The following is a 72,089-nucleotide window of genomic DNA, read 5'->3' as shown; positions in this document are numbered from 1 at the left end:
TGTAATGTTGGGGGGGTATTGTATGTTTTTTTTTTAACAGGCAAAAAGAGCTGAATTCTTTGGGGCATGCCCCGCAAATGGCCCTTTTAAGGGCTGGTAAGGTAAAAAGAGCTTTTCTATTTTAATTTTAGAATAGGGTAGGGCCATTTTTTTATTTTGGGGGGCTTTGTTATTTTATTAGGGGGCTTAGAGTAGGTGTAATTAGTTTAAAATTGTTCTAATATTTTTCTAATGTTTGTAAATATTTTTTTAATTTTATTTGTAACTTAGTTCTTTTTTTATTTTTTGTACTTTAGTTAGTTTATTTAATTGTATTTATTTGTAGGTATTGTATTTAATTTATTTAATGATAGTGTAGTGTTAGGTTTAATTGTAACTTAGGTTAGGATTTATTTTCCAGGTAATTTTGTAATTATTTTAACTAGGTAGCTATTAAATAGTTATTAACTATTTAATAGCTATTGTACCTGGTTAAAATAAATACAAAGTTGCCTGTAAAATAAATATTAATCGCAAAATAGCTACAATATAATTATAATTTATATTGTAGCTATATTAGGGTTTATTTTACAGGTAAGTATTTAGCTTTAAATAGGAATAATTTATTTAATAAGAGTTAATTTATTTCGTTAGATTTAAATTATATTTAACTTAGGGGGGTGTTAGTGTTAGGGTTAGACTTAGCTTTAGGGGTTAATAAATTTAATATAGGGGTCGGCGGTGTTGGGGGCGGCAGATTAGGGGTTAATAATTGAAGTTAGGTGTTGGCGATGTTAGGGAGGGCAGATTAGGGGTTAATACTATTTATTATAGGGTTATTGAGGCGGGAGTGAGGCGGATTAGGGGTTAATAACTTTATTATAGTAGCGGTGATGTCCGGTCGGCAGATTAGGGGTTAATTATTGTAGGTAGCTGGAGGCGACGTTGTGGGAGGCAGATTAGGGGTTAATAAATATAATATAGGGGTCGGCGGTGTTAGGGGCAGCATATTAGGGGTACATAGGTATAATGTAGGTTGCGGCGGTGTACGGAGCGGCAGATTAGGGGTTAAAAAAATATGCAGGTGTTAGCGATAGCGGCGGCGGCAGAATAGGGGTTAATAAGTATAAGGTTAGGGGTGTTTAGACTCGGGGTTCATGTTAGGGTGTTAGGTGCAGACATAGGAAGTGTTTTCCCATAGGAAACAATGGGGCCGCGTTAGGAGCTGAACGCTGCTTTTTTGCAGGTGTTAGGTTTTTTTTCAGCTCAAAATGCCCCATTGTTTCCTATGGGGGAATCGTGCACGAGCACGTTTTTGAAGCTGGCCGCGTCCGTAAGCACCGCTGGTATTTAGAGTTGCAGTGGCGGTAAATTATGCTATACGCTCCTTTTTTGGAGCCTAACGCAGCCATTCTGTGAACTCTAAATACCAGCGGTATTTAAAAGGTGCGCCCAAAAAAAAGCACGTGTAGCTAACGCACCCCTTCTAACGCAAAACTCCAAATCTAGGCCTAAGATAGGGAGAGTGCACGGCTTCATTCCTTACTGTTAGGAAAACTATACCCAAGCTCTAGAGGACACTGAACGAATAACGGGAAGGAACAAAAAGAAAGAGGCGGACCCTATTCTGAGGGCACCACAGCCTGCAAAACATTTCTCCCGAAAGCTGCTTCAGCCGAAGCAAAAACATCAAACTTGTAAAATTTTTAAAAAGTATGTAAGGAGGACAAGGTAGCCGCCTTACAAATCTGATCCATTGAGGCCTTGTTCTTAAAGGCCCAAGAGGAAGTCACTGCTCTAGTGGAATGAGCCATTATTCTCTCAGGAGGACAATATCCTGCTGTCTCTTAAGCTAAGCGGATGATACTCCTTAACCAAAAAGCTAGGGAAGTTGAAGTAGCCTTCTGCCCCTTACGCTTCCCCGAATAGACAACAAACAGGAAGATTGTCTAAACTCCTTAGTAGCTTGAAGATAGAACTTCAAGGCGTGAACCACATCCAAATTGTGAAGTAAGCGTTCCTTCGATGAAGAAGGATTAGGACACAGGGAAGGAACCACAATCTCCTGATGATGTTGCGATCCGACACAACCTTAGGAAGAAAACCTAATTTAGTATGTAAAACTGCCTTATCTGCATGAAAAAATCAGATAAGGGGGCTCACATTGCAAAGCAGAGATCTCAGAAACTCTGCGCGCAGAGACAATAGCCAAAAAAAAGAGAACCTTCCAAGATAACAATTTAATGTCAACGGAATGCAGAGGCTCAACCGGAAACTGCTGCAAAACTCGAAGAAGAAGATTTAGGCTCCAAGGAGGATCCCCAGATCTAAACACAGGTCTGATCATAATCAGAGCCTTAACAAAGGACTGCACATCTGGAAGCTCAGCCAGTCTCTTGTGCAATAAAACTAACGGGGCAAAAATCTGTCCCCTCAGGAAACTAGCAGAAAGGCTCTTCTCCAGCCCATCCTGGAGAAAAGATATGATCCTGGCAACCTAACTCTGTGCCAGGAAAAACCATGCTCTTCCACACCAGAATAAGTAGGTCCTCCACACCTTGTGGTAGATACGCCGAGTAACTGGTTTATGAGCTTGAATAAGAGTATCAATGACACTCTCAGAGAAACCTCTCTTGGCTAAGACTAAGCATTCATTCTCCACGCAGTCAGCCTCAGAGAATGTAGATTGTGATGAACAAATGTACCTTGTATCAGTAGGTCTCTGTGACAAGGTAACTTCCATGGAGGAGATGAGGACATCCCCACTAGATCCGCAAACCACATCCTTTATGGCCACGATGGAGCAATCAGGATTACTTATACCCGCTCCTGCTGGATGCGGGCCAACACTCGAGGAAGAAGCGGTAATGGAGGAAAAAGATATATGAGTTTGAACCTCCAGGGCACTGCTAGTGCATCTATTAGATCTGCTTGGGGATCTCTTGACCTCAACCCATACATGGGTAGCTTGGTATTGAGATGGGACGCCATGAGATATATCTCTGGCTTCCCCCACTTGCTGCATATCTCTGCAAACACCTCGGTATGGAGAGGACCATTCCCCAGGATGGAAGGATTGCCTGCTGAGAAAAGTTGTCCAACCCGGAATGTGGATCACTGACAGCGAACAGCTGTGGACTCCGCCCACTCAGAATCCTAGATACTTCCTTCATCACCAAGGAACTTCTCGTTCCCCCCTGATGGTTGATGTAAGCCACTGATGTTATATTGGAATCTGATAAACTGGGACAAACCCAGAAGTGGCCAAGCCTTCAAGGCCTTGAAGATTGCCCGTAGTTCCAAAATATTAATCGGGAGGGAGGAATCCTCCTGAGTCCACAACCCCTGTGCCTTCCTGGCACCCCAAACAGCTACCCATCCAGATAGGCTTGCGTCCGTAGTCACAATCTCCCAGGATGGTCTTAAGAAGCATGTCCCTTGGGACAGATGATCTGGACAGAGCCACCAAGAGAGCGATTCTCTCGACTAGCTGTCTAATTTAATCTGTTGAGACAGATCTGAATGATCGCCATTCCACTGCCTCAGCATGCACAGTTGTAAAGGTCTGAGACGGAACCTGGCAAAAGGAATGATGTGCATGCAGGACACCATGAGACCAATCACCTCCATACACTGAGCCACAGAAGGACTCAAGGAGATCCGGGGGGGCAAGACATGCCGAAGTTAGCTTGCAATGTCTCTGGTCTGTTACAAATATCCTCATGGATATAGAGTCTATTATAGTACCCAGGAATTCCACCCTGGTACTTGGGATGAGAACTATTTTCCAAGTTTATCTTCTGATCTAAGATCGAAGAAGACTGAGAAGGGACTCTGAGAATTCTTCCGCAAGATGAAAGGATGGTGCTTGTGCTAGAATATCGTCCAAGTATGGGGCTACTGCAATAACCTGAGTTCTGGCAGCGGCTATAAGAGCCCCCAGAACCTTTGTAAAGATTCTTGGAGCAGTAGCTGGGTAAAACGGAAGGGCAATGAACTCGAAGTGCTGCTCCAGGAATGTAAACCTCAGGAACTGAAAGTGTTCCCTGTGAATTGGAACATGAAGTTAAGCGTCCTTCAGATCTATAGTGGCCATAAACTGGCCTTCCTGAATTAAAGGAAGAATGGATATTATCGTCTCCATCTTGAAGGAAGGGACACTGAGAAATTTGTTTAAGCACTTTAGGACCAGAATTGGGCGGAAAGTTCCTTCCTTCTTTGGGACCACAAAAAGGTTTGAATAAAACCATAAACCTCTTTATTTAATAGGCACCAGGACAACAACTCCTAAGGAGGATAGATCCTGAATGCCCCCTAGAAAGGCATCCCTCTTTTCTGGTCTGGTATACAGATTGGAGAGAAGGAATATGCCCCTTGGCGGGTGAGATTTGAAGCCTATCTTGTATCCCTGAGATACCACCTCCAGGACCCACGGATCCTGTACGTCCTTGAACCAGGCATCTGAAAAAATTGACAGTCTGCCCCCTGCACTGCCTCCGGTAACCGTAGAAATAATGGAGTCCAGGCCTGGACCAAATAAAATCTTTCCCTTGAAGGGAAGAGAAAGGAGTCTGGACTTAGAAGTCATATCCGCAGTCCAAGACTTCAACCAGAGTGCCCGGCTGGCTAGAACCGCAAAGCCAGAGGCCTTGGCATTTAGGGAATAATTTGCATGTTTGCATCACAGATAAAAGAATTAGCAATTCTCAGAGCTTTAATTTTGTCTTGAATATCCTTGAAGGGAGACTCCACCTCAATGAGTTCTGACAAAGAGTAGCACCAGTAGGTAGCCGCTCCGGAAACCGAGGCAACTGCAGCCACCGGTTGAAACAAAAATCTTGTATTTAGAATCATCGTTCTCAGAAAGGTTTCATTTTCTTATCCATTGGCTCACTGAACGAAGAACTATCCTCAAGAGGTATATTTAGCAAACATAGAGATAGCATCATCCATCTTAGGAATGGAGCCCCACAAACCGAGTTGAGAGTCCGGGACCGGGAACAACTTTTTAAAAGTAGACGAGGGGGAAAAGTAAGGACCAATTCTTTCCCATTCATTCTTAATAATGTTGGCCATTTTAACCGGCACAGGAAAAGTCAAAGGAACTTTCCTGTCCTTTGTAAACTCTGTCTAATTTAGGTATCATAGGTTCTTCAGGCAGCGCGGCCTCTGGAACCTCTAATGTAGACAGAACCTCCTTTAATAAAAAACGCAAGTGCTCAATTTTAAATCTAAAAAATTCAAAGGAACTTTCCTGTCTTTGTAAACTCTGTCTAATTTAGGTATCATAGGTTCTTCAGGCAGCGCAGCCTCTGGAACCTCTAATGTAGACAGAACCTCCTTTAATAAAAAACGCAAGTGCTCAATTTTAAATCTAAAGGACGGTTCCTCCGCAGCAGGAGGCTTAGACACTAAGGACTCCGACCCAGAAAGTTCACCCTCTGAAGCTACAGAGGTTAACTCATCATCGGATAACTGGGACATAATAGCTAAATCCGATAAATATTTAGATGACTCCAAATCAGTATAGCTATATTTAACCTTTCTCTTGCGTTTGTTAGAGCGAGGTAATGCACTGAGGGCTACAGACAATGCTGTTTGTAACTGCATGGCAAAGTCCGCTTGAAGAAGCCCCCTCTGGATGGAGGATAGATGTGTTACGGGGAACTGCATGTGTAGAGGATAATGTAGCAAGGATAGGAATCTCATTGGATGCCGAGTCCTGCACCTTTATACTTCCAATGGCTGGGGCATTCACCACCTCCTAGACCCAGACAGTTAACAGAGGAAATGTTCTCCTCAGGTTCAAGTCTCAGCCGGAATGGAGGAAATGAACATAGACCATACCTGGTCACATGGAGTGCAAGACAGTACTTCCCCTGTTATTACAAGTAAAGAAAGAAATAGGAGCTGTGCAACACTTTCAAAAACGAAAGTGAAACTTAAAAGTGAAACCTGTTTGTTCCAGCCAAGAATCACACAGTCCAGGAAAAAAAAATCAGACACAAAGCAGCATGTAAATAATTAATACACCCTTTGATTAATTAACCCCAACTGTTTAATAAACCCCCTTCAGAGGATATTAACCCTGGATCCTATCAAGGTATAAAGGAGCCACACTGTGAGCCTGTTATAGCATTTTATGTGTAAAAATGTAAAGGATCTACCTCCAAGATCCATGCTGTGGGAACAGAACACTACCTCTCAAGTGTTATACCCCTTTTTCAGGACTCTCCGAATCTTCTGACACTTCTCTGCCACCTCCTAACGTGACGAAAGGCAAAGAATGACTGGGGGTAATGAGGAAGTGGGAGGATATTTAAGCCTTTGACTGGGGTGTCTTTGCATCCTCCTGGTGTCCAGGTGTTGTATTTCCCAATAGTAAGGAATTAAGCCGTGGACTCTCCCTATCTTAGGAAGGAAAAAAATCACAAAACAGCATATTAGCTGAGCTCCCAGAAAGCATTATTGCAATCTTGCAGGTTTTTTCCATAATCTCATAAAATGATGTAAACTTCTTTAAACTTAGGAGATACACTTTAGCTGCACACACCAGATGCACCCTCTCTTGCTAGTCCTAGGACCCTCTGATTGGATTTTAAAGTTACTCTACTATGGGATGTGGCTTCTGAAGAGATTTTGAGGTAAAATATCTTCTATTTTTTTCATAGAGGCATTTAAAAGATAATTAGTTTCGACCATCATGATTTAAAAAATGAGAATTATTAAACTTACATTAACCTCAACAATAGCTCCTTTCAAGAGAACCTAAATCAGCACAGGTTTATAAAACTTGCGTTTACTAGCATGATACATGTATGTCTAAAAAACGCTGCTCCATAACCTGGCCGCCTGCTCTGAGGCCACAGAAAGAAATCAACCCGATCGAAATACGGTCGGGTTGATTGACACCCCCTGCTAGCGGCTGATTGGCCACAAATCTGCAGGGGGCAGCATTGCACCAGCAGTTCACAAAAACTTCTGGTGCAATGATAAATGTAGACAGCGTATGCTATCGGCATTTATCGATGTGCGGCAGACATAATACGCTACATCGTATCATGTCCGGCCGCACTATCATAAATAGACTGGACTAAGTGGTGCATTATCTGACAGAACTGCAGGGGTGACCAATATTTTTAGCCATGACTGTATATAGATGATTATATATAGGTATATATATATATATAGTAAATAGAAAAAACGGCACTCTCTGGACTTGTATAAAAATATTACCTTTATTGATACCAGTTAAAAAGCGGCATAAACGTTTAGGGATTCTTACAATCCCTTTGTCAAATGCCTAAACATAATTCTCCTCAGTGAATCTAAAAACATACGTTTGCGATGAACATCCAGCTTAGTTTAAATGTACCTAAGGAAAACCATGAACTCCACAAGTGTCCTCACGTGTATGACGTCATCACGTGACACCACTCACGCATGTACCTTGGTAACCATGTAAACATAGCGACTCCACATGGAACAGTTGTGATGCTGGACATAACCTCCAAACACACACCCCCACTGGTAACACCAACCTCCACATAGACACAAATGTGACGCCTCAGGGGGTGGAGACCCAATGTTAGGATGGATGTCATAGTGACGTATCATACACAACCTGCTCATAGCAATTATACATTTCAAAAGTTATACATATATACACATTGCAGTATGTACTTATATTGTGATATGCTTACAAATAAACCATACAACATTAGTGTGAATCTAGTCAATTATATGTGTTAACAATTTAACGAACACCTAACGTTACTTCCTATTATATTTCCCTATATCAATTTGATAGATTGACAGACTCTGGAAATAATCTATATCTTACTTAACCTATGTTGAGATCTTAAATACAGACCCTATAAATTAAAAAAAACTAAAAAGGATTCATCCTCATCTTGTAGTTGATCATGTTTAGACCTAAAACATAATGTATGTCTTCAGTGCCAATTGATGAATGATAAAAACCAGTGAGATTCTACTAGATCGAACAATCATGTACAATCCTGCTGGTATGTCCATATGTCATAACAGATCATGAGACCGACTGGTTGCTGCGGAGTAATGGCATTTCTTTTTTACTCATTTTCTTATAACCCCATTGCTTTTTGAGTGTATTTTCTATGTGTTCTTTTTATATCATTAAAACTTACCACATTTTTTCCTAAGTGGCTCGCTGGATTTTTGTTTCTTTCTTCAATCCTGCTGGTATGTCCATATGTCATAACAGATCAATTACCATAAAAAGGACTATAATCCATAAATGTGTTTAAGCCTTTGGGTATTACTGTGTCCAAATAATGAATCCATCTTGACTCTTGGCGTAAGAGAAAGTTATCCCTGTTGCCACCTTGTGCCAAAAGTGGCACATGATCAATGATCATTGTACAATAGACTGGATACACTATGCTTCAAACTGTAAACAATGTCTAGCGACAGGTTGGTCCGATACACCTTCTCAGGGGCACATGAGGATATATACAACATGATCGCTGGTACAAGTAAGCCTGTAGTGAATGGCATACCTTTTGTTGGTATGAGGATGCTGGAACGTTGCTACTTTCAACATGCTATTACACGTAATGCAACTACCGCATGGAAAGCATCCTTTCTTCGATGAATGTAGCCATGTATCTTTCTGATAACAAGCCATTGGATCCGTTTTAACCAGCAGGTCTCTCAGATTCTGTGTTCTTCGATATACCATCCTCATTGCCCTCGTATTGCCAAATGGTAAGGATGAATCAGACTCAACCAGCCCTAAGTTTCTACGTATTGAGTGGGTCAACTTCTGATGTGAGATTCAGACTCAACCAGCCCTAAGTTTCTACGTATTGAGTGGGTAAACTTCTGATGTGATGCTCCATAGGTAGTCACAAAATTAACCGAAGATTGCTGTACTTCCATATTCTTCTCCCGTGGTTGTCTTTTAGGCTTCCTTAATATGTTCTCTTTAGTATCTAGAACCAAATGTGTGTCATATCCTCTTGCCATGAGCTTATTGGCCATCTCATTGAGCTGTATTACCATAGTAGAATACTCACAGTTGTTATGTATCACTCGAGTGAGTTGAGAGGTGACTATACTCTTTTTCTGGTGGTAGGGATGAAAGCTAGCGGCTAATAATAATGAGTTCAGGTCAGTGACCTTACTATATAATGAGGTACCAAATCTACATTGATCATCTTAAAAATATTAAAATCCAAAAAATATATGATCTTAACATCAAACTCCAATTTGAAATTAAATGTATGGGACTAATGACTTCATTCAGGCATTTAACCCATTCTGTCAATTCAGTTGCTGTACCCCTCCATATCAGAAAGACATCATCTATGTATCTAGTGTAATATTTAACATGATCATTAGACTAGGGTTTCAATATGAGCTGCTCATACCATGCCATATACATGTTTGCATAGCTAGGGGCCATATTAGAGCCCATAGCTGTGCAAGATACCTGTAAGTAATATTCTCTTTCAAATTTGAAGTAGTTTTTTTCTAAACATATCAGTTGCAGCTCACATAAAAAACTCTAATAGGAGGACCTTCATATATCTCACTATTAGACAACATAAGTCTGACAGCCTCCACCCCTTCCTTGTGAGGGAATGGAGGTGTAGAGACTGTCAACGTCCATAGTTACAAGAATGTCATCCTGGTGTAGGTCAGAAAACCCTTTCAAAATATTCAATAAACTAGCAGAGTCTTTTAGATATGAAGGGATAGCTTTTACAACCGGTTGTAGAAAGTGATAAATGTACTTGGCCGTATTAGACAACAGAGAGTCCCTTGCCGATACAATCATCCTCCCTGGTGGCTTTGACATGCTCTTATGTATTTTAGGTAATAAATATAAAACCGGGATTTTTGGTGTGTCACATTTTAGAAAATGTATACCACTTTCACTTAACATACCCATCTCAAAACCTCTCTGTAAATATTGATCTACCTGTTTCTTAAAGGTCACCGTAGGGGGGAACTTCCGGGCAGCGGCCATGACTGGTCGCATAGCTGTGTGCTGCTACAGCTTTCTTGTGATAACTGCAAAAATTCACCTCACAGCCGATTGATCTACTAAATATTTTTCTGGAACCAGCTTATATACTAGATGCTGCATCTACCCAACCTTGTTCCTCAAGAATTGCTGATGGCATCGGCGCCTGGAGCCGTTTTAAAATCTCGGCCTTTTTTTTCTCTCTCTCTCGCCCCTCCTCCCCCTCCCCTCTCTCCCCTCCCCTCTTTTTCTTTTGTAAATACATCTGATATAGATGTGCTAACCCGGGGGAGGGTTATCCTTGGTTGAAATATGATTATACAATGACCCCTCATCCGGGTAAAAGGAAAAATTGTACAGTTCTGTTATAGTTAACATAAAAAAAAAATAAAAAAAAAAAATTTGAAACTATGTTTAACGTGATTAGGATTAAGATGTAAATAAGCTAACAAAATAATGTTAGATTCTCTTTCAACTATCTTTCATCTTTATTTTATGTAACAAAGCTTTAGAATGCTGAAAACTTTTTCTGTTTGTTTATGTACAATGTTAAATAAAGAAATAAAAAAAAAAAAAAGAAAGTTACTAAAATTAGGGAAGATATAACTAGCAAAAAATCAAAGAAATTTAATAAAGAGCTGGAGTCTATTAGAAATATAGAACAGAATGACAATAAGGTTCATCAAACTGTCGATATAAACAATATGACGAATAGGGATGATGCGAATAGACAATTGGACAATGAGGGAGATTGGATAGAGTTGACAAATAAGAGAAGAAGAAACAACCCTAGATTCCCACAAAGGGGCAACAACAGAAACTATTATAACCATGATAAGTCCCAACACTCCTATAATTATACACCATCTGATTTGGATCATAGATCAAGACTAGATAGTTTTAACCAGCGATCTGGTTAGGGGTGAAAACGGAGCCCCACACACAGCACACTATCCCCCTAGACAAGGTAGAACATGGGAGGACAAAAATAGACATCACGTATATCAGACTCCCAATAATAGATGTCAGTACAACAGGGGACACCACCCTCACACACCCCATCAAAGCCAATACCCCTAACAGCATCGGAAAGACGGTAACTTTTCCCCATACTACTTTCCCCATAGGAGACAAACATCTGCACATTTTAATAACTATCAAGATGATAACAGATGATACAACACTGACCATGAGGGAAATTTCCATACACCTTGGAGATATAGCAGATCGTACGAACACTCCAATCAAGGGAATCGTAATTATCATAACGATGGGGGGGATTGGAGGAATAAATACTATAACAATAGTAACAGATTCTCTCATTTGAACCATATAGATAAAACTAATGATAGGGACATGAATAAAACTATATTCCATACAGACTTAAGATAAGGGAATATACAAACTAACAACAAAGCACCCAACCAGGGGACTAATGAGAACCCACAAGCCTCCACATCAGAAAATTCTTTTTTATGGGCACATCACATGAGGACCAAAGAGTTAAAAGGGTTTCTACAAAGAGAAAGAACTCGTGCCCAGAAGAGTTTCAAACACCCACAGAAAAAAGAAACCCATAGAGGCAAGAGGGGGAGAAGAAAACTGAATAAAAACACTCATACCCCTACATCTAACACTGACCCCCCATTGAAAGGTATATACAATCTTAGTTGGACAGAACTTTCACAAAAAGAGTCCTCTATCTTAAATTATGGATTATCTTTTGCTCCATCTAAGAGCCTGAGCAAATTTAATACTTTTGTTAATTCAAAAGAATTTGTTAGAAAACTAACTCTATTATTATTATTATTATACTTTATTTATTAAGCGCCAACATATTCCGCAGCGCTGTCCATGGATACAATTCATTTAAATAAAACAATACAAGACTTGTAAGATACAGGACAAAATTTACAAACACATACAGGAGGGATTGAGGGCCCTATTCCCATGGGAACTTACAATCTAGAAGGGTAGGAGGTTGAGAAACAGGAGGTGAGGACTGCAAGATTGAGAAAGATGTTAATACAGAGTTAGATGAGAAAAAAGGTTAGGTACATGAAATTAATTTATTATTGAGTTGGGTGGTAGGCTTCCCTGAACAGAAAAGTCTTCAGGGAACATTTAAAGGAAGAAAGATTAGGGCAAAGCCAGAGGGTAGGTGCTGCATGACAGAAGTCCTGCAATCTAGCATGAGAGGAGGTGATAGTTGCGGATGCAAGGAGCAGGTCATTGTTGGATCTTAGTGGACGGGCTGGAGTATACTTGTGTATTAGAGAGGATAGGTAGAGTGGAGCAGCGTTGGTGAGAGTTTTGTATGTAAGGGTGAGAATTTTGAATTTGTTTCTGCTGTGAATGGGGAGCCAATGAAGGGACTCACAGAGAGGTGCAGCAGATACAGATCGACGGGAAAGGTGGATCAGCCTGGCAGAGGCATTTAGGATGGATTGAAGGGGGGGAGAGGTGGGAAAGAGGAAGGCCAGTGAGTAGGTTATTGCAGTAGTCAAATTGGGAGATAACAAGGGAGTGGATTATTTGCTTTGTGGTGTCAGCGCTCAGGAAAGGGCGAATTTTGGAAATATTGCGTAGATGATTGCGGCAGGATGTAGAAAGCGATTGGATATGGGGGACGAAGGATAGGTTTGAGTCAAGTGTGACTCCGAGGCAGCGGACTTAGGGCGATGGGGAAATGGTGATGCCGTCAACAGGGATAGAGAAGTCAGAAGTTGGTGTAGAGCTTGAGGGGGGGATAAGAAGGAGCTCAGTCTTTAGGTGGTGAGAGGCCATCCAGGAAGATATACCAGATAAGCAGTTGCTGACATTAGAGAGGACTGAGGGAGAGAGAGCAGGGGTGCAGAGGTAGATCTGGGTGTCATCAGCAAAGAGGTGATATTTGAAGCCATAACTGTTGATAAGTTTACCCAGCGAAGAAGTATAGATGGAGAAGAGTAGAGGACCCAGAACAGATCCTTGAGGTACTCCAACAGACAGAGGCATAGGAGAGGAGGAGTCGCCGGCAAATGACACAGAAAAAGACCTGTGAGAAAGATAGGAGTGAATCCAGGAAAGAGCAGTGTCACAGAGGCCAAAAGAGCTATTGTCTGTAGGAGAATGGGGTGGTCAACTGTGTCGAAGGCAGCTGAGAGGTCAAGTAAGATGAGTATAGAGTAGTGGCCAATATTTTTAGCAGAGAGAAGATCGTTTGTGACCTTGGTAAGGGCAGTCTCAGTTGAGTGTTTTGGGCGGAATCCAGATTGCAGTGGGTCAAGCAAGGAGTTGGCGGACAGGAAGTGGGTTAGGTGATTGTAAACTAGTTTTTCAAGGAGTTTTGATGTTAGTGGAAGCAGTGATATGGGGCGGTAGCTTTCAGGAGAATTAGGGTCGACGGAGGGTTTTTTGAGTATGGGAGTGACTTTGGCATGTTTGAAAGAAGATGGGAATGAGCCAGTAGAGAGAGATAGTTTGAAGATGTGGGTAAGAGCAGGAGTGAGGGTGGAAGATAGGGAGGGTATTAGATGGGAAGGGATAGGATCGAGTGGGCAGGTAGTGAGGCGTGAGGAAGATAGTAAGGAAGAAACTTCATTCTCAGTGGCTGGATGGAAGATACAGAGGGTGGCAGAGGGAGTAATTGGGCCTGTTGTTGGAATATTGCAGGTTGGTGTTGGGATGTTGCTTCGGATAGTATGTGTTTTGTTTAAAAAGTAGTCTGCCAGGTCTTGAGAACTAAAGACAGGTGGGGGTGGTGGAGCAGGTGGGTAGAGGAGAGAGTTAAAGGTGGAGAAGAGTCGTTTAGGGTTTTAGGAAAGAGTAGATATGAGTAAAGAGAAGTAAGTTTGCTTGGCTAAGTGAAGGGTGGAAGTGTATGAACAAAGAATAAACTTATAGTGTATGAAATCGGGTTCAGAGTGAGTTTTCCTCCAGACACGCTCAGCAGTACGGGAGCATTTTTGCAAATAGCGTGTTTGTTGAGCATGCCAGGGCTGTAACTGACGGCGTGGTGTTTTGCGCAGCTGGGGAGGGGCAAGTGTGTCTAATGCAGAGAAGTGAGTTTTGTTATAGTGGGCTGTAGCGAGATCAGGGCAGGTTATAGTGGAGGTGTGAGGGAGGAGATTTTGAATGATTTTTGAAAATTGGAGCAGCATGTGTATTTCTGTATTTCTGTATTTCTACAGGTGCGGGGGCGGGATGGAGAAGTGGGTTTAGCTGTTGCATTAATATTATAGGTTACCAGGTGATGGTCTGAAATGGGAAAAGGGCGACAGGTGGTGTCAGATATAGAGTAGAGGTAGGAAAATACCAGGTAGATGGAGTGTCCATCACGGTGAGTCGGGAATAGGGTGGATTGTGAGAGACCGAAGGAGGATGTGAGTGAAATAAGTTTAGAGGCAGCAGGGGCAGATGGGTTGTCAATGGGAATGTTGAAGTCCCCAAGAATTAGGGTTGGTATATTTGAAGAGAGAAAGTGAGGAAGCCAGGCACAGAAGTTGTCAAAGAATTGGAAAGTTGGTCCAGGAGGGCGATAGATGACTGCCACTTTGAGGGAGAGGGGGGAGAACAGGCGAATACAGTGGACTTCAAAGGAGGAGAAGGAAAGAGATTGGATTGGAGGTAGGTATTGATAAGTGCAGGAGGGGGAGAGCAGGATGCCAACACCGCCACCACGTTTCTCACCTGGCCTAGGGGTATGGCTAAAGTGAAGACCACCGTGTGTGAGAGCAGCAATGGAAACTGTGTCAGAAGGAGATAGCCAGGTTTCTGTAATTGCTAAAAGGGTGAAAGCATTTGATATAAACAGGTCATGAATGGCTGTAAGTTTGTTGCAGACAGAGCGAGAGTTCCATAGTGCGCAGGTGAAAGGAGTGTATGTGTGTGGGATGCATTGGATGGAAATGAGGTTATGTGTGTTGCTTTTATTAAAGTTTCTATATGGAGTGCGTGATTGGGTAATGGTGGGAATGAGGGTGGGCCCAGGATTTGGAGAGATGTCGCCTGATGCTAATAGCATCAAGATGAAAAGTAAGAGTAGGTGAGAATGAGATTTATAGCAGTGGAGGCATTTCTGTGAGGTGGTGCAGTTTAGTGACATAGATTTTAAAATAGAAAGTAGTTCGTGAGAGCTAAGGTATGGTGAAGAAAGGAGAGAGGGGCCTATATAAACTGCATGTGGAGAAGGGTAAGGTATGAGCATTTTAGCCTGCTTGTGGAATAGACATGAGACTGATAAAAGAAAAAGCAGTCCTGAAAGCATAGCAGAATGTTAAGTGCAAAAGATTTTTTGAATTAAAATATTTTGCTTGCCTCAAATCTTCTTCAAATCTTGTTCAATTCTTGTCTAATTCTCAGCGCTGTCACTTAAAGATGGTCACTTAGACAGATGGGAGCTTAGAGAGATGGAATACTCTGCAAACGCTCAGGCCCCAGCAAACGCTCTCCCCTAACTGGTCCTAAATTTATAATGCTACAGCAGACAGCTGAGTTTAATTGTTTGGAGACAGGGAGATAAGTTACACCCAGGTGAGAAGACTAAAAATTGCTACAAGATCAGAGGAGTAGATTCAAGAAAGAAAATTGGGTGAGGATTAATTAATTCATTAAGCAAAGTTTGATAAGGAGATGCACATGCTGGGGACAGGAAAGAGCAGATTAATGGAGTAGACAGTTGGTTCTATAGAGTTAAAAAAACAGTGTTTAACTCCAGCAAAGACACAGGGTTTTAAAGGGAAATACCAGGAGTTAAAAAACAGTGTTTAAATCCAGCAAAGACACAGGGTTTTAAAGGGACATACCTGAAAGTAAATGAGAAATAGGGTTAGATTCAGTAGATGTTAAGCTTAAATAAGTAGTGATTTGTGCAGTTGAAAAAGACATTTTATGAGATCTCCGCTAGAATTAAATTTATCAAATTATGGCAAGACTTATCAAACTAACCATAATATTGACAACAGCATTTACCAACACACGAACCTAAAACCTAAATCTTCATTTTTTCCAATTGCAAGTAAGGGTAATGACATTGGAACATTTGAAACAATGGTATGTAATGAGATAAGGGACATTTAACCAAACAGACTGAAAAAGCACAAATATAATCTATCCAAGAAGCAACTACAGACCATAAAATCCTTAGAGAAAAATCACAACCTAGTCATTAGACCAGCAGACAAAGGTCTTGAATAAGGAAGATTACAATAAAGAATGTAATAGAATTCTATCTGACACTCAGACTTATGAGATACTTAGACAAAATCTAGTGGAGGGTTATAAGAGAGAGCTAGATGTGATCTTGGGAGAAGCAAGAACAAATGGGATACTCAATGACAAAGAGTTTAAGTACATAGGGGTTAAATACCCTATTACCCTGGTGTTCTACTATCTCCACAAAATATACAAATCTCTACTTAACCCTCCTGGCAGACTGATCATATCAGGGATTGGCTCGTTGTCAAGTAACTTGTCAGATTATGTTGACAAGAATCTTCAAAAATATGTAACTCAATTACCATCTTATCTGAGGGACTCCACCCAGGTATTGAACATACTAGAGAATATAGAGTGGGCAGAGAATTATATACTTGCCACATATGACGTCACATCCCTCTATACTAGCATACCGCATGAGGGAGGATTAGAGGCCATAGACTATTTTTTAAACAAAGATCCTAATGTGCCCAAACTACAGAAGGATTTTATCCTAGATGGTATACGTTACATTCTAACCCATAATTATTTCAACAACAATGGGATATTTTACAGAAAGGTCTGTGGTACAGCCATGGGGACCAGGTTCACGCCTAGCTATGCCAACCTGTATATGGGCAAATGGGAACTCATTTTTTGGGAATCCTGCCCAGCTAGCGCGGATCTGGTCCTGTATCACAGATATATAGATGATATCTTCATAATATGGAAAGGTTCCATAGAGGATTTAGAGCATACCATAAGAGTTATGGATAATAATACAGAAAACCTGAAATTTACTTATGAATATAACACCATAGAAATCACCTTTCTGGATCTCAGAATTGAAATAAAAGATGGTCAATTAGAGACATCTACACTCTTTAAAGAAGTAGACTGCAATAATTATATTCATCAGGATAGCTGTCATAATAGCAATTGGAAGTTGAGCATACCCAAAGGGCAGCTCCTCAGACTGAAGAAAAACTGATTGAATCCCAGTAAATGGGAGTAGCAGGTCTTAGTTTTGAAAGAAAGATTTTTAGAGAGAGGCTATGAAGAAGATAATCTTGACAAAAACATAGAAGTAAGGCGCAGTGATAGGAAAGACCATCTAAAATACAAATGTAAGACCAACATGAATACATTTGGTGAAGATACACTTACTGTGCCATTTATCACAGAATATAGTGGGAATAGATTTCTCATAGAATAAAATCATAGAAAAAGACTGGCCACTCTTGAGGAATGATGAAATCATAGGTGAAAAACTAACATCTAGACCTAGGTTTATATACCGGAAAACAGACAATCTGAAGAACATATTGGCCTCTAGTTATCAAAGTCTGGCAGACCTGATCCGACAGTGCGGATCAGGTCCGCCAGACTTCGCTGAATACGGCGAGCAATACGCTCGCCGTATTCAGCATTGCACCAGCAGCTCACAAGAGCTGCAGGTGCAACACCGCCCCCTGCTGACTCGCGGCCAATCGGCCACCAGCAGGGGTTGTGTCAATCAACCCGATCGTACTAGATCGGGTTGATTTGCGGCGATTCCTGTCCGCCTGCTCAGAGCAGGAGGACAGGTTATGGAGCAGCGGTCTTTGTAACCGCTGCTTCATAACTGCTATTAGTTATATTGTAGCTAGCTTAGGGTTTATTTTATAGGTAAGTATTTAGTTTTAAATAGGAATAATTTAGTTAATGATAGTTATTTTATTTACATTTATTTAAATTATATTTAAGTTATGGGGGTGTTAGGGTTAGGGTTAGACTTAGATTTAGGGGTTAATAACTTTAATATTGTGGCGGCGACGTTGGGGGTGGCAGATTAGGGGTTAATAAGTGTAGGTAGGTTGCAGCGACATTGGGGGTAGCAGATTAGGGGTTAATAAATATAATGTAGGTGTCGGCGATGTTGGGGGCAGCAGATTAGGGGTTCATAAGTATAATGTAGGTGGCGGCGGTGTCCAGAGCGGCAGATTAGGGGTTAATAATATAATGTAGGTTGCGGCGATGTCGGGGGCGGAAGATTAGGGGTTAATTAGTGTAAGATTAGGAGTGTTTAGACTCGGGGTTCATGTTAGGGTGTTAGGTGTAGACATAACTTTTATTTCCCCATAGGAATCAATGGGGCTGCGTTAGGAGCTTTACGGTGCTTTTTTGCAGGTGTTAGGCTTTTTTTCAGCCGACTCTCCCCCATTGATTCCTATGGGGAAGTCGTACACAAGTACGTTTTGCCAGCTCACCGCTACCGTAAGCAGCGCTGGTATTGAGGTGAGATGTGGAGCTAAATTTTATGCTCACTTTTTTGCGGCTAACGCTGGGTTTGTAAAAACCCGTAATACCAGCGTTGTCTGTAGGTGAGCGGTGAGGGAAAACTGCTCATTAGCACTGCACAGCATTACCGACAAAACTTGTAATATAGGCGTATATCTGTGTAGTTTTTAAATGCAGTTTGAGGAATAGGCTAGAAGCAAAAATGCTACAAATAACCCATTGGTAATGTAGCACAGACCCCAGTACTAGCATACCTCTTAAAAGTATATACATCTATAATAATCATTTTAAAATTCATGTCCTAGAGAGAGTTAGCTTTTGTTTGAAAATGATCATTAGTATTGTGTATTCAATACAACATATGGGTTCCCACAATGTTCACATATATATATATATATATATATATATATATATATATATATATATTTCCTTAGAATATATTTCCTGTAACTATATAAACACACTAAGCCCCTACCATTACCAATATATGGTTATCTGACTACACTTTATTATTCTCTATGGATTATATGTATAAAAGGTTTTGCATATAGACCAATATGTTTATTATGTTCCCATTTGTCTTGGTCCAATTAGCCCACCTTTATAATTTAAATGTAGTTTGAAGAATATGCTAGAAGCAAAAATGCAAAAAATAGTCCATTAGTAATGTAGCACAGACCCCAGAACTAGCATATCTCTTGAAAGTATATACATCTATAATAATCAGTTTAAAATTCATGTCCTAGACAGCAGTTAGCTTTTGTACGAAGATGATCATTAGTATTGTGTATACAATACAATTTATGGGTTTACACAATGTTCACACATATACTGTATATGCATACACATCCTATCACACTTCTTGTGTATAGGTTCCTATGATCATGTCTACATATATTTGTATGTTCATGTTAATTGAATTTTTACATGTACGTTATGGATTTATTTAAATTCTGATTTTCCACATGATTCTGACAAATAGAAATATCAACAGGAAGTGACGTAAGGCTTAACGATAGATCATGATATAAACATAAGCATCATATGATGCAATTTATCTGTAGTAATTAACTGAATAGACAATACCAGGCTGACTCGCTTGAGATTTTTCTGTAGTAATCCAACTAATATACATTTACAGAAGTAGAGATGTTATAAACCATAACACAGCGGTACCGGAAGTGACGCTTAGAACAACACGTCACTTCCAGTTATGCCGATTTCATCTCACTATAGAGACTTGAGCAAGGGCAGCTCATAACATAAACATGAGCACCATAAGATTTGATGTATCTGCAGAGACTAATAGAATAGCTGATATCAAATTAACTTCCCTTTTTCTTTGTACTGATCCCATCATGATTCTCTTACAAAGTAGGGAAGTTATAGATCATAACACCGTGATACCGGAAGTGATGTTTAGAGCCATACGTCATTTCCGGTTAGGCCGGTTTATACCTTATTATGGAGATTTGAGCGAGGGAAGTTTATTACAATGCAACTCCAGCTACAATAGTGAACAATTAATGTAATGGGGAAAGGGGACAAATAAAAGGGACATATCTTTTAGATATACCACCAAGGCACATTATAATTAAAAATGAAAATTACAAAAGAAAAGTAAACACATTGAGGATATCAATTCCGGTTTTAACCACACACCTATTTGGCGCCAAATAAACGGCAATAGTGTCACGCCGTGCCGCTCTAGCCGTTGCTAGGGGCGCAGCGTTTCCTTCCTGCTCGTTGCCAGGGGCAGTGTCGGACCTGGCTTCTCCTTCCTGCTCGTTGCCAGGGGCAGTGTCGGCTCAGGATGCGTGCGGCGCTGACGTCTTCACCGCACGCTCCTGATTCTGTTGGGAGCTTTCTGGCGTGAAATCCTGCACCTATTTAAACCCTGCACTAACGATTTGTCACTGCCCAAGTATAGGTGTTACTATGTGTGCTCCTGGGTGTGACAGATCATTCTATACCATTGTTGCTGATCCTGACTACTATACCTGCCTTAACTCTTTAACTGCTGGACTGATCTTTTGTTGCTGAACCTGCCTGTTGCTGACTACTCTGCCTGTTTGTTCCCTGAATTTCTGGATTGATTTACTGCTGCTGAACTCTGCCTGTCTGACTACTCTGCCTGTTTAACCCCTCAATTGCTGGACTGATATATTGTTGCCAAACCCTGCCTGCCTTGACCATTCTAGTGGTGTGCCCTTGGACTGCTTTACTGTTTCCGAACCCTGCCTGCCTTGACCATTCTAGTGGTGTGTCCTTGGACTGCTCTGCCGTTGCCGCTGGGGACCGTCCTCCTTGTGGGGAGTGCCGCTCTCCTCATCTTACTAACTTTCTCTGCTCTGGGATATTCCCTATCATTCCGGCTCAATGCCGGGATAACAAGACTACTGGCCGAGTTTGGTCTGATAGAGGAGTATCCCACAAGCATTACATTATACTTGGACCATGCAGCCAGATGAGGTGGCACAAGCTGTTTATCTTCAGGGACAGATGTTGGGAACCCATACCACACAGTTGCAGAATATGGATTCCAAGCTAGAAGCTATTACTGCTCAGCTCTCCTTACTAGTTGCAGCGAGGGATGCCGCTCCTACACCACCAGTTCCTACTCCCAGTACGGTGACTTCTTCCTCTGCTTCTGGAAGCATACCCAGGATACCCTTGCCTGACAAGTATGAAGGTACTACTGATTGCAGGGGCTTTCAAAACCAATGCAGGCTGCACTTCCGCAATGATCCTCACACCTTTTGGTCTCATCAGTCAAGGGTGACCTTTATCATTTCTTTGCTAAAGGACAAGGCCCTAGCCTGGGTCTCTCCTCTTTTGGAACAGAACGCTACATTCCTGCATGATGCTGATGAGTTCATATCTGCTTTGTCTTCTGTGTTTGGGACTTCTGGCCGTACCTCTGCTTAAGAATATTCTCTCCTGGATCTCCGCCCAGGTAATAAAACTGTGGCACAATTTGCCATCGAGTTCCGCACCTTGGCACTTGAAGCCACCTGGAATGGCAGTGCTCTCAAGGTAGCCTTTAGGAGGGGTCTCCATGAACGCATCAAAGATGAACTCACTTATCGTGATATACCTTCTTCTTTGGATGACTTTATAGCGCTTTGTATCAATCTGGACTCTCGCTTTCAGGAAAGGCAAGCCGAGAGAGACAGAACAAGGAGGGTCCTTCCCTCCCGTCCTCCTATTCGCCCAGTTTCGGCAGCATCCGCTACCCCTTCAGCAGCTCCAGTTACCTCGGTAGAGGAACCCATGGATCTCTCCTCCTTCAAACTGGGGCTATGTTTTTATAGTGGATCTAACACCCACCAACTAAAGGACTGTGATGTTTGATCAGGAAAAACCAATGCTTAGAGGATAACACTGGGGTACCTCTAAGTATGGTCTCAACTAAATCCCCTCACTCTTCTCGGATCCTGGTACCTGTTACCCTTACCTTCCTTCAGAATACAGTCCACACTCAAGCCTTCATTGATTCAGGGGCAGCTGGAAACTTCCTGGATCACCGTTTCATGATTCAAGCTGGTTTGTCTCTTCAACAGAAAAGACATTGTCTCAAAATAACTACCCTGGATGGCACCCCCCTTGGTTTGGGCCTGATTCATTTCAAGTCAGCAGCACCCCTGACCCTGACTGTGGGAGTAATCCACACTGAACCACTGCAGTTTGAGGTTATTCATTCCCCAGCACAGCATGTCATCCTTGGTCTTCCTTCGCTTCGGGTATACAATCCACAGTTTGATTGGACTGAGGGACAACTGGCCTCCTGGGGCACCTCCTGTTTCTACTCCTGCATTGCTAAAGTTGTTTCTCTGACCCGTATTCCCATAGTCACTATACAGACTCTTCCTAACACTCCCTCAGTATATGCAGACTTCACTGATGTGTTTGAGAAAAAAGCAGCCGACGTGCTGCCACCCAACATTCCTTACGACTGCAAGATCGACCTCTTTCCCGGAGCCCCACTTCCAAAAGGGAGGACTTATCCACTCTCCAAGGCTGAAACCAAATCCATGGAGGAGTACATACAAGAGAACCTAGCTAAAGGTTTCATTCATCCTTCCTCCTCTCCTGCTGGGGCCGGCTTCTTTTTTGTCAGTAAGAAGGATGGTGGGCTCAGACCCTGCATTGACTACAGGGTCATGAACAACATAACCATCAAGAATCGCTATCCCATACGATTGATCACCAAACTGTATGACTCGCTCCAGGATGTCCGCTTTTTCACGAAACTGGACTTACGTGGGGCATATAATCTGATTCGCATCTCCCCAGGCCACAAATGGAACACCGCCTTTAACACAAGATCTGGGCATTACGAATACCTTGTAATGCCCATTGGGCTGTGTAACGCCCCTGCAGTCTTCCAGGCATTTGTCAATGATGTCTTCCATGATCTCCTCAACCGCACTGTCATTGTTTATCTGGATGATATCCTTGTTTTCTCTCCCACTTTAGAGGAGCATCATAGGCACGTGAGACAGGTGCTTCTTCACCTCAGGGATAATTCCTTGGTAGCCAAGCTAGAAAAGTGCGAGTTCGATCAAGTGCAAATCCAATTCCTTGGTTATGTCATCTCGAAGGAGGGTTTTGCCATGGATCCTGCTAAACTCACCATGGTACTAGAGTGTCCTCAACCTACCTCTTTAAAGGAATTGCAGAGGTTTTTGGGTTTCTCCAATTATTACCGCAAATTTATAAAGAACTTTTCTCAAACAGTAGCTCCTCTCACTGAATTAAAAAAAACAGAACAAGGACTGTAAACATTGGCCTCCTGAGGTCATTAATGCCTTCTGTTGCCTGAAAAAGGCTTTCTGTTCAGCTCCTGTGCTCCGCCATCCTGATCCTGTCCTACAGTTTACTTTTGAGGTTGATGCCTCCGAGATAGGGGCTCTAGCAGTTCTCACCCAAAGGGACCCTTTGACTTCCAAATCACACCCTGTAGCCTTTTGCTCTAAACGCTTTACCCCAGCTGAGAGAAACTATGATGTTGGTAATCGTGAACTCCTAGCCATTAAGATGGCCTTAACTGAATAGTGTCATTGGTTAGAGGGCACCGCCAATCCTATTCAGATTCTCACCGACCATAAGAATCTGACTTACCTAGAGACTGCTCACCGACTCAATCCTCGACAGGCCAGATGGGCCTTGTTCTTTTCTCATTTTAACTTTGTGGTCTCTTATCTTCCTGGGACCAAGAACAAGAAGGCAGACACCCTTTCCCATAAGTTCCCTCATTCAAGTGATTCCTCAGAAGATCCTACTGAACATATCATACCCCCCTCCTGTGTGGTCGCTCAACTCAATACTACCCTTCTGCAGAGACTGCAATGTGCTCAGTCTAGTAAACCTCCTGGAGCCCCCATGTCCTCTGATATCTTTGTACCCCTGAATCTACGTATCACTGTGTTAGCCTGGGCTCATGATAGCAAACTCTCATGACATCCCAGTTTGACTAGGACTTTTAAGCGTCTTTTCCAACATTTTTGGTGGCCTACTATGAAGTCTGATGCACAGGACTATGTCAAAGCCTGCACAACTTGTGCTGCCAACAAGACTCCCAAATCTTTGCCTCCTGGCTTGCTCCAACCATTGTCCATTCCCAAACAACCATGGACACATATAACAATGGAAGGAAAAAGAGAAACTAAATGGCACTACTATCTGGTGTACTTGAGATGCTCTGTAATGAATTGGTGCAGGTGTTTTACCTTACTATAATATTAGAGTTAGGTGCTGTGTACTTTTTTGGACTGCAAAAGAGGGGTTGATTCAATACAAGGATTGAAGCGTGTACACTTATTAGCACTCACATCTCATGGTGATGTGGCTTTAAATTTAGAACCTTTAGTGCCAAAAAGGGGGAACGGTCTGTGCCGTAGAAATTAAAATATAACCTTTATTAGATTAGTTAAAAAAGATTCCACAAAACAAACATAAACATATATGTATTAAAAACACTGAATGTTGAAAAGGAAAGTATCAAGAGGATTTGGATGCTAAACGTAGCTATCTGTAAGGAAAGTTATCTTCAGGCTTTTAGTTAGGGGTATTCCTGGTTCCCTAAATGTCTCCTAGTTATAACTGCTGTTATATGTCACAAATAACGCTTGTAAAAGTGATGGTACTATTTCCTGGTTCAGATATTGTAGTTATTCATGGATACCAAAAACTTTTGGAAATAAACTTATTTTGCAGTGTAGTACCTATAAATGTAATTGTATATGCTTCTTAGGTATGTGCTTTGGGTTCTTTAATATTGACGCTGCTGAAGCAGTGATATTTATTAATACATAGCACTGGATATTGTAATAATTTCTGAACATATAGTTGCTATCGTGATCAGGTTGTATCCCTCCCCTAACGAGGGGTTAGTTTGGCTAAGTGCTTAATACAGATATAATAACCTATTGAATTTTCAAAATTGAAAGGTATGCCCTAATGGTATAAAGTTTGTATTTTTCGTTATTTAGCATAAATATTCAGCTATTATAAGGCTGTATGCAATTTTCCACGTTAATACAAATGTTGCTTATAAGAACATAGCGTTATACAAATCCACACTATGTGAATTATATCCAAATTATTGGTCTATGTTTTTATGGGGGTATTTGTTGCTATGAGAACATAGCGTTATACAAATCCACACAATGTGAATTATATCCAGATTATTGATCTATGTTTTTATGGGGGTATTTGTTGTTTACCTCCCAGTATTGTGTACTGTACGTTGTGCAGATTTAGCACGATATCAATTTGTATTAGGATTATTCTGATTATTAGGTTATGTTACTCTGAGGGTATTTAGCGTATATTCACTGGTGCTTGGTGCCAACAATATCAGGTATTTCAATGCTATGGATATCTTGTACTGGTATCAGCAAATGTACTGCTGTTAGTTAGAACTTTAGTACGATTAGTCTTTTAAGTTTAATAATGCATTCTTTCATTCACCATTCGTACTTAAATGCCCCAGAGCTACACAACGTCAGCCACTATTAGTTAAATTCCATTTATATAACTTGCTGTAATCGTAAGATATGCTACCGTTAGCTTAGTATTTATAATTAGCTCAATATTTGTATTTTTGTGGCGGTCCACCTTACATTCACACACTTGGCTTGCTAGCCGTTCTATAATGCTTAAATGTGGACCAGTCACTATATTAGTTTTCTAGTGAGCTAAATTATATTAATTTCCTCAAAAATATAATACACCTAATTTACACCTTTTAACTTATCACTAGGCAGTACGCCTTACGTAATTGTAACGCTAAGGTTTCAGGGGTGTAGCTAAATTCTATGTCCTTATTTCAACATTAGCTGATAAAAAAGTTTGGCTTAAAGCCTAACAACATATTCAAAGCCCTTTGAATATGTTGTTAGGCTTTAAGCCAAACTTTTTTATCAGCTAATGTTGAAATAAGGACATAGAATTTAGCTACACCCCTGAAACCTTAGCGTTACAATTACGTAAGGCGTACTGCCTAGTTATAAGTTAAAAGGTGTAAATTAGGTGTATTATATTTTTGAGGAAATTAATATAATTTAGCTCACTAGAAAACTAATATAGTGACTGGTCCACATTTAAGCATTATAGAACGGCTAGCAAGCCAAGTGTGTGAATGTAAGGTGGACCGCCACAAAAATACAAATATTGAGCTAATTATAAATACTAAGCTAACGGTAGCATATCTTACGATTACAGCAAGTTATATAAATGGAATTTAACTAATAGTGGCTGACGTTGTGTAGCTCTGGGGCATTTAAGTACGAATGGTGAATGAAAGAATGCATTATTAAACTTAAAAGACTAATCGTACTAAAGTTCTAACTAACAGCAGTACATTTGCTGATACCAGTACAAGATATCCATAGCATTGAAATACCTGATATTGTTGGCACCAAGCACCAGTGAATATACGCTAAATACCCTCAGAGTAACATAACCTAATAATCAGAATAATCCTAATACAAATTGATATTGTGCTAAATCTGCACAACGTACAGTACACAATACTGGGAGGTAAACAACAAATACCCCCATAAAAACATAGACCAATAATCTGGATATAATTCACATTGTGTGGATTTGTATAACGCTATGTTCTCATAGCAACAAATACCCCCATAAAAACATAGACCAATAATTTGGATATAATTCACATAGTGTGGATTTGTATAACGCTATGTTCTTATAAGCAACATTTGTATTAACGTGGAAAATTGCATACAGCCTTATAATAGCTGAATATTTATGCTAAATAACGAAAAATACAAACTTTATACCATTAGGGCATACCTTTCAATTTTGAAAATTCAATAATGTTATTATATCTGTATTAAGCACTTAGCCAAACTAACCCCTCGTTAGGGGAGGGATACAACCTGATCACGATAGCAACTATATGTTCAGAAATTATTACAATATCCAGTGCTATGTATTAATAAATATCACTGCTTCAGCAGCGTCAATATTAAAGAACCCAAAGCACATACCTAAGAAGCATATACAATTACATTTATAGGTACTACACTGCAAAATAAGTTTATTTCCAAAAGTTTTTGGTATCCATGAATAACTACAATATCTGAACCAGGAAATAGTACCATCACTTTTACAAGCGTTATTTGTGACATATAACAGCAGTTATAACTAGGAGACATTTAGGGAACCAGGAATACCCCTAACCAAAAGCCTGAAGATAACTTTCCTTACAGATAGCTACGTTTAGCATCCAAATCCTCTTGATACTTTCCTCTTCAACATTCAGTGTTTTTAATACATATATGTTTATGTTTGTTTTGTGGAATCTTTTTTAACTAATCTAATAAAGGTTATATTTTAATTTCTACGGCACAGACCGTTCCCCCTTTTTGGCACTAAAGGTTCTAAATTTAAAGCCACATCACCATGAGATGTGAGTGCTAATAAGTGTACACGCTTCAATCCTTGTATTGAATCAACCCCTCTTTTACATATAACAATGGACTTCATTGTGGATCTTCCTTCTTCTGACCACCATACAGTCATCTGGGTTGTGGTAGACCACTTTTCCAGACTGGCTTACTTCGTACCACTAACCAAACTATCTTCTGCTCAAGAATTATCGTCCCTTTTTCTCTTGCATGTGGTACGACTTCATGGCATTCCTGTGAACATTGTTTCTGACAGAGGTTCACAGTTTATCTCTGCCTTTTGGGGGTCCTTTTGTAAATCAATTGGAACCACGGTTTCCTTTTCTTCTGGCTACCATCCACAGACCAATGGACTAACTGAGAGAGCAAACCAGGATCTCAAAGCCTACCTTAGAGCCTTTGTCAATGTTAGTCATACCAACTGGTCTGAGTTGCTACTCCTAGCTGAGCTGGCAAGAAACACTCATTGGCACTCTTCCCTTAAATGTTCTCCATTTCAAGCCATAGCAGGATATCAACCTTGTGTGTTCCCTCTCTTAACTCAGTCCACTGGGGTCCCTGCCGCACTCATTGGCAACGTATTCACTCTCAGCTCCGTTCAGCTGTCTCTAGATATAAGAAGTTCGCTGATCGTCATAGGACTTCTGTACGTGCCATTCCAGTGGGTGAACGTGTTTGGATATCTACTTGACACATGCGTCTATGTCAACTGTAGAAATACAAAAAGAAAAAGAGCGCAACCCACTCTAAGAGTAGTACAGTTTTAATTAAAATACAAATACAAAATGTTGCTGTGAATGCACGTACAGGATAAAAATAGTAAAAAGGCACAATCACCACTCCACAGTCTGTTTCACCGGCGTCTGTATGTGTCTCAGATGGTATCTATCTGTGTGCTCCTTCATATGACTTCTGGAAAGTCTCTGGATGCCGTAACAGAAAAAAGATGCACTGCAGCAACTCCGGTATCCTCCAGCTATGGTGGGTGAAGGTGTAGCTGTCTCTACACGTTTCATCAGACACCGGTCTGACTTTCTCATTGCTATAAAGGAAGCTTCCATAACACACCATATTATAGTCTTGCTAAAGGCCCAACAGAGGACCGACATGCGTTGATATGTATGGTAAGCTTCATTCTGATCATTTGTATTTTTTTGGAAAAATATTGCACCATGTATTGTTTTCTTTATTTATAGGAACAAGTTTCAAGCACACTTAAAGGGACAGTCTAGGCCAAAAAACTTTCATGATTCAGATAGAGCATGCAATTTTAAACAATTTTCCAATTTACTTTTATCACTAATTTTGCTTTGTTCTCTTGGTATTCTTAGTTGAAAGCTTAACCTAGTAGGTTCATATGCTAATTTCTTAGACCTTGAAGGCCACCTCTTTTCAGAATGCATTTTAACAGTTTTTCACCACTAGAGGGTGTTAGTTCATGTATTTCATATAGATAACACTGTGCTCGTGCATGTGAAGTTATCTGGGAGCAGGCACTGATTGAAAACAATAAAAATTCTGGTGTAGACTGTCCCTTTAAAGAAGATTTTGGATACCTTTGAAATTCTCTCTCTACGATTTCTCTAACCCCTCTTTGGAGGTTTTCTTATTAGGAGAGATCACAATATTTGAATCTAAGATTTGACTTATCATTTTATATATATATATATATATATATATATATATATATATATATATATATATATTTCTTTTCTTTTATTTTTCTTCTTCACCTTTTTCACTTTTTTACTACTTTTTTCTTTTTGCATTGCATGCGACTTCATTCAGTTTTTCAATTCATTTTTATCACCAGGATTTGATTATTTCACATTTTTGCACCCAAGAATTTGGATCACTATTTTTTATTGGACTACAAAGATATTCTACGGCAGATTTACTCATAGATGCAATCATTAGGACACTAATTTTTCATCTGGTCTTATCAATATGTGTATCTTTTGTGATACATCTTAATAATAACTCTTATGTATATTCAAAACTGATGCTGTTTATTTATTTGATTTGATTTGATAATAGTCTACCTTATAAGGTTTAATAGGACACAAATTTGGTTAAATATCCTATTTGATTTTATCTTAATTGATTTTATCTTTTTAATATACTATTTTGTTTTCATTTTGTAACATGGATCCATGATATTACATTATATGTGTTATTTAATAAATGTATAAACATTTTTAATATTAGATACTTCCTTTTCCTAGTGTTATTTAGGCGCTCTTTGTTTTTAGTTTAAATGTGTATGATACGTCACTATGACATCCATCCTAACATTGGGTCTCCACCCCCTGGGGCGTCACATTTCTGACGTCTTTATGGAGGTTGGTGTTACCAGTGGGGGTGTGTGTTTGGAGGTTACGTCCAGCATCGCAACTGTTCTGTGTGGCATCACTATGTTTACATGGTTACCAAGGTAACCGCTCTCTAAACGTGTACGTGCGTGAGTGGCATTAGGTGATGACGTCATACATGTGAGACGCTTGTGGAGTTAACGGTTTTCCTTAGGTACATTTAAACTAAGCTGGATGTTCATGCAAACATATGTTTTTAGATTCACTGAGGTGAATTATGTTTAGGCATTTGACAAAGGGATTGTAAGAATCCCGAAACGTTATGCCGCTTTTTAACTGGTATCAATAAAGGTAATATTTTTATACAAATACAAGTCCAAAAAAGTGCAATTTTTTCTATTTGCTACATCTCTATGTTTTGGATGTGCACCCTGGCAAATATTTGATTGAGGAAGGACTGTGCTTATCCTGTTGGGACTTTGATATATATATGCCAAAGAGAAGGCACTCACAGGAATTTAAGGTATCAATAAGTCAAAAGTTTATTGACATTTTAGGGACTGATGTATCCCCTTCTTAAGAATAAATAAAATGTGCCAGATATGCTAAATTCGTAGCTGGAACGCATACCATGCGTTCCATAGACCCAGAAGTGACCTCACTTCCGGGTTTCAGAATAACAAGACGATATACAGTATATATATATATATATATATATATATATATATATATACATATACATATTTAAACATGTATACAGGGAGTGCAGAATTATTAGGCAAATGAGTATTTTGACCACATCATCCTCTTTATGCATGTTGTCTTACTCCAAGCTGTATAGGCTCGAAAGCCTACTACCAATTAAGCATATTAGGTGATGTGCATCTCTGTAATGAGAAGGGGTGTGGTCTAATGACATCAACACCCTATATCAGGTGTGCATAATTATTAGGCAACTTCCTTTCCTTTGGCAAAATGGGTCAAAAGAAGGACTTGACAGGCTCAGAAAAGTCAAAAATAGTGAGATATCTTGCAGAGGGATGCAGCACTCTTAAAATTGCAAAGCTTCTGAAGCGTGAGCATCGAACAATCAAGCGTTTCATTCAAAATAGTCAACAGGGTCGCAAGAAGCGTGTGGAAAAACCAAGGCGCAAAATAACTGCCCATGAACTGAGAAAAGTCAAGCGTGCAGCTGCCAAGATGCCACTTGCCACCAGTTTGGCTATATTTCAGAGCTGCAACATCACTGGAGTGCCCAAAAGCACAAGGTGTGCAATACTCAGAGACATGGCCAAGGTAAGAAAGGCTGAAAGACGACCACCACTGAACAAGACACACAAGCTGAAACGTCAAGACTGGGCCAAGAAATATCTGAAGACTGATTTTTCTAAGGTTTTATGGACTGATGAAATGAGAGTGAGTCTTGATGGGCCAGATGGATGGGCCCCTGGCTGGATTGGTAAAGGGCAGAGAGCTCCAGTCCGACTCAGACGCCAGCAAGGTGGAGGTGGAGTACTGGTTTGGGCTGGTATCATCAAAGATGAGCTTGTGGGGCCTTTTCGGGTTGAGGATGGAGTCAAGCTCAACTCCCAGTCCTACTGCCAGTTTCTGGAAGACACTTTCTTCAAGCAGTGGTACAGGAAAAAGTCTGCATCCTTCAAGAAAAACATGATTTTCATGCAGGACAATGCTCCATCACACGCGTCCAAGTACTCCACAGCGTGGCTGGCAAGAAAGGGTATAAAATAAGAAAATCTAATGACATGGCCTCCTTGTTCACCTGATCTGAACCCCATTGAGAACCTGTGGTCCATCATCAAATGTGAGATTTACAAGGAGGGAAAACAGTACACCTCTCTGAACAGTGTCTGGGAGGCTGTGGTTGCTGCTGCACGCAATGTTGATGGTGAACAGATCAAAACACTGACAGAATCCATGGATGGCAGGCTTTTGAGTGTCCTTGCAAAGAAAGGTGGCTATATTGGTCACTGATTTGTTTTTGTTTTGTTTTTGAATGTCAGAAATGTATATTTGTGAATGTTGAGATGTTATATTGGTTTCACTGGTAAAAATAAATAATTGAAATTGGTATATATTTGTTTTTTGTTAAGTTGCCTAATAATTATGCACAGTAATAGTCACCTGCACACACAGATATCCCCCTAAAATAGCTAAAACTAAAAACAAACTAAAAACTACTTCCAAAAATATTCAGCTTTGATATTAATGAGTTTTTTGGGTTCATTGAGAACATGGTTGTTGTTCAATAATAAAATTAATCCTCAAAAATATAACTTGCCTAATAATTCTGCACTCCCTGTATGTATGTCTCTCTATGTTAAAGCCCTTTGCCTGCTTTTTTTTTCTCTAATACCTTAGACCTCATATCTTTGAGCCCTTAAAACCTTTTGTGCAATATTTTTTAAAAATAATGTTTATTAGATGGTGTTATTATAAATGTAAGTTGTACTTTGCAATCTATTTGTGATGTGCTTTGTGACACTTTAATTGTGCTCAAGTGATCGCGTTTACAGCCGTGACAAACCCCTTTTTGCTCATGCACAACTGTTAGCACAACACTCGTATTCTAGCCCTCAGTGAGATAAATAAATATTATATTTATTTCATTCTACACTGAACTTTGTGCATTTTTGTAATTTAAGCAGCTGATTTTCTTCTATGTTTTGTAGAAAAGTTATTTTATTTCATGTACTTGGAATTCTGCCACCTATTTAAATGTAAAAATGCAAGCTGTTATATTATTTTAAAGAGAACCCATGACCTTAAAAGTGACAGTTACACTTTAATGAGCATTCAGAACTTCTTGGCATTGTTCTATGTGTTTGATATAAAAGATAATTCATATCTAAGTTATACAGTATGTTAATTTGTTATGTAGTGAGAAAGTTGCTGCATGGCAGATTGTTTAAAGGGACATGAAACCCTTTTTTTTTCATGATTCAGATAGAGCATGTTATTTTAAATAACTTTCCAATTTACTTCTATTATCTAATTTGTTTTGTTGTCTTGGTATACCTTGTTGAAAAGGATACCTAGGTAAGCTCAGAAGCAGCTGATTGGTGGCTGCACATGTATGCCTCATTTTATTGGCTCACTCACACCTAGATTACAACTTTTGTGCTATAGAGGGTAGTTAACAAAGCAACAAAAGTTGCGTTATTTCACCCTCCATAGCGCTGCAATTACGGGTTTTGAAAAAGCTGGCTTGTGCGTGCGATATGGTTGCGATGAGCTCCATACCAAACAAAATACAAGCGCTGCTTTGATGTGCTCATGCACGCTTTCCCCATAGACATCAATGGGGAGAGCGTGTTAGAAAAAAAACTAACACCTGCGATTGCGGAATGAAAAGCTCCGTAACGCAACCCCATTGATGTCTATGGGGAAAAAAAAGTTACGTTTAAACCTAACACCCTAACATAAACCCCATGTCTAAACACCCCTAATCTGTTGCCCCTGATATCGCCACCACCTACATAATGTTATTAACCCCTAATCTGCCACTCCTGATATTGCCGCCACCTAAATAAATCTATTAATCCCTAATTTGTCGCTCCTGATATCGCCACCACTATACTAAAGTTATTAACCCCTATTCCCCTGCACCCCAATATCACCCACACTATAATAAATCTATTAACCCCTATTCCGCCACTCCCCGACATTGCTGCCACTAAATAAAGTTATTAACCCCTAAACCTCTGTCCTCCCACATCACTACCCCAAAATAAAGCTATTAACCCCTAAACAGCCAGCCCCCCACATCGCAACAACCTAAATTAAACTTTATTAACACCTAAACCCAATCCTAAACGTAACCCTAAACCTAATACTAAACCTAAAACCCCCTAACTTTAACATAATTAAAATATGGCTAAATTAAAGTTACAATTATTAACTAAATAATACCTATTTAAAACTAAAAACAAACTTACTTGTGAAATAAAACCAAAGCTAGCTACAATATAACTAATAGTTATATTGTAGCTATCTTAGGTTTTATTTTTATTTCACAGGTAAGTTTGTATTTATTTTAACTAGGTAGACTAGTTAGTATATAGTTATTAACTATTTACTAACTACCTAGTTAAAATAAATACGAACTTTCCTGTGAAATAAAACCTAAGCTGCCTTACACTAAAACCTAACATTACAAAAAATAAAAAAAACTAGCATTACAAAAAAGAAAAAACCACTAAAAAATAACAAAAAAAAATATCCAAAACAAAAAAAATGATTCCTATTCTAATACCCTGTTTAAAAAAAAACACCCCAAAATAAAAAACCCTAATCTATAATAAACTACCAAGGGCCCTTAAAAGGGCCTTTTGTAGGGCATTGCCCTAAAGAAATCAGCTCTTTTTCTACAAAAGGAAAACAAACACCCCCTAACAGTATACAAACCCCCAAAATCTACCCATTGCCCCATTGCCATGAAAAGGGCATTTTATGGGCATTGCCCTTAAAAGGGCATTCAGGTATTTTGCTGCCCATTAAAAATAAAAAAATGGCTAGTCTAAAAAAAAAAACACCCTTAAAAGAAAAAAAAGCATTAGACAAAATAACTCACAAAATAACTAACCCCCTTAAAATGCTCTCAATCAACCACAACCCATATAACCTTAAACTTAGCTCATTCTCCCCTGTTACTGAGGAAGAAGTTTCGGCACTTATACTGCGCTCTCACCTCACTACCTGTCCCCTTGACCCTATCCCTTCACAGCTACTCCCCTCCCTCTCTGCTACCCTTACCCCTATACTCACACACACTTTCAACCTCTCCCTCAGCACCGGTATATTTCCCTCATCGCTGAAACATGCACTGGTCACACATATCCTCAAAAAACCTTCCCTTGATTCTACCTCCCCATCCAACTACCACCCTATTTCCCTCCTCCCTCTTGCATCAAAGCTTCTCGAAAAAATTAGTTTATGCATGCCTATCCTATTTCCTTACAATAAACTCCCTCCTTGACCCACTGCAATCTGGATTTCGTCCCCATCACTCCACAGAGACAGAAATTGTTAAGGTTACCAACGAACTACTTACAGCAAAATCAAAAGGCCACTTCTCTCTGCTTATCCTCCATGATTTGTCCGCAGTCTTTGACACTGTTGACCATCCTCTTTTGCTCCAAACCCTCAAATCCTTTGGCATCTGTGACACAGCCCTCTCGTGGCTCTCTTCCTACCTGTCAAACCGTACCTTTAGTGTAGCCTTCTCTGGGGCCTCCTCTGCCCTGTCACCACTTTCTGTTGGAGTACCGCAAGTCTCTGTCCTCGGTCCCCTTCTCTTCTCAATCTACATGTCATCACTAGGTTCTCTAATAAAGTCCCATGGTTTACAATATCATTTGTATGCAGACGACACCCAAATCTACTTCTCTGCACCAGACCTATCTCCTTCCTTGCTAACCTGTGTCACTAACTGTCTTTCTCACATCTCTAACTGGATATCCTCTTACTACCTCAAGCTAAATCTCTCCAAAACCGAGTTCCTTAATTTCCCCCCTTCTTCAAAACTCTCCACCCCCCATCTCTGTATAACTGTCGACAACGCCATCATTACCCCTACCCCGCATGCCCGATGTCTCGGGGTCACATTTGACTCAGATCTTTCTTTCACTCCTCACATTCAGTCCTTGGCTAAAGCCTGCCCCTTCCACCTTAAAAACATCTCTAAAATTAGACACTTCCTTACACAAGACTAAGATTTTAATCCACTCTCTCATTCTTTCCCGCCTTGATTACTGCAACTCTGTCCTCTCTAGTCTCCCCACCTGCCGCCTAGCTCCTTTACAATCCATAATGAATGCATCTGCCAGACTCATCTTCCTTACATGTCGCTCTTCATCTGCTGCACCTCTCTGCCAATCCCTTCACTGGCTTCCTCTTGCCTCTAGAATCACACACAAAATTCTCATTCTGACATACAAAGCCCTCAACTGCACTGCTCTCCACTATATCTCAGACCTTGTCTCCAGATACTCTCCTTCCCTTCCCCTTCGCACTGCTCATGACCACCTACTCTCCTCCTCTCTTGTCACCTCATCGCACTCCCATTTACAGGACTTCTCCTGACTTGCTCCCATCTTGTGGAACTCTCTGCCTCGCTCCATAAGACTCTCTTCTAGTTTTAAAAGCTTCAAGGGCTCCCTAAAGACTCTACTGTTCAGGGATGCATACAACCTACGCTAACCTTTCTTTATACCAGATCCTCTCCTTCATTGCTATCCCCTGAACCCCCTTAGCATGTAAACCTAAGAGTCCAGTTGTTTGTAGATCACCTTCTTAAGAGCTGACTACAACAGTGCAACTCTTGGCAGGGCACCCTACCCATTTGATCCCTATAATTGTTTTGTTGTACTCCGCATTTGTTTATAGCGCTGCGGAATCTGTTGGCACTCTACAAATAACCGATAATAATAATAATAATAATAATAACAAACGATGCAGTCATGCGCAGTAGAGACTGCAGACAAACATACCTGGCCTTGAGCAGCAGAGGAGTGCGCACTTCGGAGGCTGCCTGGTGGGGGCGTGGTCGGGCGTGACCAGACGTGCCATGATGGGGTGTGACCGGCAGACGTGGCGAGGGGTCATGGCCGGGGCATGAGCACGCATGAAGAAGCGTGGCCAACAGGAGCAGCCGTGGTGATGGTCAAGTGAGAGAGAAAACCAGAGGGAAGAGCAACACACAGGGGAGAGAGGAGGGGGAGAGAGAGAGAGACCAAAAGAGGGGGGGGGGGAATGAGAGAAAGCGAGCAAAAGAGAGGGGGGAAAGAGAGAGAGAGAGCAAAAGCGAGGGGAGAGAGCGCAAAAGAGAGGGGGGAGAGAGAGCAAAAGAGAGGGGGAGAGAGAGCAAAAGAGAGGGGGGAGAGAGAGAGTGTGCAAAAGAGGGGGAGAGAGAGCAAAAAAGGGGGAGAGAGAGCAAAATAGGGGAGAGAGAGTAAAAGAGGGGTAGAGAGCAAAAGAGGGGGAGAGAGCAAAAGAGGGTGAGAGAGCAAAAGAGGGGGGAGAGAACAGAAGAGGGGGGGGGAGAGAGAGAGAGAGAGCACAAAAGAGGGGAGAGAGAGCAAAAGAGGGAGAGAGAGCAAAAGAGGGGGGAGAGAACACATGAGGGGGAGAGAGAGAGAGCGTGCAAAAGAAGGGGGAGATAGAGCAAAAGAGGGGGGGAGAGAGAGCAAAAGAGAGGGGGGAGAGAGAGAGTGTGCAAAAGAGGGGGAGAGAGAGCAAAAGAGGGGGAGAGAGAGCAAAATAGGGGAGAGAGAGTAAAAGAGGGGTAGAGAGCAAAAGACGGGGAGAGAGCAAAAGAGGGTGAGAGAGCAAAAGAGGGGGGAGAGAACAGAAGAGGGGGGGAGAGAGAGAGAGAGAGAGAGAGCACAAAAGAGGGGAGAGAGAGCAAAAGAGGGAGAGAGAGCAAAAGAGGGGGGAGAGAACACATGAGGGGGAGAGAGAGAGAGCGTGCAAAAGAAGGGGGAGATAGAGCAAAAGAGGGGGGAGAGAGAGCAAAAGAGAGGGGGGAGAGAGAGAGTGTGCAAAAGAGGGGGAGAGAGAGCAAAAGAGGGGGAGAGAGAGCAAAATAGGGGAGAGAGAGTAAAAGAGGGGTAGAGAGCAAAAGAGGGGGAGAGAGCAAAAGAGGGTGAGAGAGCAAAAGAGGGGGGAGAGAACAGAAGAGGGGGAGAGAGAGAGAGAGAGAGAGAGAGTGCAAAAGAGGGGAGAGAGAGCAAAAGAGGGAGAGAGAGCAAAAAAGGGGGGAGAGAACACATGAGGGGGAGAGAGAGAGAGCGTGCAAAAGAAGGGGGAGATAGAGCAAAAGAGGGGGGAGAGAGCACAAAAGGGAGAGAGAGAGAGAGCAAAAGAGGGGGAGAGATTGAGAGCAAAAGAGGGGGGAGAGAGTGAGCTCAAAAGAGAGGGGGGAGAGAGCACAAAAGAGAGGGGGGAGAGAGAGGGAGCAAGGGTTGGACCCGCGGTACTTAAAAAAATTAGCCCGTGTACACGGGCTTTAGGACTAGTCTATAATAAACTACTAATTGCCCTTAAAAGAGCCCTTTGTAGGGCATTGCCCTAAAGAAATCAGCTCTTTTTCTACAAAAGAAAAACAAACCCCCACCCCCCAAACCCACAAAATCCAAATAAAGTAGAACCTAATCTACCCATTTCCCCATTGCCCTGAAAAGGGCATTTGTATGGGCATTGCCCTTAAAAGGGCATTCAGCTATAAAATGGCTATTCTAATAAACTAAAAACACCCCAAAAAGAAAAAAAAAATTACACAAAATAACAAACACATTATCCAAAATAATAAAAAATATTCCTATTCTTTTTTTTTTTTTTTTTTTTAATAAATGTTTATCAGGGTTTAGTGAATAACAATACAAATAATGCATTCCAGTACAGAATATGTCAAAATTAAAGATTATGCTTCCATATACATCATATGTTAATTGAACAGATATATACATAGCGTATACATATAGCTGAAACATTGACAGAAAAAACAAAAACAAATAAAGCTCTAGAAGTCTGACTTGGACATTGAGGGACGACTCAGGCATCCCAATGATGAACCTTGTTTTCTCTTTTATAGGATGTTCATAATTAAACATTCACTTACGGTACGTCACACTATCAATATAATTTAATAACATATCCATTAAAGGCATGTAATTCTTGAATTCTAGTAATCTGGAGCCTAAATATATTCTTCATTCTAAGCCAATGTAGTATCGTATCAATACGGCAAGTGTAGCTGGGCTACTCACAGTGTTATCTTAACTAGCCCAAGAATGTAGGTCAAACCGTGAATTACAATACAAATGGACAATGGGAGATATAGACATACATGAACAGTATAAGCAAAGTTCTATTGGATACAATTTCCTCCGCCTACGGAGTAGGCCCAAAGGTGTATAAAAGGTATGGGGGGGGGGAGATTAGGTTTATATAAAGATAGACATTAAGGATTAAAATATAATATATAGAGAATATTAGGTGGTCTATGGGTCTGTCTTAATAAAACATATTGGTCACACGTAGAGACATCCCGAATAGTTCGCCGGCGAATAGTTCCCAGCAAACATAGCTTGTTCGCGTTCGCCGCAGCGGGCGAACATATGCGATGTTCAGTCCGCCCCCTATTCATCATCATTGAGTAAAACTTTGACCCTGTACCTCACAGTCAGCAGACACATTCCAGCCAATCAGCAGCAGACCCTCCCTCCCAGACCCTCCCACCTCCTGGACAGCATCCATTTTAGATTCATTCGGAAGCTGCATTCTTAGTGAGAGGAGGGACAGTGTAGCTGCTGCTGATTTAATAGGGAAATCGATAGCTAGGCTAGTGTATTCAGTGTCCACTACAGTCCTGAATGACTTATATGATCTCTGCTGTAAGGACAGCACCCCAAAAAGCCCTTTTTAGGGCTAGAACATCAGTCTGCTTTTTTTTTTTCCCTGTGTAATCTAATTGCAGTTGCCTGCCTGCCAGCGTGTGTCAGGCTCACAGCGTATACTGTGCCCACTTGCCCAGTGCCACCACTCATATGTGGTGTAACAGTAGTGTACATTTAAAAAAAAAACAACACATTTTTGACTGTGAAATAATAGCAGTCAGTTTCCTTCACACGTGTGCGTTTCAGGGCCTGCCAGGGCACAGTGTCACACCAGTGCAACTCATATCTGGTGTAACAGTAGTGTACATTTAAAAAAAACACTTTTTTGACTGTGAAATAATAGCAGTCAGTTTCCTTCACACGTGTGCATTTCAGGGCCTGCCAGGGCACAGTGTCACACCAGTGCAACTCATATCTGGTGTAAAAGTAGTGTACATTAACCCCTTAATGACCACAGCACTTTTCCATTTTCTGTCCGTTTGGGACCAGGGCTATTTTTACATTTCTGCGTGTTTGTATTTAGCTGTAATTTTCCTCTTACTCGTTTACTGTACCCACACATATTATATACCGTTTTTCTCGCCATTAAATGTACTTTCTACAGATACCATTATTTTCATCATATCCTATAATTTACTATAAAAAAATTATAAAATATGAGGAAAAAATGGAAAAAAACACACTTTTTCTAACTTTGACCCCCAAAATCTGTTACTCATCTACAACCACCAAAAAACACCCATGCTAAATAGTTTCTAAATTTTGTCCTGAGTTTAGAAATACCCAATGTTTACATGTTCTTTGCTTCTTTTTGCAAGTTATAGGGCCATAAATATAAGTAGCACTTTGCTATTTCCAAACCATTTTTTTTTTCAAAATTAGCGCTAGTTACATTGGAACACTGATATCTGTCAGGAATCCCTGAATAGCCATTGACATGTATATATTTTTTTTTAGAAGACATCCCAAAGTATTGATCTAGGCCTATTTTGGTATATTTCATGCCACCATTTCACCACCAAATGCGATCAAATAAAAAAAAATTGTTCACTTTTTCACAATTTTTTTCACAAACTTTAGGTTTCTCACTGAAATTATTTACAAATAGCTTGTGCAATTATGGCATAAATGGTTGTACATTTTTCTCTGGGAGCCCCTTTGTTCAGAAATAGCAGACATATATGGCTTTGACGTTGCTTTTTGATAATTAGAAGGCCGCTAAATGCCACTGCGCACCACACGTGTATTATGTCCAGCAGTGAAGGAGTTAATTAGGGAGCATGTAGGGAGCTTTTTGGGGTAATTTTAGCTTTAGTGTAGTATAGTAGACAACCCCAAAGTATTGATCTAGGCCCATCTTGGTATATTTCATGCCACCATTTCACCGCCAAATGCGATCAAATAAAAAATAAACGTTACATTTTTCCAAATTTTAGGTTTCTCACTGAAATCATTTACAAACTTTTTGTGCAATTATGTCACAAATGGTTGTAAATGCTTCTCTGGGATCCCCTTTTATCAGAAATAGCACACATGGCTTTGGCATTGCTTTTTGGTAATTAGAAGGCCGCTGAATGCCGCTGCGCACCACACGTGTATTATGCTCAGCAGTGCAGGGGTTAATTAGGGAGCTTGTAGGGTTAATTTTAGCTTTAGTGTAGTGTAGTAGACAACCCCAAGTATTGATCTAGGCCCATTTTGGTATATTTCATGCCACCATTTCACCGCCAAATGCGATCAAATTATAAAAAAATAGTCAACTTTTTAACAAACTTTAGGTTTCACACTGAAATTATTTCCAAACAGCTTGTGCAATTATGGCACAAATGGTTGTAAATGCTTCTCTGGGATCCCCTTTGTTCAGAAATAGCAGACATATATGGCTTTGGCGTTGCTTTTTGGTAGTTAGAAGGCCACAAAATGCAACTGTGCACAACACATGAATTATGCCCAGCAGTGAAGGGGTTAATTAGGTAGCTTGTAGGGAGTTTGCAGGGTTAATTTTAGCTTTAGTGTAGAGATCAGCTTCCCACCTGACACATCAGACCCCCTGATGCCTCCTAAAGAGCTCTCTTCCCTCCCCCACCCCACAATTGTCCCCGCCATCTTAAGTACTGGCAGGAAGTCTGCCAGTACTAAAATAAAAGGTATCTTTTATATATATTTTATATAGATATATTTAGCATATTTATATAGATATATTTAGCATATTTACATATGCTGTTGTGTAGGATCCCCCCTTAGCCCCAACCTCCCTGATCCCCCCCAAAACAGCTTCCTAACCCTCCCCCTCTGCCTTATTGGGGGCCATATTGGGTACTGCCAACTTCTGCCAGTGCACAGTGCCACTCATATCTGTTGTCACAGTAGCTTGCACGCATAGTACCACTAATCGAAAAAAAGTGACAGGCAGAGGCAGGCCACCCCGCAGGGGACGTCGTGGTTGTAGTCGTGGTGCTGTGATTCCCTTTGTCCCTAGAATAATGCCCAGTGTTCAGAGGCCACGTACCCTGAACTCGAAAAGTTCTGAGGACATAGTTAACTGGCTAACACAGGACACCCAATCTTCTACAGCTTCCGTTCAGAACCTTGACGCACCATCCTCCTCCAGCTTAGCTTCGGGCATCTCTCAAGTTACCACTCGCCCGCCTGCCGCCACCACCAACACTAGCACCACAGCCGCTTCACTTGATCTGTCAGAGGAGTTATTTACACATCAGTTGGAAGAAATGAGTGATGCGCAACCATTATTGCCAGAGGATGTAGATAACAGGGATATGTCTCAGTCAGGCAGCATTACACACATGGACGTACGGTGTGATGATGATGATGTTGTACCCGCTTCTGCTTCCTTTGCTGAGTTGTCAGATACAAGTGAAGCAGTTGATGATGACGATGCGTCCGTGGATGTCACGTGGGTGCCCGCTAGAAGAGAAGAAGAACAGGGGGAAAGTTCAGATGGGGAGACAGAGAGGAGGAGGAGACGAGTTGGAAGCAGGGGGAGGTCGTCGCAAGGAGATAGTGGCACAGTCAGACAACATGCATCGGCACCCGGGGTCAGCCAGACAGCACGCCAATCAATGCATGCTGTTGCCACCACCAGAATGCCGTCATTGCAGAGCTCAGCAGTGTGGCATTTTTTTTTGTGTGTCTGCCTCTGACAACAGCGATGCCATTTGCAACCTGTGCCAAATGAGTCGTGGGAAGTCCAACACCCACCTAGGTACAACTGCTTTGTGAAGGCACATGATCACACATCACAAACGCCTATGGGATCAACACATGAGTACAAGCAGCACACAAACTCAAAGCCGCCATCCTCCTCCTGGTCCAGCATCTTCAGCCACGTCAACCACTGCTGTCCTCCTTGCCCCCTCTCAACCATCCGCCACTCCGTCTCTCACCTTGAGCAGTTCCTGCTCATCTGCCCACAGTCAGGTGTCTGTCAAGGACATGTTTGAGCGTAAGAAGCCAATGTCACAAAGTCACCCCCTTGCCCAGCATCTGACAGCTGGCTTGTCTGAACTCTTAGACTGCCAGCTTTTACCATACAAGCTGGTGGAGTCTGAGGCATTCCAAAAATATGTAGCTATTGGGACACCGCAGTGGAAGGTACCCGGCCAAAATTTCTTTGCACAAAAGGCAATCCCCAACCTGTACTCGATTTTGCAAAAGGAAGTAATGGCATGTCTGGCACACAGGGTTGGGGCAAGGGTCCATCTGACCACTGATACCTGGTCTGCAAAGCATGGTCAGGGCAGGTATATCACCTACACTGCGCATTGGGTAAACCTGCTGACGGCTGCCAAGCATGGAATGCATGGCTCTGCAGAGGAGTTGGTGACACCGCCACGACTTGCAGGCAGGCCTGCTGCCACCTCCTCTACTCCTCGTACTCCATCCTCTTCCATAACTTCCTCGGCTGAGTCCTCTTCTGCTGCTGCATCTTGCTCCACATCAACGGCACCCCCCAAGCTCCCCAGGTACTATTCCACATCCCGGATACGGCAGTGTCACGCCGTCTTGGGGTTGACTTGCCTGAAAGCAGAGAGTCAAAGCGGACCAGCACTCCTGTCTGCCCTGAACGCACAGGTGGATCAGTGGCTGACTCTGCACCAACTGGAGATCGGCAAAGTGGTTTGTGACAATGGAAGAAATGTGTTGGCGGCATTGAATTTGGGCAAGTTGACACATGTGCCGTGCATGGCACATGTGTGTAATCTGATTGTACAACGCTTTGTGCATAAGTAGCCAGGCTTACAGGACATCCTGAAGCAGGCCAGGAAGGTGTGTGGCCATTTCAGGCGTTCCTACACGGCCATGGCGCACTTTTCAGATATCCAGTGGCGAAACAACATGCCAGTGAGGCGCTTGATTTGCGACAGCCCGACACGTTGGAATTCAACACTCCTAATGTTCGACCGCTTGCTCCAACAAGAAAAAGCCGTTAACGACTATTTGTATGACCGGGGTGCTAGGACAGCCTCTGCGGAGCTGGGACTTTTTTTGACACGTTACTGAACGCTCATGCGCAATGCCTGTAGGCTCATGAGTCCTTTTGAGGAGGTGACAAACCTAGTCAGTCGCACCGAAGGCACCATCAGCAACATCATACCATTTGTTTTCTTCCTGGAGCGTGCCCTGCGAAGAGTGCTGGATCAGGCCGTAGATGAGCGTGAAGAGGAAGAGGAAGAGTTGTGGTCTCCATCACCACCAGAAACAGCCTTATCAGTATCGCTTGCTGGACCTGCGGTAATGCTGGAAGAAGATTGTGAGGAAGAGGAGTCAGAGGAGGAATGTGGCTTTGAGGAGGAGGAGGAAGACCAACCACAACAGGCATCCCAGGGTGCTCGTTGTCACCTATCTGGTACCCATGGTGTTGTACGTGGCTGGGGGGAAGAACATACCTTCAGTGAGATCACTGAGGATGAGGAACGGGACATGAGTAGCTCGGCATCTGAACTTGTGCAAATGGGGTCTTTCATGCTGTCGTGCCTGTTGAGGGACCCTCGTATAAAAAGGCTGAAGGAGAACGACCTGTACTGGGTGTCCACGCTACTAGACCCCCGGTATAAGCAGAAAGTGCCTGAAATGTTACTGAATTACCGCAAGTCAGAAAGGATGCAGCAGTTCCAAAATAAATTAAAAAGTATGCTTTACACAGCGTATAAGGGTGATGTCACAGCACAACGGGAATCTAACAGGGGAAGAGGTGAAAGTAATCCTCCTCCTCCCACGACCATGCTGGCAAGGACAGGATGCTTTACAGACGTGTTGTTGATGGAGGACATGCGGAGCTTTTTAAGTCCTACGCATTGTCACATCCCTTTGGGGTCCACCCTCAGAGAACGACTCGACTGACAAGTAGCAGACTACCTCGCCTTAACTGCAGATATCGACACTCTGAGGAGCGATGAACCCCTTGACTACTGGGTGTGCAGGCTTGACCTGTGGCCTGAGCTATCACAATTTGTGATAGAACTTCTGGCCTGCCCCGCTTCAAGTGTCCTGTCAGAAAGGACCTTCAGTGCAGCAGGAGGTATTGTCACTGTGAAGAGAAGTCGCCTAGGTCAAAAAAGTCTAGATTACCTCACCTTTATTAAGATGAATGAGGGATGGATCCCGAAGGGACTGACAGTGGGCGATACATTTGACTAAAAAAGGCCTGATGAGATGAGCTGCCTTGGGCTATAAATGGTCCACACGCTGCTGTATTTTATCTCTGAATGCCGGATGACTTGCGTGACTTATCCACCACCAACTAGGGTTCAAGCCGCAATGTTTTAGGGCACTTTCTGCCTGGGAAACAAACATCAATTTTTCTGGCCGCTGCTACAGCAGCGGCTGCAACAATACCTAATTTTTCAGGCATGTGTACATGCCTAATTTTTCTGGCCTCTGGTGCTGCACTGTGGCTTCAAAAACCAAACCAAAAAAAGGCACATAACAGGGATTAAACTTAGTACTACTTAACACACCACTCCTATCTGGTGGCACATTAGATTGCACGTGCAGTGCCCCAAATTTGAAGTAGAAGGACCGACCAAGCATCTTTTTCCATCTCCCGGTTCCTAAAATCCATGCCATATACACGTCCCCTAATAGGGAACGGAACAGGGATTAAACTGATAGGAATAGTACTACTTAACACACCTTATAATAACGCAGAGAGAGGCAATGCAGAGAGAGGAGTCTGAAGAAGAGGAGTCAGAGGAGGAAGGTGGCTTTGAGGAGGTGGAAGACCAAACACAGCAGGCGTCCCAGGGGGCTTGTTGTCACCTTTCGGGGGCCCTTGGTGTTGTACGTGGCTGGGTGGAGGAAGAGACCTTCAATGACATCAGTGAGGACAAGGAATGGGACATGGCTAGCTTGGTATCCAACCTTGTGCAAATGGGGAGTTTGTTGTTTGTGCAAATGGACTGTTTGCGGTTGTTTGCGGTGCGTTAAACGGGGAGTTTGGTCTGTCACTGTAAAGCGGGCGTAACCCTTACACTACCTGATCGATACAACATCATACCAGATGTTTTAAAGCACGTTATTCCAAACAATTTAGGAATGTTAGGTGATTTATGCTCTTTATGGATTACAACCAGACTCTGCATCAATTATGTAATTTTCCATGGGAGTTTTGCCATGGATCCCCCTCCGGCATGCCACAGTCCAGGTGTTAGTCCCCTTGAAACAACTTTTCCATCACTATTTTGGCCAGAAAGAGTCCCTGTGGGTTTTAAAATTCGCCTGCCTATTGAAGTCTATGCCGGTTTGCCCGTTCGCGAACATTTGCGGAAATTCGAGTTCGCTGTTCGCGAACGGAAATTTTTATGTTCGCGACATCACTAGTCACCCGTGGTTAGCAGCAACAATATTCTGGATAGTGCTCATGAAACTAGAGTAGGATCTCATCTTAACTAAGGGTAAGTAGCTAAATTCTGAACTAAGGTTTCATAGTGTTCTATGTTTCTTCTAGGGCTAACTAAATATGGCGTATAGGCATACCTATGGTTATAAAAGCCAAACACTCTGGATGGATTTGTTAGATATATTATATTAAGTATTAAAGCACTCTTATATGAAAACTCCAAATAAACAATATGACCATTCAAACTGGATAAAAAATATACTTAAAATGCTACTGAGATGGACATTATATCACTATAATGCTGTTATTTATCTAAATATAGGTGGGCTAGAAGATAGTATGCAACTTTGCATATAAAATATCTCAAAATGTAGCTAGATCAGTATACATATATGGTATATTTGCTAGGTCACCTCGGCCGCAGGCAACCCAGCCAAATAAAAATATTAGTAGTGTCTTAAATCTAGCTCCACCTGACTTATACAGTAGCTCAATCATTAGTGTACATCCCCCCAAAGCTGAAGCATATTTCATTTAATATTAGCTGAGAAGTGCCTAGGGTGTATGTATAGGAACATGTCTCTCATATATTAAGGGTCTGATACAAAGGGTGAGAGCTGTGTAGCCCTGCATAACCTAGTCTTCACTCAGTAAAGAAAATCCAAAGGTAAAAGCGGGTCCCTGGGCTAAAATAGAATGTATCTTAGTTCTGTTATATAGGGAACAAACATAGTATAATTATAGTTAACGTTTTCTCAACGCAATTTGCATAAACTTGTAATACAGAGGGTTGGAACTGTGTAGCTCTGCATATCCTAGACTTCACTCAGTAAAGTAAATCCAAAAGGTAAAATTTACATAAACTTGTAACCTAGCTGCATGGCAGAAAAACGAGCAGTTTAAACGTGAGAGAGTAAACATAACACTGAAACGGCAGATATCTAAAAAATTAACCAAAATGTCTCTTCAATGAGCTACAGTCTTATAAAGTACTATCCTGATCCCTGAGTTAGCAGCCATTTGTCCACATTACCGATCAGCAACTGTGAAGGGGCTTTTTAGTTAACCTATTCCGGTTTTAAGTATAGGCATCATCAATGAACAGCGCTGCAGATGGAATGAAGTTCCAATTGATATATAAGTATATAGTGCATCAGGTAAAATATGCATCCCCTTTTTTATTATTAGTAATTTTATGTATGTTATGTATCAACTTAATAGTATAAAGGAATGGTTATTAACTATATGGTTTTTTAATGTTTTTTCCAACCGAGTGTTTAGTAATATGAATTTTGTATGTGTGATTAAGACCTCAATCTGTTATGAAAAGTGTATACATTGCATAGAAAGGGGCATTGGATTGTTATAGTCACGTCCAGCAAACGTGAACCATATTCTCTTGAGAAAGTCTGCAGGGAGCAGACAAAACGCGTTGGGGGCGGAGCTACGGATGACTCCTAAACACCAGGAAGTAATACAGAGAACAAACGAACTCAGACTAAGTTGCTGAGCCCTGGAGCAAGTGAGAATTTACTCAGACTCATCTTTTATCTTCCCCAGAGTGGGATAAAGGCTAATTTTAAAAGTACATCTTGTAAGTGCAATAATTACTGTGTGGATAATAAATGTGCATAACGTCTACCTTGATGTGGTGTTGCGCTTCTTTCGTTTTTCCTCTATAGAATCATCAATGAACAGTATCAGTCTCAATCAAACTATAAGGCCAGCTGCGAAGCAATAGCCTCCCAGAAAGATGTCGCGTCAGCAACATCCTCAAACCGGTGACGGTATCCTATACTGATGGTCTCAAAAGACCGGACTCTGTCCTCCTTATGTCCCCCAGAGGGGATTAAGAGTGTCCCTTTCATGTAAGTTGCCAAGTTAGTCCGGTCCTCGTGATGCTGCTTTCTACTGAACCAGCCATGTATATTATCATTGGTGTTCAGCTCCTTACCAGTATCGGGTATAGCGGCATCTCTGCACTCTTTCATAATGCCATGCGGTCTAGTCGGCTCCGATATGGAAAATAAAGATGGCGGCTGCCTATGTTCCGTTTCCCCCTCTTCATTATCGTGATATCTTTCACGAGTTGTTTGGGCATCTAAAGGGGTATTATGTGCAGTGCAGGAGTCAAAGGCTGTAGCTACTGCAAAAACACAAAAGTGTTTCACCGCAATGATCTAGCCATACATTAAGCCGATGTAAAAGATACGTAGCCATGTCTGCACATACGTTATATTTGATCAAGGCAGATAAACTCTGGGGAGTGCAGGTTATGTTAGATAGAGCATCCGACTCTTTACAGTTCCAAAATAGACATATGGTGATAGTGTATTATATCATTCTCCAATACAGGCAGGAAAAATATAAAAATAGATATTAAAACCTAAAAAATTAGTATATGAAGCTGGAGCTCCTGAAATATGTGTCTTGTCTCCATGATGGTCGGCTCCTCCCCTAAATATTCCTATTCTAATACCCCGTTTTAAATAAAAAAAAACACCCCAAATAAAAGAACCCTAATCTATAATAAACTACTAATAGCCCTTAAAAGAGCCTTTTGCAGGGCATTGCCTTAAAGAAATCAGCTCTTTTTCTAAAAATAAAATCAAACACCCCCTAACATTACAAACCCCCACCCCCAAACCTACAAAATAAAAAAACCTAACTAAAATACCTAATCTACCCATTGCCCTGAAAAGGGCATTTGTATGGGCATTGCCCTTAAAAGGGCATTCAGCTCTTTTTCCTGCCCTTAAAAGGGCATTCAGATCTATTAATAAATGCCCAAACCCTAATTTTAAAAATAAAACGCACCCCAAAAAAACCTAACACTAACCCCTCTTTAGGTACTCACAGTTGCTGAAGTCCTGCTTGAACTATCTTCATCCCAGCGGCTCCATCTTCATCCAGGCATCTTCATCCATCACGGGACCGGCATCTTCTTCATCCCTGCGGAGGCGGAGGTCCAGGCGAAGGTCCAAGTGGAGGTCCAGGTGAAGGTCCAATGCGGAGGTCCAGGCGGAGGTCCAAGGCGGAGGTCCAGGCAGAGGTCCATCGATCCGACATGAAGGTCCTCTTCATGTGATCGTCCACCGCACACTGAGGATTCAAATGCAAGGTACCCCTTTTATACTGGGGGTACCATTGCATTCCTATTGGCTGAAAAGTTTAAATCAGCCAATAGGAATTAGGGCTGCTAAAATCCTATTGGCTGTTCAAATCAGCCAATATGATTTAGGAAGATATTATTCCTATTGGCTATTAATAATTGATATTAGTATTGGTATTAATAATATTGATTTACTTCAGGTCTTAAAAAGCACCAAATTTTACAAAAGTATTTTGGTTTGTGCTTGTGCCGAGCATTTAATTCACTACTTGTAATATGAGCACAATGAGCACACTAATATCAGTTAAATATATAGGGCAAGATAAAAAATGTCAGCCGTGTTAAGATGCTTTGGTTAAAATATTTTGCATTTGAATTGTTATAACAGAGTTCACTACTGAAGCACTGAGGCAACTTAGTGACAAGGACCAGTATTTCCATCTCAGGGACGACCCCACACCCATATTTTATAGGGAACTTAATCATTTGCTGGATGAGGGTAGAGAGGTTGGCATTTTTACCACAATACTTTTAATTACCTACTTGTAAAAAACCCAGTTATCCCTGTGTTTAACCACCTACCTAAGATCCACAAACCAACGCCAGTGTAGACCATTGGTAAATGGAATTGGGTCCCTTACTGAACACCTGTCTGTCTCAATGGCTTGGTGCCATCCTCCAACCCCTTGTAGATGCTTTACCAAGCCATCTTATGGATCCTAAGCACCTCCTGGAATTATTAAGGAATCAAGGATGGTCAGAAAATCAAGCTTGGCTAACTGCAGACGTCAAAGCCCTATATTCCTCAATACCCCATGAGGAAGGGCTGTAAGCAATAGATTTTTTTTCTTGAGGAGATCGTCATTATACAGTATGATGACACTAGCTGTGAATTCATTGTGAGGGAAACTAGATTTTTGTTGACCCACAATTATTTTAGGTTTGAGGGGTTGTTCTATCTCCAGAGATGTGGTACTGTGATGGGAGCAAAATTTGCTCCCTCCTATGCCAACCTCTTCATGGGTTGGTGGGAGCAGGCCCACATATTTCAAGATAGCAACCTCTTCAGGCTTTATATTTCCTTTTTTAGGAGATTTATAGACAATCTCATTCTAATTTGGCAGGGAGGGGAGCCCATGGTAGAAACTTTTATACATTATTTTAATGATAATAGCATAGGTCTTTCATTTACCTATGAGTACAATAGGTCAAGTATAAATTACTTGAACATAACTCTCATGGGCTCCAACTCTGACAAAGGGGGACATGTTAGCACCAAGATGTACCGAAAAACCCTCTGCAGGAAATCCTCTGCTACATGCAAGGAGTGGACATCTTAATTGAGTTTTCAAGGCCATTATTAAAGGACAGTTCATTAGAGCTCGGAGAAATTGCTCTGATGACTTGAATTTTCCGGACCAGGTTGATGAACTTACAGATAGACTTATCTCTAGGTCCTATTCAGAACCAATGGTAAAAGGAATCAGGAGGTCAATTGAGTTAAGGAACAGAGAAGAATTCCTACATAATAAGTCTAGGTGTAGATCTGAAAACACTAAACAGACTAACAAAACGACCTTTATCACTAGCTATAGTGACCAATTCCATCAGATCTGTGGAATAATCAGAAAACATTTTCCGGTCCTAGCCGCAGACAATGACTTACTAGATATTGCAAGGAGTGGTTGCCGCTTTGCATACAGAAAAGGCTTAACAGTAAGCAACAGAGTGTCTCCAAAATGTCTGGAAAGCACAGTTAACACCCAAAGTTCTTGGTTCTCCACTAAGGGGGTCTACAAATGTAATTACTCAAACTGCAAGGCTTGTGAATATGTACAAGTAGGGGAAGGTTTCTCCAGTACGAATACAGGAGTAAACTTTCCTCATAAAATGTGTTATAACTGCAGGGCCACCTATGACATTTATGCATTGACTTGAACACATTGCAATATACAGTATGTTGTATGACCTCAAGGAAGATCAGATCCCAGATACGGGAACATATTTGTAATATTAAAAATGGCACACTGACTACACCCCTCATTTCACATTTTAAATATGTACACAATAAAAATCCAGAAGGGTTGAGGTGGACCATTGGTGACCACATTCTCAGACCAAAGCATGAGTGTAGCAGAGATCTCCTGCTGGCAAAACAGGAGGTTTTTTGGATTATCACACCTAAAACTAAACAACCATTAGGTCTTAACAGCGAATATGACCTTATCAACTTCTGGCAATGATTTGATTGTTTTTTCTGAAACATGTGGCCTTAACTACCCCTAGCCACACTTACAGCTTAATTACGAGTTTTGAGCGATATAGGGATTTTAACGACAGCCACAAAAGCGGCATTATTTCACCTCCCTATAGCGCTGGTATTACAAGTTTTAAAAAAGCAGGCTTGTGCGGGCGATATGGTTGCGTTGAGCTCCATACCACACTGAAATCAAGCGCTGCTGTTACATGTTCGTGCATAATTTCCCCATAGACATCAATGGGGAGAGCTGGCAAAAGAAATGTCTAACACCTGCAATCGCGGAATGAAAAGCTCGGTAACACAGCCCCATTGAGGTCTATGGGGAAAATAAAACAAATGTTTAAACCTAACATCCTAACATAAACCCCGAGTCTAAACACCCCTAATCTGCCACCCCCAACATCGCCGCCACCTACATACCGTTATTAACCCCTAATCTTCCACCCCCAACATCACCGCCACCTACATACAGTTATTAACCCCTAATCTGCCGCCCCCAACATCGCTGGCCCCTACATAATGTTATTAACCCCTAATCTGCCGCCCCAACATCACCACCCCCTACATAATGTTATTAACCCCTAATCTGCCGCCCCCCACATTGCCGCCACCTACATAAAACTATTAAACCTTAATCTGCCGCTCCCGATGTCGCCGCCACTATACTAAAGTTATTAACTCCTAAACCTCTGGCCTCCCATATCACTACCACTAAATAAATCCATTAACCCTTAAACCTAACACTAACCCTAACGTAACCCTTACCCTAACATAAACCCTAAACTTAACACCCCCTAACTTTAACATAATTAAAATAAAGCTAAACTAAAGTTAAAATTACTAACTAAATAATACCTATTTTAAACTAAATACAAACTTACCTGTGACATAAAACATAAGCTAGCTACAATATAACTAATAGTTATATTGTAGCTATCTTAGGTTTTATTTTTATTTCACAGGTAAGTTTGTATTTATTTTAACTAGGTAGACTAGTTAGTAAATAGTGATTAACTATTTACTAACTACCTAGTTAAAATAAATACAAACTTACCTGTGAAATAAAACCTAACCTGCCTTACACTAAAACCTAACATTACATAAAAAACAAGCACTAAATTTCAAAAAATAAGAAACAAATGATCAAAAGTAAAAAAGAATTACACCTAATCTAATAGCACTATCAAAATAAAAAGCCCTCCCAAAATAAAAAAAATCCTAGCCTACAATAAACTACCAATGGCCCTTAAAATGGCCTTTTGTGGGGCATTGCCCCAAAGATATCAGCTCTTTTACCTGTAAAAAAAAATACAAACACCCCCCCAACAGTAAAACCCACCACCCCCACAACCAACCCCCCCCAAAAAATAACTTTCTAAAAACACCTAAGCTTACCATTGCCCTGAAAAGGGCATTTGTATGGGCATTGCCATTAAAAGGTCATTTAGCTCTTTTACATGCCCAGACCCTAAACTAAAAATTAAACCCACCCAAAAAAACCTTAAAAAAACCTAACACTAACCCCCGACGATCGACTTACAGTTCTTGAAGTCCCGCTTGAAGGATCCATCCAGCTGGCAAAGTCATCATCCATGCGCCAAGAAGCCTTCATACAGACGGCCTCTTCGATCTTCATCCAGCCTGCGAAGTCCTCATCCAGGCAGCAAAAAGTCTTCATCCAGACGGCATCTTCTATCTTCATCTATCCGGCGTGGAGTGGGTCCATGCTAAAGACATCCGACGTGGAGCATCCTCTTTATACTGTCGCCGCCGTAAACTGGAACTTCAATGCAAGTGACACCATCCAAGATGGCGTCCCTTGCATTCCTATTGGCTGAAAGATTTCAATCAGCCAATAGGATTTAGAGCTGCTAAAATCCTATTGGCTGTTCCAATCATAGTACTTCCTGCATCTTTAACTGTGGCTATAATACTATACACGAAAACTTCCATGATTATACTCCAAGCAGAAAATAGACCACCTGTTTTATCAGAGACTGTGTTCACTAACCCTCTATTGTGTCCTATAGGCCAGTAGTGACAAATGAAAAATTGTCAGCAAACAAGATAAATGACGGAAGCTTCTTTAAATTCCAAAAACTTTATTTCAACAACATTAAAAATCCATTATCACAGGAACAAAGTTACAAGGTAGTAAAAGAATAGATCTTATGCATTTCGGCTTACATAACGTATTCATAGATCCTCCTGGTTTGCCTGTAAATGGGAGATACATAGTGAAGCATTGCTGAGAGCAACTGTGAACCAGACAATGTGAGCGGATATATGCCGCAGCCGGATGAGGAAGGAAACAACATTTTAAGAGGGGTGAGTGGTCAGAAGTACACTAGAAGCGTCTCGAATTACAGCTAGCACTGCCTAAATTAAGTTGACACTATTAGCAAGACAGCATAGAAAGAAATTATCCGTCCAGGTAGATAAAAGCACATTTATTAAACATAGTTTTAAAGTAGATACATGGAGAGTCCATTACAGAGCAAATGGAGGTGCTGTGAATAGAAATGGCTTACGCGTTTCAGCTGAAGCTGTAATTATAGCCTAATATTTCTAACTCACACTATCTATTTAAGACAACAGCAAGTATCCTATTGGTTAAAAAACCTGAATTAGAAAAACACCTCCATTTAAAGAGACACAGTATCAATGTGGGGTACATACAACCACATCTGTAGATATATGGTGCAATGAAAAATACATACACAAAATATATATATATATATATATATATATATATATACACAGTATTTCACATGAGCTATAAATATATAAATATAGATACAAATGCTTAGATGTATATGCAAATTAAGCAAATTATGATAAAAAGATGATCAATTCATTGTGCAAAATTCTGATATTGAACACAAGTAAAAAAACTTAGTGTACACTTCCTAATCTTAAAGCCACAAGATTTGTGGCTGTCGTTAAAATTTTATTACATGGCATGTCATATATCTTCAGTAAAAACATGCAATAAAAAGTAATCAAACCATCCATTAACAACTAAATAGTTCATAAAATTGCAAGCAAGTAAAGCATAAATATATATAAGAAATAATAATAGTAATTAAATAGGGAAGGGTAAATGTGCTAATATAATTAGCTAATAAAAAGTGGATCGGCTCCGGTAATTTTGGGGAGACAGGAGTTCAGATCATTGCCAATAGTTGATCAGATCATACTCTGTCTCCCCAAAAGCCTAAGTCTATCACCCCCTCTCTGGGGTACTGATACCCTTTCAATTATTAACCTGAAAAAAGAATCCAATCTGCCATTGTGCCTTTTTACAAAATGCTGTACCAAGGGCGTCTTCGCCTTGCCCACTGATTTAGTGGAGAGATGTTCCCTTATCCTTGTATTGACATCCCTTGTCATAAGGCCAACATATTGCATACGGCACAATTTGCAAGTAATAGGGTAAATGACATGGTCACATTTACAATTTACACAGTATGAAATGGGGGAAGTATCATGTGTCACAGCTGATGAAAAGGAATTGGTTATTTCTACAAAATCACAGGGCCTACACCTAGATCTACCACATTTATACATGCCTCTGTATGTTAACCATGATGAATTTCTGTTGATGGAATTCCTCATGTTACTCCTACCTATTTGTGAAGGGGCCACATAGTTGGCTAAAGTTCTTGCTTTTCTATAGGAGCATCTGATTCCTTTATTGACCACAGCAACCAGATGATCATCTGCTGCCAAAAGTGAAAAGTGTTTACGTATAATTTTGCAAATAGGATCATACTGGTTTCTATAGCCAGTAACCAATGTGATTCCCTCAAAAGATTTTTGAGTATGTAATTTGTTTCCTAGAAGATCAAATCTATCCACTCGGTCAACCTCTTGTTTGGCCTTTTTAAATTACAGAATGGCTATATCCCCTCTCTTTCATTCTGTGGGTAAGCTTGATTATAAGTGATGGTACCAGAACAATTCCTTTTTATTCTTGAAAGTTGTCCTTTAGCCACTGCATAAGCTACCTGCTTAGGGTGGCAACTATTAACCCGCAAAAGGGTGTTACCAGAAATGGGTTAACGATATACACAGGAATTAAAGTGTCCTCCCACTTGACGAGTTAGAGTCAAAACTAAAAAGTTAATGGATTCCTTTCCAAAGTCAGAAGTAAACTTTAAACCCAGTTTGTTACTTTTTATCCACTCAATAAATGATTTTGCAAAATCCTCTCCTCCAATCCAAATAAGTAGAAGATCATCAATATATCTTCTATAAACCTGAATATATGCCCTGTAGGGATTAGTATCTCCAAAGATGTGGGACTCCTCCCACCAACCCATGAAAAGGTTCACGTAGGAGGGGGCAAATTTGGCCCCATTGCAGTCCCACATCTTTGGAGATAAAACTGTCTCTCAAAATCAAAATAATTATGGGTCAGTAGAAAAAAAGACACTTCCAATACATATTTTTGAAATTCAACAGAAAAATCTGTATAGTTACTCAAAAAATGCCTCAGTGCTTTTATGCCCAAATCATGCTGGATAGATGAGTATAAATCACACACATCTATAGTAAGCCAGCTAGATGTGTTCGGTCCATATAAAGTAATTGACAACATTGAGAACATGTTTTGTGTCATGCAGAAAACCGGACAGGCTTTTTACCAAAGGTTGCAAAAACTTCATCCAACCATAGTGAGAGGTGCTCAAAAAGAGAGCCAATACCGCTCACTATAAGTCTCCCTTGTACATTGACAAGGAGTTTGTGCACCTTAGGCAAATGGTGGAAAATAGGAACTCTTGGGTGCTGTACCAATGAAAACTCCATAGTCTGTTTGTCAAGAATATCCAGGTCATAGCCCTGATCTAGGAGATGGTTAAGTTCCTTTTGGAACTTCTGAGTAGGATCTCCCTGTAGTTTAACATAATTCTCAGAATTTTCCAACTGCCTCAAGGCTTCAGAGACATACTAGGTAATATCCAAAAGTACTATGGAGCTGCCCTTGTCCGAATGTCGTATAAGCAGATCCTCATTATTTTGTAATTCTTTAATGGCTTGTCTTTCTACCCTAGACAAGTTCTGTCGTACAGGTTTTTTACTTTCTTTCAAAAGGGTAAGATCATATTCCACCCTCTTAAAAAATGTTTCAAGGATATGGCCCCTGCTCTGAATGGGATAGAAGCTAAATGGATTCTTAAAGCTTTTGATACTATGAACCTGCTCATCAGAAGTGGAGTCTTGTATTCCTTCAATCTGTAATTGCTCTAATGCAAAAACATCACAGGTTTCTTGAAAACAAAGTCTTGAGCCAAGATCTGTAACATTCAAACTTGGCCTATCCAACCTATCAGGTTGATGAGACCCTTGGAAGTGTTTGCATAGAGTAATAAAGTGTTTGCATAGAGTAATATTCCTGATGAGCCTGTTTACATCGATAATGGTACAAAATAAATCAAAGTCTGATGAGGGGGCAAAGTTTAAACCATTAGACAAGACCTTAGCTTGCATATCAGACAATTCAAAACTGAATAAATTGATTATACTGAAGATTTGTATTTTGTCTGGGGCTTGTTTCCCCTTAACTGATACCTCTCTTGTACATATTCCTGGCCTCCCCCCCCCCCCCCCCCCAGGTTCACTGCCTCCATTGGAAAAACCTGATCCAAAATATTCCTATCACTTTGTAAAGGAGAAATAGGGTCTATCACCACCGCTTTTACCTGACACTGAATTGGTAGTCTTAAAGGTGTTTAGGGATTGTGGGGTTGGGCCTTTAGAATTAGTTTTATCTGTTTGTTTTTCTTTTGGTCTAACTACTTGTTCAGTTGGCAATGGTAACTGTACAGTATTGTTTTTTTAAAATTATTTACTATTAGCAAGAAACATACTATAGTCACAAAGCCCTTTCTTTTTTGAATAAAGGAACAATTGCCATCTGGGCACAGTTGTAGACATGAACAATAGAGAAACATTTTCGAAACATTTGAGATGTTGATGAGATTAGGCCCAATACGGATTGAAGAAGCTTAATTTAATCAAGCCCATATTTACATCTACATATGCTACATTTATGGTTCCATTACTTTTAATATGGTTGACATTTTCAAAAATTAGTTTTAAGTTTGCATATATATTCTGGCTTGCGATGACAGCCAAATTGCATGTTGAAGATGAAACTGACTTTACAATATTCAAGCACACAGTTCCTGAAATACTGCGTTAAATGAGTATTTATATATTTATTTATTTATAAAATATTTTACCAGGAAGGAAACATTGAGATTTCTCTCATTTTCAAGTTTGTCCTGGGTCCACAAAACATTGCATTGATACAATAGGGTACAATAAAATACAAAAACAATATTAATACATAACATATGAAAAATTTAACATAGAACAGGTAGAAAATATATAATCAACCACGACAGGTGCATTCTGTTTTGAGATATGCAGAGAGGGATCTCTTAAAGAATTTTAGGCTTGGGGAAGGTTTGAAAGTGTGAGGGAGGTCATTCCATAATTGTGGTGCTCTGTAGGAAAAAGAGGATTGAGCTGCTTTCTTTTTGTATGGAGGCAGACTAAATAACGTGCTGGTACTGTATCGGAGGTTATGGGAGGTGGGAACAGCCGGGGAGAGCATTCTGCTCAGGTAGGGTGGGAGCTTCCCAGAAAAGCTCTTAAACACAAGGCTGGAAAGATGGAGGGTGTGTCTGGATTCCAGCGACAGCCAGTTTAGTTCTTTTAGCATGTCACAATGGTGGGTCCTGTACTTACATTGTAGCACAAAGCTGCAGAACGAGTTATACAATGTATTAAATTTATTAAGGTGAGTTTGCGGTGCTGGTGCATATACTACATCCCCATAATCCATGATTGGCATCAGCATTTGCTGTACAATCTTTCCTTTACTGTAGGGCTGAGGCAGGATTTGTTTCTGTACAGGACACCTAGTTTTGGCTAGAGTTTAGATGCAAGTTTTTCTATATGGAGGTCAAAAGATTGGGGTCTAACAACATACCCAAGTATTTGAAAGAGTGAACTGCGGTCAGTGTGCAATTTGATTTTGCTTTGATGCGTAGATGGTAATTTTGTAGTTTGTGTAATTTAGGTACCATTGCAAAGATAATTGAGACAGTTTTGTCAGTGTTTAGGAAGAGTTTGTATTTTGAGATCCACTTTTCTACCTCTGTGAACTGGTCTTAGAGCACTGCCTCAAGCTGCGGCAGATCGGATTTGCTTGTATAGATTACCATGTCATCTAAGTACATGTGTACAGTTGAGGATTTGCAGACATTTGGCAGATCATTTATAAATAATGTGAATAGTAGGGGGCCGAAAATGGAACCTTGGGGAACACCACACATGACTGGGAGAGGGAGGGAGTCGCTGTCAGAAATGGAGACATACTGTGATCGAAACCAGGTTAGAGGACCATCACCGATACCTGAGTTTTTTAGTTTGAGCAGTAGTTTGTCATGGTCTACTGTGTCAAAGGCCTTTACAAAATCAAGAAAAATTGCTCCAGTTAGGTCTCCTTGTTCCATGCCAGTTTGGATGCTGTTGCAAACTTTTAGGAGGGTAGTTGTAGTGGAGTGATTCAGCCGAAAACCTGATTGAACAGGGGTCAGATAGTTAGATTGTTGGTAATACTCACATAGTTGCATATGGACGCATTTTTCTAAGATTTTTGACCATACAGGGAGCAATGATATTGGGCGATAGTTAGTAACCAAGGTTAACTCACCAAAGTTTGGGTATGTATCCAGACACCAAGGATTCATTAATTAGGGTTGTGACAGGTTTAGCAATTGCCGGCGCGCTGAGCTTCAACAGCATTGCTGGGATTTGATCAGGTTCAGACTTGTTTTTCATTTTTATATTTTATATTTACTTCTCTATATTGGGTCTTTGCAGATTTAGTGGGGCCTGATCCACATTTGTAGTTTCAGGATGTGTGTCAATCAGGGTGGTGGAGCATCTGACAAGATAATTGTTAAAGGCATTTGCTACTTCTAAGGGAAGTTGCAGGGTTTGGTTGTCCATTTTGACTGTGGAGGGTTGGGAGTGGATTGGGGGAGTGTGTAAGTTATTTATGACTATCCAAAACTTTCTAGGGTTTGATATGTTATTGTTCAGATTTTCACAGAAATATTGGGCCTGAGCCAATTGTGTTTGTTTAGTGCATATTTCGCCATTGTCTATATACACAGTGATCGTTCAAAGAGCCAGTATGCTTGAACTTTGACCACAGTGAATCCCGAAACTGGTACATTTGAATGAGGTCAGCTGTGATCCAATTCATATGTGCTCCTTTTACTCTCACCTTACGCAGCGGGGCATGCAGATTCCAAACTTGCAGGAGTTCGGACTGAAAGAACTAAATATGGAATTAGGTTTAATCTATACCAGGGGAGGTTTTTATGTCATTTAGGAACGATTAAAGATTACATTTTTTTGAAGGACCTGGTGATTTTAACCTTAGGAGAGGATTTAGTAGCCTTTATTTTGTGCACGCAGTTCACTAAGCAGTGGTCACTGAAACTGTTAGGGAGAACACCTGCCTCCTGGATTCGGTAAGGAGAAGTGGAGAGAATCCAATTGAGCAGGGTGTGGTTATGGCTTTTAATGTTTATGCGAGTTAGGCAGGAGATTAATTGCATTAGCTGCAAAGTCTTAAATGGCGAGCAAGAACTATTGTTTTTAGGATTCAGCAAATAAATATTAAAATTTCCAAAGACCAAAATTTCACTTTTTGGGTTTTGAGCTATGGTTTCACAAAAGAGATGGGCTATGTCAGAAAGGGAATGCACAGGGGAGCTAGGTGGGTGGTAGATTTCTGCAACAATGATTGATTTACTGCACGGGATCTCAATTGTGCCAGAAAGGAAATCAAAGGTGGCAGGAGAGCTACATTTTTGTAAGGGGGTGTACTTTATGGAATTGTCAACATAAATTACAATGCCGCCTCCTCTTTTTGCTCTGTCATTTCTATGCCATGAATACCCATGTATTGCAATGGAAGAGTCAGGTATTTTTGCGGTTAGCCACAATTCAGAGATCACAATGATTTTGGGCTTGTAATGTAAACACCATGCTTGCAGTGCATCAATTTTTGGTAGTAAGCTGCGGATATTACAGTGCACAAAGGAGAGGTCTTTTTAGCTGGAAGGCTAGAAATGGAATTTGTTGGGGAGCCAGTGTTAGACTCTACATCATTTGCAAGAGCAAGTAACATAAAGAATAGGAATTTGGACATAATTTTTGTTTGGCCATAAAGTGAATGGGATACTTTATAATTTTGTGAGGTGGGGATAGGGGGACTATTTTTTATAACTCTCCACCAGCACTCAGCAGATAAGTTATGGCAACAGAGCAGGTCATGGTGTATGATAATTTGTTTTCCAGTTTGAGGTGTGTGCTTATGGCAGTAGTGATGTGAACAAAATTGAGTGAGAAAAGGTTTATCACGAATAACAGTATGGTCATATTTGGATTCATGTTAGTGGTATATGGCGTGTAGATGAAAATAAAACACAAATAGTAAAAAATTCAAATTAAAAAAGAAATAAAAAATATATAATATTGATGTGTGATATATAGCTACTTGTAGGGAGAGAGGGTATGTATTCTATAGGGTTAAGTGAACGAAAGGATATGCTGATCAGTGTTTGCACCTGTCATTTTCAGGAGAATTTAAATAATGTTTCATTTTATTAAGAATACCTACTAATTCTAAATGTCACACTTACTATTTTTCAAATCTTCAAATCAATCATAAATAGTTATCCAAACATTATAAAATAATCTGTAATTTTAGGTTTTCCTGTAATTTATCTCAGAAAATTGTGTTTTATTTCCCCACTCTCCAAGAGAGGCTGAAGATCACACTTAAAAGGGATATAATACCTATATTCTAAATCACGTGAAAGTTATACTTCATAACTGTTAAAACCTGACAAGAAAATTTGACATGAACATCTGTATGTAAAAAAGGAAGTTATTTTATCTCAAAATTTCTTTAGTTTAAAATCATAAATGCTCTATGATCAGTTATCCTTCAGCTACTTCAGCTTCAGTTGACAAAAACAGTGAATCGATGCTAAAGTCACACTTTACTGTGATCTCATGAGATTTCACTTCAATCTCATGAGATTTCATTGTAAACTTCCTTAACCCCTTTGCTACCAGGAATTTCAGAGAAAAACTTGCCCAAAGAAACTGAGAATTTTTAGCATTTTTGCTATCACTCTGGTTAAACAGAAATAGAGCTTTATATATTTTTGATTTACCAATGAAACTATATGTATTATTGTAGGCAACAAAAGGTATTAATCTAGGCCAATTTTGGTATATTTGATGCAACTATTTGACCGCCAGATACAATCATATATATAAAAAAAAGTTAACTTTTTTCACAAACTTTGGGTTTCTCACTGAAATTAATTACACACATCTTACAATTTACCCAGTAGTTGTGTGTAAATAATTTCAGTGAGAAGCCCAAAGTTTGTGACAAAGTTAACTTTTTTATATATATATACTAGTTGGTAAGCCTTCCCAGAGGGCAGTCTATGGAGCATATTTATCAAGCCTTCAGGTTCACCGGAAACACAAGTTATGAAGCAGCGGTCTAAAGACCGCTGCTCCATAACCTGTCCGCCTGCTCTGATGCAACGGACAGACATCACCAGAAATCAACCCGATCATATTCGACACCCCCTGCTAGTAGCCGATTGTCCGCTAATCTGCAGGGGGCAGCATTGCACCAGCAGTTCACAAGAACTGCTGGTGCAATGATAAATGCCGAGAGCGTATGCTGTCTGCATTTATCGATGTGCAGCGGACATGATCCGCAATATTGGATCATGTCCACTCGCACAATGATAATTCAGCCCCTATATGCTGTAAATACAACCCCCCAAGCTACAAAAAATAAAAAATAGAAATACAAAAAAAATAAACACATTATTCAAAATAAAAAAATTAAACCTAATCCCTATGAAAATAAAAAAGCCCCTCCAAAATAAAAACACCCTCTAATCTAATGCTAAACTACAAATAGCCCTTAAAAGGGCTTTTTGTAGGGCATTGCCACAAGTTAAACAGCTCTTTTACATTAAAATAAACAAAGTCCCCCCTAACAGTAAAACCCTCCACCCACCAACCCCCCCCAAATTAAAAAACCTAACACTAACAAACCTAATCTACCCATTGCCCTGAAAAGGGCATTCAGCTCTTTTTCACTGCCCTTAAAAGGGCATTCAGCTCTTCTAGTAAGCCTTTTACAGCTATGTGCATAATTTGGGTATCACGCCCCTTTAACCTTTGAGTGCTAATGACGGTTCTGAGCCGTCACAGTGTTTCCCAATCTGGTGCTAATGACGGCTCAGAGATCTGGGGGCTCCCACCCGCTCCTACCCCGGCGATTGTGCCTGTAGAGTGACAGGCATCGCTGGGGCTTCCCGTTTTGCATGGTGACGTCACGCGTAATAACGTGATGACGTCACCGCACAACTTTATTTATACTTAACAATGTTAAGTATAGGAGCAGGGGGGCATCTAAGCAGCTACATACCCCAAAGACCCACCATTGGAAAGGTAATCGTCTAACCTTTCCAACAGTGTAAGTCTTGGGGGTCTGAAAAAAAAGTTAAAAAAAAATGTTCAAAAAATAAAAAAAAACTTAAAAAAATCTTAGCACCCAGGTGGGAAAGTGCTTAGCACTCAAAGGGTTAAATATTCCATAGTTTATCCAACCTAGTTACATGCTAAACAGTGATTGCTTAGAACATTGCAGAAGCGTATTTACATCTGACTCTGGCCACATTAAAAGACACAGGATAGGTTTATTCAAAACACAGTTAAATGGGTGTATCTGAGTACTATTTTGGTACCACCTCAAAGGAGTGAAACACATAGTTAAAGTACTACTGGGAGCAACAAAGATCTGCTTTAAATAAAATAAAAACTACACCACCCTGTGTTTACATAGCTAAAGCCCCATTATGAATGTGTGTGCAGACATAGACAATCAGGATGTTAACATTTTTTTTTATTTTATTTAAAATGTTCCTAAAAATTAACTATTTGTTTTTTTCTCTCTGGATTTTTGCTTATTGGAAGATCACATTACAGATGGAAAAATCTGATATTTACATTGTTTTTATTTATTTCTTTGTTTCAAAAACCTGTGATTTCATAAGGATGTGTAGACTTTTTATATCCACTGTAGATAGTATAAGAATATATAATGTATACTTGAAATCTGCCACAAGAGTACAAGGAGCAGAATGGCAGTCCTCACAAGAGAAAGGATACATCTCAATAGAAAACTGTGGAAAACTATATCCAGGGCCAACCTTAGAATTTGTGGGGCTCTGGGCAAGACGAACTTGTGGGTCACTCGGCCAAGCCCCCTTATTCTCTGTATGGCCCACCCCAACCTCAACCTAATGTTTTTCTCCTTAAAGTAGAACACACTTTTGTAAGGTTGGACCTAAAGCATATAATATAATGATATAATGTACTGTATACACACACACACACACACACACATATATATATATATATATATATATATATATATATATATATATATATATATATATATATATATATATATATATATATAATGCAAAATACTTCATAAATGGCATAAAATAAAATAAACCCCCAAAGTATTCTGTAGCTTGTCTTCCTCCGAAACATACTATAGCCTTTTGCTCTAAAACATAACATATAGGGCTAGATTACGGGTGGAGCGCAAAAAAAATGTGCTATTTGCTCTCCACGCAATAATACCAGCACACAGAAATCTGTGCTGGTATTACAAGTTTAGTGCGAGAGCGCTCTTCCATAGGCTCCAAAGGGAGCCTTGTTTTCCCTAAAATGACAGCTCTTTTTCTAAAAAAAAAAAAAAAAAAAATCAAAATCAAACCCATTCTACAATAAATGTAACCCCAACCCCCCCAAAAAAGCCTATCTAAAAACACCTATCCTAAAACTATCCTAAAAAAAAAAAAATATTTTTAAAAAAAAGATTGCCCTTAAAAGGGCATTTGGTTGGGAATTGCCTTTAGAAGGGCATTTGGTAGGGCAGTAAAAGTAAACATAGCTCTTTTGCCCAAATAAAACATCTCTATACTAATACTAAAAAATAAATAAATTAATATATATATATACAGTATATAAAAAAAGCTCTTTTGCCCAATATTTAAAAAAAAAAAACTTTAAAAAAAAATCCTAACCCTAAAAAAAGATTGCCCTAAGAAGGGCAACTTGTAAAAAGAAAACCCACCTCAAAAAAAGCTCTAAACCCCAAAGTTTTCACTCACTTGACTTGGTGGTGTTCCTCTTCTTTCTTCATGGCGGCAGTCCTCCGGGGAGGACCTCATCTTCATGCTAGTGGTCCTCTTGTTCCATCTGATGATTCTTTTCTTCCTTGCTACCATTTAATATTATTCTCAATTCACTTTTTTTACCATGTTTACAAAAATTTGAATGAAATTGCTGATATAGGGCTAGATTACAAGTGGAGCGGTATTTAATGCTCCCTTTTACATGCTAACTACGTTAAAAGTAAGCTTTTTGCGCATATCAGGTAGCGCGTGTATTACAAGTTGAATGTAAAAACGTTTTCACTTGTGCACTAATCTGATGCGCGCAAAAAGCTGCGTTAACGTATTCCCCCATAGAAGTCAATGGAGCAAAAAAAGTGGGGGGGAAAAACACTACTCGCGCAAACCCTATCACATATTCTCAAATGTGCTACCCCGACATGAAAATATAAATATTTCACATTCCAATGTTCTTCTTCACATAGAAGAATATGTTCTATGTATTCATAAATACATACAGTATTTCTATATACAGTATATCTGATGGTATTTTGGTAAAATATATATCTATATCTAAATATATAGAATATTATATATAGGTATAGATATATACAGATATATAGGAATATCTATTTTAAATACATATTCCCCTATGTGCAAAACATTGGAATGTGAAATAGTTACAATAAATACACAGTATTACACTTTATTAAAAATTAATATTGCATAAATATGCTTTTTCATGTTTTTACCTACTTGACTGAAAGGGCTCTAATGCACTTATATATACGCCTATATATGTATACATATGTGTATATATGTCTGTAAACATATATACACAAACATATGTATTTAGACATGTAAATGTATGTATCTCTATGTTAAAGCCCTTTGCACCCTTTTTTTTCTAACACCCAAATTCTCATATCTTTGACTCATAGTTTTTTTGTGTAATAGTTTTTTTTAAATAATTATTATCAGATAGTGTTGTTATAAGTGTAACTGCACTTCTATATGTGTTTTTGATGTGTTTTGTGACACTTTTTTGTTTTGCAAAACAGTTAACCAGAGCTCTGAGGATGCGTTATCACAACGCGTGTTAAACGCAATTGCGCTCAAGTGATCACATTTATTTTCAACTTGTATTATAAGTATCTTAATTGTGCAAACAGTGTAAAAGGGATTTATCGCTTGCGCTTAAAGGGGCAGTAAACCTACAAAATAATGTAATATAATTCTGCACATATTACATTATCTTAGCGCTAACTTTATACTTTAAAGTATTGCAGGCATATTTTATTAAAAAAAATATTTTTTCAGACCGCCGCTCAGTGCTCTGAGTGGGTCTGGCTTTTTGTTTAAGCGTATCTGGGCAGCTGTCTAGTCACAGCCCTGCCTGATCGCGCCATTACACTCAATGTAGCTCGCTTCTGCTCTGTGTAGCTCAATTGTTTATTTGCCTATGTGTTTAACCCATTGTATATATGCGAATGTGATCTCTGGCCTGTTTTTAAGTTTAACTTTTATGATGTTGCACTGCTATATATGTACACCTATTTTCCTTTACTTTATTATGAGGATCTGATGATATTTTTGCTCACTTATTTTCCTCTTTTATGATATGAGGATCTGATGATATTTTTGTTTGTTGATGTTGCTAGGACTACCACTGGGCGGTTTATTTTGCTCTAATTTGGGTGGGGTTTGTGTTTATTGGATGTGTGTTCTATAAATGTTTGTGTTTCACTGTGTTTCACTGTCTGAGGTAGGGGATATGGTCCCCGAAACGTTACATTAAAGGCACGTTTTTTTAAAAGACCAGCGAGTGCAAACCCTTGTTTATTGTTATATATATATATGATATGTAGGTATTTTACATTAACTGTATCATATATATATATATATATATATATATATATATATATATATATACCTACACCTATTCCTACAGATATGTAGGTATTTTACATTAACCGTATCATATATACAGGGAGTGCAGAATTATTAGGCAAATGAGTATTTTGACCACATCATCCTCTTTATGCATGTTGTCTTACTCCAAGCTGTATAAGCTAGAAAGCCTACTACCAATTAAGCATATTAGGTGATGTGCATCTCTGTAATGAGAAGGGGTGTGGTCTAATGACATCAACACCCTATATCAGGTGTGCATAATTATTAGGCAACTTCCTTTCCTTTGGCAAAATGGGTCAAAAGAAGGACTTGACAGGCTCAGAAAAGTCAAAAATAGTGAGATATATTGCAGAGGTATGCAGCACTCTTAAAATTGCAAAGCTTCTGAAGCGTGATCATCGAACAATCAAGCATTTCATTCAAAATAGTCAACAGGGTCGCAAGAAGCGTGTGGAAAAACCAAGGCGCAAAATAACTGCCCATGAACTGAGAAAAGTCAAGCGTGCAGCTGCCAAGATGCCACTTGCCACCAGTTTGTCCATATTTCAGAGCTGCAACATCACTGGAGTGCCCAAAAGCACAAGGTGTGCAATAGACATGGCCAAGGTAAGAAAGGCTGAAAGACGACCACCACTGAACAAGACACACAAGCTGAAACGTCAAGACTGGGCCAAGAAATATCTGAAGACTGATTTTTCTAAGGTTTTATGGACTGATGAAATGAGAGTGAGTCTTGATGGGCCAGATGGATGGGCCCCTGGCTGGATTGGTAAAGGGCAGAGAGCTCCAGTCCGACTCAGACGCCAGCAAGGTGGAGGTGGAGTACTGGTTTGGGCTGGTATCATCAAAGATGAGCTTGTGGGGCCTTTTCGGGTTGAGGATGGAGTCAAGCTCAACTCCCAGTCCTACTGCCAGTTTCTGGAAGACACCTTCTTCAAGCAGTGGTACAGGAAGAAGTCTGCATCCTTCAAGAAAAACATGATTTTCATGCAGGACAATGCTCCATCACACGCGTCCAAGTACTCCACAGCGTGGCTGGCAAGAAAGGGTATAAAAGAAGAAAATCTAATGACATGGCCTCCTTGTTCACCTGATCTGAACCCCATTGAGAACCTGTGGTCCATCATCAAATGTGAGATTTACAAGGAGGGAAAACAGTACACCTCTCTGAACAGTGTCTGGGAGGCTGTGGTTGCTGCTGCACGCAATGTTGATGGTGAACAGATCAAAACACTGACAGAATCCATGGATGGCAGGCTTTTGAGTGTCCTTGCAAAGAAAGGTGGCTATATTGGTCACTGATTTGTTTTTGTTTTGTTTTTGAATGTCAGAAATGTATATTTGTGAATGTTGAGATGTTATATTGGTTTCACTGGTAAAAATAAATAATTGAAATGGGTATATATTTGTTTTTTGTTAAGTTGCCTAATAATTATGCACAGTAATAGTCACCTGCACACACAGATATCCCCCTAAAATAGCTAAAACTAAAAACAAACTAAAAACTACTTCCAAAAATATTCAGCTTTGATATTAATGAGTTTTTTGGGTTCATTGAGAACATGGTTGTTGTTCAATAATAAAATTAATCCTCAAAAATACAACTTGCCTAATAATTCTGCACTCCCTGTATGATACTGTTCAAGCAAAATACATATTATATTTAGGAATAGATATGCAGGTATAGGTATATACGTATATATGTATATATATATATATATATATATATATATATATGTATTTAAAGGGACAGTCTACACCAGAATGTTTATTGTTTAAAAAGATAGATAATCCCTTTATCTCCCATTCTCTAGTTTTGCATAACCAACACTGTTAAATTAATAAACTTTTTACCTCTGTGATTACCTTGTATCTAAGTCTCTGCAGACTGCCCCCTTATCTCAGTACTTTTGACAGACTTGCATTTTAAATTGGATAATAATTTGAGAATACAACCCTTGGATCTTGTTTGAATAAAAACCACTTTTATTCCAATTTCAATTTAAATCATCATTGACATCAAATCCATTTCAGAGACATATTCTTGGTAACAAAGTTTGCTTGTCATTAAAGCTGACGCGTTTCAGTTGTGTGAGCCGTAGTCATAGCATAATTTCTGGCAACCAAACCGGGAATTTTAAAACCAGTACACTCCATTGATTGGTTAAAAACAATTGACATCACTTTGTACATTTGATTACCATAATTCCATTTGACACTTAAGTTTTAGTGTAAAGCCGTTCCAATAAATCCTACATCATGACTAAACTTAGTTAACATAAGGTTTTATTCGCTTTTAGACATTTCTGATTTAATTTTTAACTGTTCTTTATTTTTGTGGAAAAACTTTTGAAGTTACTGTAATCTACGTAAAGGGGAGGGCATATTATCTACCTTAAAGGGACACTCAGGTCAAATTAAATTTTCTTGATTCAGATACAGCATGTGATTTTAAAAAACTTTATAATTTATTTCCATTAAAAAAATGTGCACATTCTTTTATATTTACACTTTTTGAGTCACCAGCTCCTACTGAGCATGTGCAAGAATTCACAGAACCTACGTATATGCATTTGTGATTGGCTGATTGCTATCACATGGTACAGGGGGAGGAAATACACATAACTTTGAAATTTGTTAGAAAAAAATCTACTACTCATTTAAAATTCATAGTAAGTGCTATTGTATTGTCTTGTTATCTTGCATTTGTTGATTATACAAATCTATTGTATTTAATGGTCCTTTAACAACTTATGATTCGTTGCTACTCCCAACTTAGCTCATGCTGGTTATTGCACAGCGTTATAAAATACAATATTGAGCAGTAAATGATGAATAGATAAACCAACTTTAGTAGATGTATTTACTGTTAATCTTAGGCCAACCTAATTCCAATAAATGATTGTCATATTCACTGTTTAACCCTTTCGTTTTCTTGTTTTTAATGTCAGTATCCCAAAAACCTCCTTTCTGGCTAAAAGCTGATCTCTATTTCCTCTCCTATGTGGAACCGGTATATATTCTACTATAGTCCATCTTGAACTTTCTGGGCTTTTATTATGATGGATGTTGAAATGCATTTTAAGGGGGTAGTATGACAGCTTTGATATTGCACACATGTTCACAGATGCGTGACCTTATTTCTCTGGAGGTCATACCTACATACTGTAAGTCACAGATGGAACAGGTGAGGAAATATACCACATAAGTGGATCTACAATTGTAGCATCTCTTGTGTTGGAACACCTCTCTTATTGTCATACTCTGAAAATCATTGCCCATTTGTAAAAATTCACAGGCCCTACAATTAGTATTATGACACTTATACACTCCTTTTACCATAAGCCAAGAACTTTTTTTGTTAATACCCTCTTTTTTCAAGCTCGTAGGAGCCACTTTGTTGCCTATAGTACTACCTATTTTATAGGCAAATCTACAACCTTTTTCTACTACGTTGACCAAGTCATCATCTGCTTTCAGTAGTGAATAATGTTTCTGTATTATCTCACAGATTTTACCAAACTGCTTACTGTAGGTAGTAAGAAATGTTTTCTTGTATTTAAAAGTTAGTCGTCCCTTTCTTTGTTCTCAACTTCCTCTCTGATCTCTTTAACCATATTTTTAGGATAGTTTCCCGAGACCAATCTCTCTGTCAGTTCATCTGCTTGTTTAGTGAACATCTTCCTGTCTGAGCAATTTATCAGTGTTCTTACATATTGCCCCTTAGTTATAGCCTTAAACACTCAGTTTGGGTGGCTGCACTCAGCATGCAAAATCGTGTTTTTGGCTGTAGGTTTACGATAAATTCTTGTATTGATATGTCCCCCATTTTTGCTGTGTACACCTGTCAGAGTGACATCTAAATAGTTTATTTGTGGGGACGGAGCTAACCGCCATTCAGAGCAGATGTGTGTAAGTGGAGCTCTGCTGAAAAAACCTGATAATTGTCCCTATTACAGATTAAATCTAATCATAAAGGTTGGATTTTGAGATGAGTTTAGAGTTTAGACTTGTTTGGGGAGCGCTTTTGGACAGCTATATAGCTTTAATACAGACCGCAGTGAACCCCGGCACAGAGTGACTGATAGAGCATCAGTTGGGCCTCTTGACATCCGGAGGGTCGGGGCTCCGCTCAGGGGGCCAGCTTACTCAAGAACTGCACTCCTGCTGGCATTACTTTTGCCCTACTCTTTGTAGCCTGAAGCTGAATCCCCGCAAGGTCTGCTCTCCGTCAGAAGTGAGCACTCTACTGGCATAGCAGAGGAACATTGACGGATACCCCCTATACCTGCCTACACCTACAGCCACTGCTCCGGAGGGTCAGGGCTCCGCTCCAGAGCAGCTATAGCATTACAAGTAACATCTTGGCTTGGATTGGGGACAAGAACGGGGTCTGGACTGCAGATACAGCCACATGGCCCAGAGCCCTATTAGATCTACCGATGCGGCCCAAAGGAGCCCGAGATCACGAGGAGCCAGACACCAGGGATGAGACCATAGGGCAGTTTACAGGGAGATTACACCGCCCTGCAGCCCTTACAATACCCCACTCACAGAAGGACAGGAGGAACAGACAGAGCCCGGAGCCGAGCAAACGGCCATCAAATTGGCTTTTCAGCCTACCTGACATCCAGCTCTTTGTCTTCCTGAATCTGTGGCCGTCATTTCTGCAGAGGCTCTTGGAAACCTGCCAGCTGGGGCAACATCGGGTGAGACCTACTCTTTACACCTCTGTAGAACATATCCTATACCTCCCACATTCTATTTATGCCACACGCATATATAAGACAGGCCCCCCGCTATATACTCTAAGTGAGCTGTGCCACATCTTGCACCTCTCCTTTGGGCCAATTTGAGAGCCAACAATATAATGGCTCTAGCTGAACTGAGTTTAACAACTACCACTTTACACACTAAGGACTTGGCCCATCATTTATATATTAGGTGTGGTGTTGTACACACTCACTGCCTTACATCACTGTCATTGGTACTGAGGCTTTTTTTGCTCAAAAATCTAGGCAATTTGAGGTACTTTCACTGGAACGGCTTATAGCCTAACAAGGGCACCCTACATATTACCTGACCGCCCTAATAAGGGTCTACTCCCATCTCCACCCCATAAGGTGCCCTTAACTTTTCCATTTGGGACTGACCACTCAAACTTATTGCTACATACTGCAGGCATATACTACTGTGCAGTCCCATCCCCTACTTGCTGATACCCAGAACCGGGACATATTTACAAAGGCCTAGAGTGTACAACCTCCACCTCACAGTTGCTGCGCCAGCTTTAATGTCTTTGGGACCTCACCTGAAGTGAAGTGTTATTTAACTGTATTTTCTACCTAATTTACTGTGAATTGTATTGCTCTGCTGAATATTTTACTTGCATTGTGAATTTTAAGTGCAGATTGTGATAGACATGTGCACCGCTAAAAAATTCGGTTCGTTTTCGGTTCGGATCGATTCGGACTTTTCGAATTTCGTTTCGTATCGAATCTGATTCG

This window comes from Bombina bombina, chromosome 5 (genome assembly GCF_027579735.1).
Source record: "Bombina bombina isolate aBomBom1 chromosome 5, aBomBom1.pri, whole genome shotgun sequence".
Classification (NCBI taxonomy): domain Eukaryota; kingdom Metazoa; phylum Chordata; class Amphibia; order Anura; family Bombinatoridae; genus Bombina; species Bombina bombina.
This window is presented reverse-complemented; position numbering follows the sequence as displayed.